Source organism: Eulemur rufifrons, chromosome 16 (assembly GCF_041146395.1).
Source record: "Eulemur rufifrons isolate Redbay chromosome 16, OSU_ERuf_1, whole genome shotgun sequence".
Lineage (NCBI taxonomy): Eukaryota > Metazoa > Chordata > Mammalia > Primates > Lemuridae > Eulemur > Eulemur rufifrons.
This window is the reverse complement of record NC_090998.1, coordinates 52,895,159-52,967,247: the sequence shown is the minus strand read 5'-3', so window position 1 is coordinate 52,967,247 and position 72,089 is coordinate 52,895,159. Positions and strand designations below refer to the sequence as shown.

Sequence of the window (72,089 nt, the reverse complement as noted above, 5' to 3'; positions counted from 1 at the left end):
GAAGTGGAATTACTAGTAGGTATGGAAACATTTAAGGCTTTTGATACATGTTACATGTTGTCAAATTGCCTTTCAGAGAGGTTGTACAGTCCACCAACAGTCAACTGAAACCAAATATTTGGCACCCACTGTTACCATTAAAAATGTGTGTGTGTGTGTGTGTGTGTGTGTGTGTATTTGCCATTTGCATGACTTGGTTAATGGAGGTTGAGCATGTTTCAGCATAAGGCTTCTTTCTTGTGTGCAGTCTGGGTGGTGAGCAAGTTGATCCTTGCACCCAAACCTCCTTAAGTATGAGAAAATGAGTATAAACATCACCCACATCAGCCACTCAGGGCAAGAGGGCTCAGCGCAGGAGGAGGAAAGCTGGTTCTGGGCTAGTTTCTCGGGTGAGGGGCGGGGTAGATCTTTGTCAGCAGTATGGGGAGCTGGTGTGGTTCCCACAGCTCGCAATGCCTCCTCCCTTCCCCGCCTGACTTCCTGTGGGCCCGGCCTGGGAAAGGGCGTGGTCGCTGAGAAGTAGCTGTCCTCGGCCCAGATGTGATAGGTGGTAACATCTCTGTTGCCCTGTGAACAGCAGCCCACACTGCCCAGCTGCACTGACAGCCAGGAGCCAGAGGGACCCAGGCCGGCTGCCCCCCACACAGCGTCTCTTCCTCAGGGGGTGGAGCCATTTGTGTCCCAACAGGCCTGGCCTCTATATAGAGACCTTAAGAGTCCTCCCCACAGCCTCCCTGGGCGTCTGTGCAGCTGAAGCCAAAAAAGCCCCTGTGTGTTGTGAAACTGCAGCAGGGCTCGGCATCTTTCTGTCGGGGTGCAGCGTTGCGAAGGACAATTGCACCATGCTGTTAGGCTGTGGATGTGGAAATCGAAGACACTGAGGCGATAGGAATCTTAAGAATGTGTGGGACATAAAGATAGGCCAAAAATAGGGATTGTGGCAATCTTGTGTATAGTATTTCTCATTTCTTAACTGTGCCAATTGGAACAAGAAACCTTAAAAAAATGTGACTCAAAGGAAAAAAGAAAATACCACAATCCTTTGCTTTCTGGGTAGCACAGACACCTGTAATATTTTCTATAGTAGCCAAGAAAGAATTCCCGAGAGAGTGCAATTAGCACAGGCCCAGAGGCTCCAATCCAAAGGAAACCACTCTGTGAGAAGTTAAAAAATGAAAATGGAAAAGTTTCCACAGAACTGACACTGATATTCAGTTTCTTGAGATGTTTTTCTTTTTGTAATTATAAAACAATACCTTCTCATTGTAAATCATTCAACTCAATGGAGAACTATTAATTATAAAGTAAAAACTAGTTTTCTTTCACTCCCTCAGACCTCACTCCTGCTATTACAGTTTGGTATGTATTTCCCAGCACTTTTATTATACAATTGCAAATATTTATATAAGTATAGTACATGGCCCATGCATAATGTTTATCAAACTGCTAGCATACAGTTAATGTTCAGTGATATACATACACACATATATTTTTTTAAGTGAGATTATGCTATACAAATTCTACAATTTCCTTTAAGTTTTATTTACATGTAATTTCTATTTGTCTCTTGGCAGGCAGTTTAGTTTCATCCGTGCTTTATAAAGACAAAAAGGCAATAACATTTTTGAGCTGAGACTACCAAAGAGATTCATTTATTTAACTGTTAGGTGTGCATCAGGCACTGTTCAAGGTGCTAGGAGTGAATGAAATACCAACCTCACCCTCACTGAATGGACGTTATAGTGCAGAGAGGCAGGCAGTAAACAAGTATAATCCATGGTATGTCAGATGTACGTAGCAGTGCATGTCGGGGCGGGTGGGAGGGGTCTCCCAGGGAAAGTGATACCTAAGCCCAGATCTGGAGGGGGAGGGATAATGCCACATGGAATTCTGAGGAAGGGCATCTCAGGGAGAAGGAACAGAAAGTGCAAGAGCCCCGAGGAAGGAGGTGCCCTGCTTGGAGAGAGTAAAGAGGCAAGTGTGGCTGGGGAATGGTGAGAGCAGCGAGAATGAGGAGGTGGCTGAGAAGGAGGGGTGGGCCTTGCAGGCCATTTGGAGGGCTTGGGCTTTTACTCTGAGTGAGACAGGATGTCACTGGGGGCTTGGAGCAGAGCAGTCTCAGGATCTGATGCACGTTATAACATGAGCGCCCCGCTGCTGTGGAGAGGAGACTCTCGAGGAAAGGGCAGACGTGGGACGCCAGTTGGGAGGCTACGCAACAGCACAAGGGACGCTGAGCGCTGGGCTGAAGTGGAGGCAGTGGAAATGGTGGCGCTGGTGGACTCTGGGTACATTTGCAAGGTAGAGACTACATGATATGTTGATGGATCAGATGTGGGGTATGAGACAAAGAGGAAAGCTGAGGATGATTTACCAGGACCAGGGAACGCATGGAGGCTCTTCCTCATGACAGCTTTACTAATTAGTCAAAACAAGAAACAAAACACGGGAGTTTGGATGACAAGAGACATCAGAACATGGAGACCTGGAGGACCATGATGGACCCCCTTTTCCTCTACTTTTGGCCTCCACAGCATCATGTGCTATGTCACACATGTGTCTCCTCCATACCAGCACTTCTCAGTCCCTACTTGAAAAACCCCCAGTGACAGAGGAGGGCGAGTTATGATTCCCAGACGTCTGTGCCAGAGCTCGTGGTGCCTCCCGTTACAAGCAGGGCATTACATTAATGCCTGGTACCAAAAAAATTAATGTTAATGTTGGATTTTACTCCAAAATATCTATATGTTTTAATATATTCATTACTTATAATCAAGTAAAATTGCTGGTCTTGTATGATGAATCTCAGACATATGCCAGGAATCCCTAAGGGCACATGTAAGACTTTGAGCTGCTCAGCCCATGCTGTTCCCAGTGTGTGCCCAGGGCACTGCCTCCCGAGAAGGGCTCACTTATGGGTGAGCTGGTTGCTGAGAAGGGCAGGTCACAGGGTCGGTCACAACACCGAATGCTCTTCTCACCAACTTGGGCTTTTCCATCTCTACACCATAGTATGGGCCCTTTCTTAAAAATGAAAATGTGCCACTCTGGGAGGCCAAAGTGGAAGGATCGCTTGAGCTCAGGAGTTCGAGACCAGCCTGAGCAAGAGTGAGACCCCATCTCTATTAAAAATAGTAAAAATTAGCCAGGTGTGGTGGTGTGCACCTGTAGTCCCAGCTACGTGGGAGGCTGAGGCAGGAGGATTGCTTGAGCCCAGGAGTTTGAGGTTGCTGTGAGCTAGGCCATGGAACTCTAGCCTGGGTGACAGAGTGAGACTCTGTCTCCAAAACAAGAAAAGAAAATGTGCATATGTGCTTTTCTCCCTTCTTTTATGTTACAACATTTTACCCATCCGTGGCTTTTTTAACCCCTTAAAGGCTTCCTCAAATTTCACATCCTATTCCTGATGTCTTATGTTACCACTCAAAGTGATAACTCACTCCAGTTAATTCCTGGAGCATTCATTTTCTGTGGGGAGCGTGGTGTACACTGGGAAGGCAAAGCTTAAGTCAGAAGCAGAGCCTTGGAATCAGACTTACTGAAGGTTTAGCACAGGCTCTGCCATTACCTAGCTTTGTGGTTTTAGGCAACTTTCTTCATTTCTAAGTCTATAAAGTGGAGTTAAAAGTAGGGCTTGCGGGATGATTAAGTGAGAAGTACATGTGAAGCACCTAGCACAATGCCCAGGCATTTGATCATCTGATAAATATTACTGCCCGTTCTCTCTTAACCTCTTAATTTGTCACTTTTGATATTCTACTGGTACGATTCCACCTTTTGAATTGCTATGTGCTCTAGCTCTCTAACTAGACAATAAACTCTTACAGGTTAGAAACCACATCTTATATTTCTTGACATCCCCAAAGCATCCATCACGGTGCCTTGAGTGTGGGAGATGAGTAATAAATGTTAGCTGGTAGATTGATGGATGGATTCTTGACAAGGTTAAAGCAGAAGGACGTATGTGCTCTCTGGAGTCGAGCACATAGCAATGAGCCTCACAGAGGAAAATGAGCCTCAGCGTTCACGGAGGAAGGTCATCGCTTGGTGCCTCCGGGAGACGTGCTGCTGACTGACAAAGAGAGTGTGGGATGGCTCCGCCTTGCTGTCCTCAGACCCTGCTCACCAGCTTCGGAAGTGGTTACCCAGCCAGATGGCGAGATCCTAATAACCCCTCCACCACCAAATTCGTTTAGCAAAGAAAGCGTTTCAACAGGCCATCGCCGAGGCGCACTGTTAGTGTGTGCTTGCTTACAAAGGAAATTAGGAGTAATTAATGGGCAGGGGATCAATAACGGCACTATATTGAAGTGAACGATTTAATTTTCTAAGTGAAGAGGAAAGCGCAAAGATCTCACATAGTTCAAAGAGATGGATCAACATCACAGACATGAATAAACTACTAATTTTTTTTTTTGCCGTACATAAAAGTTTTATTTTTAACTTCTATTTACTTTTTGAAAAGGTAATGCATTCACATGGTAATGCAAACAGTTCAAAGTAGTATAAAATGTTTCCTCCCCAGAGGCAACCACTATTGCCGGTGTCTTGAGTGTTCTTCCAGTGATGCTGTGCGTGTGTGTGTCCCTTAGCTGGAAGTAGTTTTAACAGTCCGAGAACTTCCTGTTGGTCTGCTATGTCTATTTGGTTCATCCCTGCATCTCTGGTGGCTAGCCCAGAGGCCAGCCCATACAGTCTAAAATTTATGGTCAATAATTATTTATTGATTGACTGAATAGGTTCTATTTTAGTCAGTGACTGATTAGATCTATTTTAGCATTAGCTTGACACATCTTAATTGTGAATTAAAAAAAGACCCAATTTGACATGTCTAGAGAATAGAACATCTTAATTAATTCTAATGTATTGGTACAATGATTTAAAACCACTGATGCAGAAGCTGCCTGTTTGAATATTCTTCACTGACTGGAGGGAGCTCTTTGGAAAATGTGTGCCACCTGAGTTTAAATAAGATGGGTTAATAAGCAAAAAAGAAGATTAAAAAAATATGTCAGAACACACGTGCACGCACAGTGTGGTTATTGAAGTTGCTGCTTTGGAGGTTGTATTCCTTTTTAATTGCCTCTTTGAGTTCATAAGCCACATATTTACTGTGGCTGCTGCTACTGCTACTATTATTGCTATTGCCACTATTACTACTGTTACTATTTAATTAGCACATAGTATATAGCAGCATCACGTGAGTATTTTACATGCATTATCTCATTTAATCTCATAGCAGCATTACCAGGTAGGTACTATAACCACCTGCATTTTATAGATGAGGAAACTAGGCACAAAATGATTTCATAGCTTGCTTATGTTCACAAAGCTAATAAAACAGTGGAATGGGGATTGTGGCCCAGCCTGATACCAGAGCACATACTCCTAATCCATACTTCTAAGCCACACCTCATATTTGACCAGAAATGGAATGTTCTTATTCATTACCTTTCCTATCTGTTTGCCAAATTTAGCTCCAGATGACTTTTGGTTCTATCGACAAATGATATCTACTTTCAAAAAGGAGGATGTTTTGTTAGCACTGTAGCTTTTCAAAAGATGTGTGTCAGTTGCTAAAATCACTAAAATAGGAGGAGTTTCCAGAATGGTTTACATCATTAAAATGAGTGATTAGCTTCCTAAGGTAAGTACTTTGAAAGGGATAATAACCCATTTGTGTGAATATACATATGTGTTTGCTTTTTAAAAAACCTGTCCTTGTATATATGTCACATCTCATATATTTAATTTATTTAAATAAAGGAGGATTTGGAGAATTTCCTGTTAGAGTTTGGAAAATACCAAATTGCCTGTATTTCTTTATGTGTCATCATTAGAGCTTTATGATCCAGACAGTCCTAAGCAAATCTGTGAATTATGCAAAATGTGTCTTGCTATATCCCTTTATTTCAGCACTTCCCTTTAATTATTTTTCCATCTGCTCTCTCCTCACTGAAAAATGCCAAGAGTGTGGTGACCCTTGGCAGCTGTATGCAGAGCCTTCAAGCTCAAGGTCCTACCCTATCCTATCCTTTCTGGATCCTTCTTTCATTTGCTCTTAAATCATCCCTCTCTTTACCCATCCAACCAAAATCCTGTTCTTGCAGAATAGCCAATAGCATGTAACTTTCAGGAAAAAAGACAGCAGAGGAAACTAATCCACATTAAGGTGTAAATGACTGATAGCTCTAGCTTAATATAGAGGTCCTGACAGTTGCACTGATATTTAGAAAGAGAAGCTTAGTAGGTCAGAAGGAGTATATTATTTTTGGCCTGGGTACTATTCTTGTCCTTCCTCAACTATAATATCCTACATGGGAGCCCTTCTTGCCCTACCTCAACTAATACTAAGCTTACATCTATGGTTGGACATTATTCTTTGGTGACATCACAGACTTTTGCTTTAGGAGTATTATAGGGGGTATGTATTTATTTATTTTGGTTGGCAAAGGAGGAGGCTGTTGGTTATAGGCACTGATTGAGGTGGGGCAAGTCTTCCAAGGGGATCCTAGGATGAAACACCTTGAGAGACAGCCTTGTCCATGAGAAACCTTGAATTTATCATTCAGGAGAGGAGTGTTTGTTGTCATGGTGGTGGTTTTACTTGGTTGTTTTTGTTTGTTTTTAACAGGAAGAAACTGAAAACCTTTAAGGGTCTTCTTCTTGTTGCCTCTAACAATGCTTTCGACTTATAGGGTGTCTGTGGTTCCCTGAGATACCAACTTTTCTGCCAGTTTCAAAGTTAAATAGTATTTGGGGCATGCCACCTAGTGGTGATAGCTTTTGCTTTATTGCTCATGGGAAGAAAGTGAATCAAACCCTAGTAAATCAAAGTCCCTTAGGCCTGAAAGCCACACGGGAGGCTATCGAGGTCATCGGTTAGCTTTTACGTAAGCAGGCAAGTAAATCATCCTTTCTGTGGAGCTGAGATAGGAAAGTCAGGGTGGTCCAAAGCCTCTTGGGCTCAGAAATCCACCAGCTCCCGGTTCCCCAGTGAACTTTGAATGTCTGTGGCCTGCCTGGCTGGGACATGGTCCTGTGTCCCCACAGGCTTTTTGGCAACCCCAGCTACACATGCTTGGAAGAAGACCAGGCTCCTCTGACTCTTAGCCCTGACCTACTGCATGCCCTCGCTCTGGCCTCTCCTCTCCCCTCTCCCTGCCCCCCTCCTGGCCACTCTGCTCCTTTCTCCACATTCCCTGCTGCTTTTAGTGCTTTACTGCCATTGTCATGCTTTTTGTACCCAAGAATCACCATACGTACTTTTTTTATTACCATAAAAATTTTATTTTTATTGTCTTTCTCTAATGAGAGAAGGATTTATGATTAGTCAGTGCAGAACGCAGAGAACAGAGAACACCTACCCCATAAGACCATCGTCTAGAGATAATCATCATTAATATTTTGGCAAAGATCCTTACAACCCTTTTTCCTATCTGTGTGTATGTGTATGTGTGTGTGTGTTTGTAGTGTTCTTTAAAAACAAAAATGATATAAAATACTTTTTACTTAATAATAATAGATCATGAGCATTTTCCCATGTCAAAAATTGTTCTTCGGCTGGGCGCGGTGGCTCACGCCTGTAATCCTAGCACTTTGGGAGGCCGAGGTGGGCAGATCGTTGGAGCTCAGGAGTTCGAGACCAGCCTGAGCAAGAGCGAGACCCCATCTCTACTAAAAATAGAAAGAAATTATATGGACAGCTAAAAAAAAAAAAATATATATAGAAAAAATTAGCCGGGCATGGTGGCACATGCCTGTAGTCCCAGCTACTCGGGAGGCTGAGACAGGAGGATCCCTTGAGCTCAGGAGTTTGAGGTTGCTGTGAGCTAGGCTGACGCCACGGCACTCACTCTAGCCTGGGCAACAGAGTGAGACTCTGTCTCAAAAAAAAAAAAAAAAAAAAAAAAAAAAAATTGTTCTTCTAGTCCATGATTTTAGTAACTGCATCCTAGCATATACCAGAATTTACTTAATTATTGTTAAATTCTTGGAAAGTGAGAATGGTAGTGAAAATTTTTAATTCATAGTCACATTCAGTTCACACTCTATTGAGCACCAATCTATTGTGTGCTATGCTTCTGTACAAAGCAATTTTGACATTCGTAATCACTTTTAACCTTCATAAGATCTCTGAGAAGTAGGTGTTGTGATACCATTTTACAGAAGAGGAAATTGAGGGTCTGAGAAGTTAAGTAGTTTGCCCAAGATCACACAGTTCGTAAGGGGGAAACACAGAATGGAAACGTTGGTTGCTGGGGACGTGGTGGGGTGCATCTGTAGTCCCAGCTACTCAAGAGGCTGAGGTGGGAGGATTGCTTGAGCTGAGGAGTTTGAGGCTGTAGCGAGCTATGATTGCACCATTGCTCTCCAGCCTGGGCAACAGAGTGAGACCCCATCTCTATTATAGAAAGAAAAAAAAACTTTGGTCTTTGGATCTATAATTCTTCAGTCACTTCCCAAGATCCTAATAGATACTAAACATGAGCATAGCTTTTCTGAGCATTCTTTCTTTTTGTCCTTAAGATAGGAGCAGAGAGAAAACCCCAAACGAGATTGGTTTCAAAAGGTTTTTTAGATGGGGACTGTGAAAGAAGGTATGAGAAAGTAGGAGAGCTACCTAGAGAGGAACTCCTGGGTTTTCATAGCCCCAGGAATAATTCTTGCTGAATGATCCATATGCTTTATCTGATTTTATCCTCACAACAACCCTGGAAAGAGTACATACTAAAATAATCTTATTTTAGAGTTGGAGAAAATTAAAGTTACAGAAGTAATTGGTCCTAAGTCACCTTGCTGGTGGCAGAAGCAGAATTAGAACAGTTTGTCTGATTCCAAAGCCACCTCAAGTGCCATACAAACTTCCTCTCCATGTTAATCAGTGTCTTACTAAGAATCTTATAGTGATATAATCACAGGTTCCACCCCTGATTTTGACGGTGTGTTTGAAGGGGATTATGGAGCAGATGAATGAAGTGGGGAAGAGTGAAGAAGTCTAAAGTGAAACAAAGCCCAGAAAAAAAAATAAAAAAGCCTGAAAGAATGCCAGTTGCAATAAAAGTAACTCAGGGGAAGATGGACAGGCAATCTTTGATGTAAAACATTTGAAAAACAATGCTGAGCTGTTGAAAAGGTTGAAATTTCTGCTTTTTCTTGTTTTGTAAGCAAAGGAAAAACCTATGAACACTTGTTAGAATCGGTTTTTTCTCCCTTGCTCCAATGTACATTTTCCAAGAATGATTAACTCAAAATACTCATCATGTTGCTTATCACACACACCAATGGAACAGTCTTTATGTCAATCATCCCACAAGTTTATTGCAGGGTGAAAGATTAGCAGCAATATACCTTTTCAGGCATTGTGGCCATGTAGACAGCTCCTATTTTGGTTTCTTAATCTCTAAAATAAAATGGACGATGCTCCCGACTTCAGAGATGCTGCAAAAATTAATGAATACCAAGAGCCTGGGGAGGGATTTAAAAGGGACATGTTAGTATAGGTTATTATTATATCCTCATTCCTATTCTGAAGTCATAATGCTCTGATAGTGACACTGTCATCATCACCATGGAAACCAATGATATATGCCACCTTTTTCTCCGGGGCCTTTCTCCATCTTCCAGGCAGTTCCAGAGGCTGCCACAAAAATGATTAGCTCCCTTTTCTTACCATCTCTACGTTCCTCCACTGGTTTGCAAATGCCTTAGCCACTGAGCTTTTCCTTGAATGTGTCCCTCCACCTCCACCTCCACCTTCCTTCTCTCGTCTCAACCTCCACTCATTCCCACGGCTGTGATTCCGGACTGCATAGCTTTCTATTCCTTTGTTCTCTTCTGCCTTGCTCGTCCTTTCCTCCTTGCCTGTGGGAACACTCTTTGTTGATTCAGCAAGTCGTTCTTTATCCCTAGTAATGTCTGTATGGAGAAACCAAGCCAACTGAATGTTATCAACTTCATTGCTGCTAATTACTGAAGCTTCGATGTCCGTGCAGTGTTTTGCTTCAGTTATTAAGAAGTCACCCTAAGTAGATTGCTCTGTGATTTTGAGGACAAGTGAAATCAAATCAATAACCCTAGTTACCCATCTACACGGTATCAGGTGGATATCATACCAGGTTGTCTGTATTAGTTAACACTTTGTAAATGAATTCAATTAGACTTAAACTCTGATATTCTTCATTCTCTTGAGAGATATTTGGCACATGGAGACAAGATATCTTTATTACAACATTTATCTGGGGCAGTGAAGCATATTAATTCTCTAATGAACATATTTAATAAGTTTTTCCATGTTACCAAGTAGTGTTATCAAAAAACCACAGTGAGACTTACCCTGTGTAACAGGAAACAGTACTACTTTGCTTTGAAGAGAACATTCAGACTGATTTGCTTGCAGCTGTCAGTGATCATTTTTCAGTGTTGAATTGTGTCCCTCTTCCTCCCCACCCCCCATCCTTTTGAGTCATTTAAAATGAAAGACGGGGTGGGGGGGGGGGAAGCATGCTGATTTAATGGTTTCCCCATCCTCCAAATAATCCCCTTTAAAACATTTTCTCTGACTTTAATTTCTCTTTCCTAGCAGGAGGCTAAGCGTTTAAGCGCCTGACATCTCCTCACCAGAGTGGCTGTGAGTGTGAGAAGTACTACCGTCCTGTAGGAGCGTCTGGCTAAGCCTCTTTGACAGAGGGGAAGAACTGGGAGCATGGCTGTGAAGTGGGTGCCCTGGGGACAAGTATCTCTGTCTTTAGAATCTCTGTACCTGGTGTGGCTCTAACTCCAGTTCAGGGACCAGTGACAGTGGGCCTGGATGTCTCACGAAGTCCTGGATGGCTCAGCACTCGAGGTGCCACCTTCACTTAGCTAGCTGATCTGGGCTGGACCTGAAAGCCCTTGGGTTGCTTTCCGTCTCTGGCTCACCTCCCTATGCTCGCATGTCCCCTCTCCCCTTGCCAAATGGGCTCCTTCGCACTGGTGGTTCTCACCCCAAATGCCAAGTTGAAGGAGAGACAAGTCACTGCTCTGCTCTGCTAACCCCAGCATTTGCAGGGGGCAGACAACTGCTGCCAGGCTGGCTGAAGCCCCTTTTAGTTCTTGTGGTTTTACAGGCACAAAAGAGTGAGAATGAGGTGAAGCTAAAGTTAAAACTAAACCAGAGGACAGTAAGTCATTTGCTTGGTGGCCTCTATGGTAATCTGCCCTTTTAGAATAAGGGACAGGGGAGTGACAGTTGTCCCCAGGGCTCACAGTGGCTCGTGCTCCTTAAACATTTCCTACATTTCCCTTCTGCCTCTCTCGTTGGAATGAACCTTGCAACCCTCCAAGCCAAGAAGGATTATTAAGTGCTGTGCATATATTACTTCATTGCAAGCATATAACACTGTTATTATATTATTGTGTTACTATAATTGAATTTTTGCAGATGATGAAACAGAGGTCCCATAATCATTTTGTAGCTCTGGTGCTGAGCTTAAGGTTCAATAGTATTTATTAAGCTGGAATTTGATTCTTAGCGCAACGTATAATGAGGCTTAATTGCTCTCTAAAATGTCTTCATAGTGGTCACGCCATGATTTGGCATTGAAATGAAAAGTTACCATATATGCCAAAAAGTATGGAAACTGAGCAGCGCAGTGTATATATAATATGATGTTAGAGTTGCAAAAACTCATCATTGCAGGGTTAACTGCATGTCTTAATCCATTCCGGCTGCCATAACAAAATGCCATAGCCTGAGTAGCTTATAAACAACAGAAATTTATTTCTCAAAGTTCTGGAGGCTGGAAAGTCCAAGATGAAGGTACTAGCAGGTTCAGGGCCTGGTTAAGGGCTTATGCCTTCTGGTTCAAGGATGGTGCTTTCTCACTGTGCCCTCCCAAGGTGGAAAGGGTAAAGGGTATCTCTCAGGTCTTTTTTAAACGGCACTAATTCCATTCTTGGGAGCTCTGTCTTCATGACCTAATCACCCTCCAAAGGCCCTACCTCCTATTACCATCACCTTGGGGGTTAAGATTTCAACATAGGAATTTCAGGAGGACACAAATATTCAGACCATAGCAGTACAATTCCACATTTTCTTGAAAAGCAATAACCAAGTACTTGATAGAACTTAAGAAAGGAAAATACACAGTAGTTGAGGCTATATTTTGTTACTGAGGTAGGTGCAAAAGGATTGCCTGCCACTCACCAAGGGAGCAATACAACCGAAGTCAGGAAAATTGCTAAGTTCCTGGGAAAGCATTGTGTCCTAGTTTAGTTGGCATTGTTTTTTCTTTCTCAGTGGTTTGTAATTAATAGCTTTCTAGATTTGATGAAATACGTTAGTGTGAAGCATTTTTAATCTTACTTGACCAGATTCTTGTTTCCCCAGGAACATCTCTTGAAATTAGTGTTCTGTAGAATACCATAATGGTAATATTTAGCACTTACAATTATCCAGTCACTATTTAACATATTAACTTCCATGTGAATTGTATTTAACTCATGCTAGTTTTGAGCACAGGGCCTCATGAAGCATCTGTAACTCACATGTCTCTTCACCTTGGGAGCTGCAAGAACTATTTTTCAAGTTGCATATAACTCACACACAGAAAACAATAAAAAGTAACACATTTTTCACTAAATTAGAAAGGATCATTTTGTTTTCAAAGTTTTTATTCTATTTTCATAACAAAACACTATGGCCCCAAGGGAAAAATTTTTTCTCTAGTAAGGCAGTAATTGTGTTAAATATTTCACCTATATTAACTAAATCAATTTTCACTATCATCTCTTGAGGTAGGCACTATTATTATCTCATGTTGCAAATGAGGAAACTAAGGCACATGGAGATTGATTAACTTGCCTAAACTCACATGGCTAGAGTAGCAGAGCCAGGATTCAAACTCAGGCAGAATGTGTGTTCTTTTGTACTAGGGCACATAGCTTGGAAAACGCTGTTCTAGCTACAGACCAGGGAATGCTGCAAATCTGACTCATAGTTAAAAAATGAATAAGTGCTACAGCCACCACTGCTTCTTAAAATATTCAGCAGGAATCTACAGGGAAAAATAAAGATTTCCCTGCTCTTTTGTTCATGTTGTGAATATGTTATTACCTTTCGTATATGCCTAAATGATTTGTACTCCCTCCAGGTTATGAAGATTAAGAAAGAAAGTCACTCTCAGTGGAAGATTGAAGTATTACAAGTTTAACCTAAATAAAATACCTGAATAAGCCAGATAAATAGCAGCCCCAATTTAGGTCATATCTGGATGCTTTGAAAGGATTCATTACCTTACAGGTTGCTGCTGCAGTAAAAGGGAAGCTGTTGCTTTTTTTTTTTTTTTCCACAAAGTTGGAGCGACTTATAGAAATTAGACCGCTTTGTGCCATTCTTCCCATCTTTTGATTTGCTAGCGTTTGTGAGATAAATTTCAGTGAACCAGATGGACTTGCTGAGAGAGGTAACAATCTTCTATTAGCTCAGCCCCTAGGGAAGAGGCAGGTGACAGAAGGCGTTAGGCAGGAAAGTGAACCAGAGAACAAAAGATGGTGTCATTGCTTGGAGCTGTGGTGCCTTCAGGTCCCATGGGCTCAAGTTTCCCAGGCAGGTGACCTGTGAGGACAATTCTGCCTGCATCCAGCTCCTTAAAAGGTTTTGAACTCTGCAACACAGTTTCTGCACGTGTCATTTGCTTCCTGAGATTTGCTTGGTCTTCCTGAGATATGTCTGGTCCTATAAAAGCTGCAAGTGAATACAACAGCTAGTACCTTATGGTAATTTAAGAAAATTATACTCTTCAGGAGACAAAATGCTGTACAGTTGCTATTTATCTGTACCGGTTGGGTAAGAAAGGAAGATGATTCACTGGTCCAGGGGGACCAGTGGAAGGCTTGATTACACCTCGGTTCCAGGCTGCCTTGTGGAGCAAATGTCTTGGCATTCATGGATTTCAGAAGGACTGTAATGATTACACATAGTCCAAGATTTAACCTGGCAACTGGCTTTTATGAAAGAGAACCCAGGTGTTAGACATGTTGTGCATGGGATCTTTTCTGTTCCTCACCCAAGGTGGATAAAAGATACGGATTCCATTTTAATATGTGAGTTGTAGTCCCAGATTAATCAGAAGGCGATGGCTATCTTTATGGCATCTGGCCAAACGGCAGCTATTGAAATAAAAACAAAGGCAAAATTATAATTCCAAGGCTAATAGAAAGTTAACAAATGGAAATTTCCAGTGTGTTAAAATAAGTCATCCTTGTATACAATAGCCACTCTATACATATATTGTGGTATAAACCGATTGGTAATAAAATTGTGACAGAGTTCATTACACTAAGTTTATAAATCATGCTTCTGGGCTTAAGCATCAGAGACACTCTTTGTTCTGGGAAGCTGAAAACTATAAGGTACTTGATAAGAAACTGCTAGAAAGAACCCAGCTGTTAGCTATTATCATGTTTCTTTTGAACATACTGTACACGGCATGTACAGGTACAGAGAGAGTGTCTGAGGAGATTAAAAACCATGGTTACATCAACGCACACCTATCTCAGGGGAACTGCACTGGCTTTTCTTTCACAATATGTGTGTGCTTCCCGCAGTTTCTCTGCTTAATCTGACAGGCTGCCTTTGCAATCTGTGGTGCCTGAAGTCACTTTCAGGAGCGTTGGAGGATAGAAGCCACTAAGGCAGAATAGATGCTAGGGGCGAGACAGCTACTAATCCACTTGAATGTCAGTCAGGAACGTGCGCGATGGCTGAAACATCCTCTCACACTAGTATCTTGCTGGAGGTAGAATGGCACACAGATAACTACTGTTTCAAAGTTCTATTAATTGTCTTTAATAAAATTAAAGCTGAAGTCTTTCACCCATCTGGAAATCATCTGAGCTTAGAAAAAAACATATTTGAATACCAATGAGGTGGTGTAAAACATTAATTATATAACAGTTTCCTAATTCCCATTTCATTTTTTAAAATCACTGTTGTAAGCAAAGGTAACCATTTCAAGAACTTCCAGACCAGATTTGCAAAACCTCCGTGTGGCAACCGGGCCAGACACTCTGAAGGGCTGGCTTCTCCCTGCACAGAGTTTTCTGAGGTAATAGGCCACGGTTTTTCCCTTCTCTTTAAACACAAAGCCAAGAAGTACAAATTCCCACTTAGGTCACAGGAAATTGACTGATTTGTTCAACTCTGCGACTTGCTACCTCTGTGTTTTGCTGAAGAGCAGCTCCGGTCATTCCTTCACGCATGCGAGGTGATGAGTGTTGGGGCAAGAGCCCAGATTTGGGGGCTGTTGCTGTGAGCGTTAACAGTGCTGTCCCCTCAGCCAGAGGTGGAGTGATCACTCAGCCCCTTCACACTCCCTTCTGAAAAGTGAGGACCTAGAGTTCAGGTAGATGCGGACAAGCTGCTATTTATGGGGAATATTTGACTGATCTTCGAACAGACACAAGTTAACATAGCACTTCATTATTTGTGCATATCCCAAACTGTTCCTTGTGACATGGCAAAGAAGGGAAGTGTGTGGCTTTCAGAGCACACCACGTCACACCTGTCTCCTTATTTCATAACAGGCTGATTGATGGTTGTGCCCTAGTGAGCTCTCACAGCAATCCTGACGACCTCACCTAAAGATGGGGGGCAAGGGGACCAGATGTTTTCTTCAGGTTTCTTCTGTGATTCATTTAGAATCCAAGAAATAAAGAAACAACAAATTGCATCTTAAAAAATGTGATTCCTACTTATTCCTTTCCCTTCACAACCCAGCTATTTCATATCACTGAAGCGAGGGTGAGTCCTTGGACTTCTTTTCCTTGGGTATTCAATGTTTTTTTTTTTTTTTTTTAACAATATAATCTTCCTACATTGTATTTTGCATTTCTTCACATTTCTCTGTATATGAAGGTTACTCTGGGTAAGTGATCAATCACAGGCAAGTTACTTAACCTCTCTTTGCCTCAGTTTTCTCAGTTGTAAAATGGGGATAAAAATATTTCTATTTGATAGAATCATTGTGAGGATTAAACAAATTAACATATGTAAAGCTCCTTAGACAAGTACTTGGCATATCATATAGTGTGTAATATTATTATTATTCTTTTTATATTTTCACCAGCATTTTACGAGTCTTTTCTATATATTCATGGCTTTCCCAGGTGTGTGGGGTAAGAAGGGTGGAGCAGGGACACTGAAGTTTAGGAAACATCACAACCTTGTAGGATCTTATAATCTAATGCATACAAAAATGACTTACATGTTTGAAACTACACGGAATAATATGCCACAATATGTGATCAGGGTCAAATGCTGGTTTCAGGTGCTGTGGTGATATAGAAAGAATGAGGTCAAGTGGGTTTGTGCACCTCAGGGAGGAAGCTGAGATTGAGCTGGGCTGAAGAACAGGTAGATGGAGATTGGTGGAGAAACGTGAAGAGGGAAATTCAGACAAGAGCAACATGGGAGAAAAGAGAGAGGCCAGAAAGAGTGTGACAGGGTCTTGGGGCAGTGGGGGGAAAGAGCTGACAAAGTGGAAGGAAATAAGGTTGTAGAGTGGAACTGTATTATGGAAGTTTTAGAAAGTTCTCTCTTCCTGGAGGATTCTTTACTTGGTGGGAATGGAAACAGGGAATACTGAAAGTTTCTGAGTGAAGAAATGAACACCAGTTGGGACCTGAAGAAGATTTCCATTGCTGGGGTGGGAGGCTGAGTCCACGGAGGCAAAGAAAGAAGTTGTCACTCTGGCTCTCTCCGTGGGAGGAGAGGGGGCTGGGCTGCGGCATGGCAGAGGGAGCAGAGGAAAGAAAGAGATCTAAGTGGCACATCAAAGGAAAATTCAATAGGAAAATCAGCAAGACCTAGTGGCTGACTGACTGAATAAAGGAATTAAAATAGAAGGCAAGTCAAAGATTATTAAAAATGTTCGGTTTGTGGGTCTGAGAATTAAAGACACCATGGAAAAATGAGAGGACAACTGATTAAAAGGGGAGATAAGCAAATGAGGAGGTTGGTGTTGTATAAATTGAGTTGGCAGTGACAGCGTGATATCCAATAATGATAGCTGACCTTTGTCATTTACTATGTGCCATGCACTACATGTATCACACGTATAAACTCATTTCGTCCTCATGGAAACTGTTTGAGATAGATACTATTATTATCCCCAGGGACAAGAGGTTAAACCCAACCCCAAGTTTATACAGCTAAATTGTGGTTTAAACCCAAGCCTTCTGAATCCAGTGCTTACGCTACACCACTATGTTGCTTAGCTGCCTCTCAGGAAGCCCAAACCCTGACAGGAAATTACGGTTGGGAGTGACCAGGGCAGAGGTGTTCATTGCAGTTGTGGGGGTGGATGGGCTTTCTGAGGGAGGAGTGTGCGGATAGGCGAGCAGCTGGTCAAGAATGAATCCTGGGGGGACTCTCAGTGAGAAGTCACCCCCAGGGAGTGGTGCATAGGTCCCGTGAGGGTGAAGGAGATCATAGAACAGCCCAAAGGTTTGCCCTTGAAAGGACTGGTTTGGTGAGGGGTCCAGAGATGGAAGTCAGGGACAAGGAGTGACAGACACTTCCATCCAGGACTGGAGGGGGAAGCGACGGAGTTTTGTCAAGGAAATGAAGAAGAAGGGACAGGATAGCCAAATGAAGAGTTTCCTTGTCTTTCCCCACCCAGCCCAAATAAGAGAGACCTATGCCTCAGGAAGATGGAGGAAAGAGGGAGCATGTAACATGGAAAAGGAAGGACATTCCTATGGGGGAAAAGCCTGTAGGTGTCGTAAATAGAGAGAATCAATAGATTTGCTCCAGCTGTGAGGAGAAAAACTACTGGTTTGTCAAGGTTGGAAACAAGCCTGAAAATCTGGTCACTCATGTGGCCCTGACATAGATGCTTTGTACTGAGGAGGATAAACTTGAATTATGTAATTTCCCCCCCCCGCCCAAATTTATTTATTTAGCAGAGAAATACATGTGGCATCTCTACTCACATGTCTTATAGGCATCTCAAAATTAAATCCAAAATAACCCCTAACTTCTCACCTTGAAACTGGTTCCTCTGTTTCTCCCTCCATCCTAGATGTTTAAGTTAGAAACCTTGGCTTCAGCCTTAACTTTTTCTCTTTCCCTCACACATGGCGTCTAATTCATCAGCAAGCCTTGTCTGCTCTGTCTTTAGGATTTACCAATAGTCTGGTCACTTCTCGACTGATACGACCCTACTCTTAGCCACTGATAATGCTGGCCTGGACTGAGTGGTGTCCCTGCTCCCACCCTTGTCCTCTTGTGGTCTCTTTTCCTCACAGAAGCAAGGTTAGTTCTTTAACAAAGTAAACTGTGTTATGACACTCTGATGTTCAGAACCCTACAGTGGATTTTCATGTCTCAGAGTAAAATCCGAAGTCCTTGCCACGGTCTACAAGGTTATCACCCACTATTTCCTCCAAAGCTTCCTCTGCACCAGCCACCCTGGCCTTCTTGGACAAGCCAAGGATGTTCTTGTCTCAGGGCTTTTGCCTGTGCTGTTCCCTATGTCTTGGTTCATTCATTCAACAAATGTTACTGGAGTGTCTATCATGTGCCTGGCACTGTTCCAGGTCATTGGGACACATCGGTAAACAAGGCAAAGAACCTTGCCTTTGCTGCGCTTGCCTTTCCAGCACATCCTGTATCTCTCTGCTGCTGCTCAGTGGTCCCCTGGCCAGAGAGGACTTCCCTGGCCACATGATCTAAAACAGTGATCCTTCCCCATCACCTTCTCATCACATGTTCCTTTACCCTGGTGTATTTTACTGACACATCATGTCATTATTTCTTTGTTTATTACCTGTCTCCTCCTGAGCAGAATGCAAGCTCTATAGCAGGGACTTTGCTTATTTCTATCTCTACTGTAGTTCCAGAATAGGGGCTGAGCACATAGAAGGTGCCTTCAAATATTTGTAGAATGAATTAATGCATGTGCTGGGTGAGCACTTTTAATTTGGAAACTCACGTCCTCAATTCTGGGAAGCCTTCTTGCATTGTTTCTTTGGTAATTTTCTTGTCTACATTTTCCCCTGTTTTCTCTTTTCCAAACATGGGTATTATGATATCACATAAGGACCTTCCCAATGACTATTGACTTTTCTTTTCTCTTAGTTGACTTTTTTCTTCTTGGTCTAATGTTCAGAAGATGTCCTCACCTTTATATTCTAACTCTTATATGGCATTTTAAAATATAGCTATAATGGTTTTAGTTTCTAAGAGTCCAATGTTCTCCCATTGTTCCTATTATATCAGTATAATCATTTTCTTAATACTTACAAGCTGGACTGAATAGGATAAAGCAGAAATCAACTGTATTCTTTCCCATTTCTCCCTGATAAATCCCATTCCTGTTTGCAATCAAAGCTAGGTTCTAAACTTTTTCAGTTACTCTTAGACAGGAAAAAAAAATATCCCTTGGTCACTTTTAGTAAAAAGAACAGCCTCCTTTTAGCATAAAACTCTTCTCTGGTTCCTTTTTACCTCCCTTCTGTCTCCCTTCCTCCCCAGACTTGTGCATGGTTAGGGCTTGGATGCCTGTGTCGGGAGAGATGCATAATTGACTTTTCTACTTCCCTGCTTGACCTTGCCCTTCGACTCCTCCTGCTTCCTAGGTGCTGTTTCTGACATTTTCAGAGCCAGGCTCGAAAGGAAAGGGAATTAATGAAAAAAGGCCTTTAGTGGCTTGTGCGGTTTGGAATCCAGTGATTTCCTCTGAGGTAGCAGGTGCACAATTGCTGGCTCCTTCCCTCAAGGGAGTTTTGGAGGTCTACCCACTGAGGACCTTCGGGGGCAGCTCCCTTGGTGTGGGTGGGGCTGCACCCTGGGATCCACCCTGATCCCACTATCAGCACCAGCACTTCTGTGTCCCATTTCCCCTCCAGGCAGTGCGCTTAGGTAGGACCAAACACAGCTCCAAGTTGGCTCCCTCTACCTATCCAACTTGGCCCACGAGAGAACTCATACATTCTTGCCCTGCTGTGGGCAGAAGTGTAGTTTGTTCCTAAGGCGCCACCTCTCTTCATTCTGCTTTTAAACCAGCAACTTGAGCAGCACTCTTTCCCCATTGCATTCCCCTAGGCAGGAGTTCCATAACAGTCATTCTGTTTCATAAAGTCTGGGGAGCATGTGTCAAGCTCTCCCAAGTGGTTCTCCTGAAGCTCTTCACACTCCATTTGAGGTGACAGAAAGCATATCCTTCCCTCTCTCCAAAAGGAGAGTCAAGGAAGCATCCTGTAGGGCACAGTGTTTGGAAAAGACTGGAGAATTGAGGACTATGGATATTAATTTGTCTCCAACCAGAGGAAGAAAAGAGACTTTCTGATAATTCAACTCTGTGAGCTGCCTAACAGTTCACCTGCAGCAGAAATGTCAGCAGAAATGTCACAACTCGGCCCCAAAGCAATCGTGCATGCCTGACACATCACTTTAGTCCTGAGGTCTGTGTCTCTTACCCTCAATGTTCTAGAATAGTCAAAATATATGCCTTTGGCACTCACAGACATGGGGACATAATATTAAAAGAAATATTATGACAGGTAATCAGTATTCATGTCGATTTTTGAAGGGCTGCTAGAGAAGAGTTGTTAAAGATGGATCATGAACATCCGAGTTGGTTTGACTTTTAGCTCTGTCAGCTATTAGCGTGTGACCTCAGGCAAGTTATTAAATATCTCAAATTTTATCTGCCAAAAAATGTTAACAGTGACACCTACATCCTAGATACTAGAGTTGTCTGTGTGCTGAATAGCCTGTTGGTCACTGAGTACCACCAGCCTCACTCCTGTCTAAGCCTGGGAAATATCTTTCCCAGAATCCCTTCTCCTATGTGGGTCCAGGTTGGAATTCGAGAATGAGACTTTGAGTTTGAGACTTGTGCAAGACTTGTCACAAGGCAGAAGTGAAGGGAGACCATTGTTCTTGGAGTCATGGTTGCCAAGGTTCATCAGACAGGGCTTTTCCAGATATGGGAATCCACAGCCCTTTCTGTGAGCCGTCACTCTAGTTACGGCCGGATTCTCAGACTTCACCCCTGAGCTCGAGTTTCTCCACCCACACTCCAGGCTGAAGGCTGAAGTCATCAGCATCTTTTTCTCCAGCCCTCCAGATGTCACCTTCTAGACTTTCACTCCCCCAGCTTCTCTCACACCCATGTAAGCTTGCATTTCTACGTGAAGTCCCTATTCCTGTGCAACTTATAGTGGCTCTGATTTCCCGACTGAACCATTGTGCTGCAGTGTACAAAGTCTTAAGACATGTAGCAAGCACTCAATGTTAGCCAGTAATAATAATGATAACAATCAGAAAAAGTATTGTACAGAATAAATTTGAGACTAACAGACTATTGAAGTTAAACTACGTGAGTTCCATTGTTCAGGAACAGCAAAGATGAGGAGTGGTACAAAGGAGGTTGTGAGTTCTTAACCTCATAACAAGAACTGCTCACATTTCTATAATACTTTCCAATTCATGAGATGTTTGCACATCAGCTAGCCATATAGTTGCAGGGTTTAGCTTTCCAATCAATGAACTGATCACATGCTTTATGACACGTACAATTGTTATCGTGTTGCATGTAGTAATTAGGCATAAGTGGTAGTAACTGGGTAGCTGGTTTACAAATGACGGCAATTAAAATTAATTTTAGGAAGCCAATATTTTTTTTCCCTCTTGGCTCACTCATATTGACAATTTTCCTTCATATTGTGTTTTATATCCCTACAGGTAAAAAGACAAGTCTTGGGCACAGCTCCTCACATCCAGTTCCTTTTTTCCTTGCTCCTTTCTGGAGTGGGAGTTACTCTGCTCATCTCTACCCCCAATTCCCATCCTTCCTTTGCTGTAGAAGTCATAAGCAGAATGTCTTGCTGGCCCTGGGACCTGGCTTTCCTAGTGGTTTGCCTGGCACCAACACCACCGGAGTCTCAGGAAGCACAAGGCTGTGGAGGATCTTCCCCAGGTGCAAAACGTAGCCACCTAGCCACAAGGTAAGGTAGGGGAGAAACAGCCTAGGGAAGGGAAAGGACGAGATTCAGACCTAGTGTTTTGTTTCTGGGAGTTTGAGCCAGAACTGAGGGCTGGAAAAGTTTAACAAAAGATAAGGGTTCTGTCTAGGATCCTGGTGGTGCTAGGAGTCGGTTCTTAGCCAAGGCAGAACCAGAGAGGACAAGGCAATGTTCGATCCTGGTGGCAAAGGAACCAATGCAGACAGGTACCCTCCTTGACTCCCGAAGGTTTGGGGACTCAGACTCTAACAGCTGCATTGAGACTAGCTCCCAACAGGAACAGAGGTTTGTTTTGTCTATGGCTTCAAATATGTGCTGCTTGTTGGGAACATGGCTTAATAGGGACATGCTTTCAGTGATGCACTGTCCACATCCCGCTTCAAGGAAGGATGTGTGGCTGCTGCTACTGAAAGTGCTCTCTGCTGTCAGCCCCTTTAGGGATTACCTCCACTGCAGAGGGCCACCTTGCCCAAGGCCATGGCCTTCCCAAGGAGGCCAATTTTGGCCCAAGGCAGGACAACTCTGGCAAATCATTTTAGTTCATGGTTCCCCATGAGGTCTACTGAGGCTGTCGTCAGGCTGCCTTGCAGGTTGACATCTTCCACACGGTTCTGCTCCTTCACCCCTTACCCTCCTTTCCATTGGTGTTGATCCCAAGGGCCCTCACTAATCAACATTCAGCACAGTTAGCCTCATCTCAGAGTCCTTTCCAGAGAACCTGGCCTGCAACAGACCCTGCTCTCCATAACTCCATTATTTATTTATTTATTTATTTTGAGGCAGAGTCCCACTCTGTCACCCTGGCTAGAGTGCTGTGGCATCAGCCTCGCTCATAGCAACCTCAAACTCCTGGGCTCAAGCAATGCTGCTGCCTCAGCCTCTCAAGTAGCTGGGACTACAGGCATGTGCCACCAAGTCCGGCTAATTTTTTCTATATATTTTTACTTGTCCAGCTAATTTCTTTCTATTTTTTTTTTTTTTTAGTAGAGATGGGGTCTCACTCTTGCTCAGGCTGGTCTCGAACTCCTGAGCTCAAATGATCCTCCCGTCTCGGCTTGTTAGGATTACAAGCGTGAGCCACCATGCCCGGCCCATTAATTATTAATATCTCTATTTTGCAGTGGTCTGTCTTTTCTGTCATTCTCTTTGATCTCACTGGTTGACACCTGTTTTACTCATTTACTGTCATTTTATGGAATTTTAAGAGGGAATAGAGATAAATGCATGTGTCTGACTGGGCATCGTATTGGTCAGGGTTCAATGGCAGAGAATATAATTTATTCTAGCTATTCAAAACAGAAAGGGCATTTTCAGGGTATATAGTGGTGAGGTAGATTTATTGCAATAATATTCTATCAATTTTTCATTCCTCATTTACAATGTGACTTTGCAACTCTTTTCATCAGGGAGTTGAATCTACTTCCCTAGCCCTTGAATCTGGGCTGGACTTTTGTCTTGCTAGGCCAACAGAATGTGGCACAAGTGATGATTTGTCATTTCTAAGCCAAATCTTCAAGAGGCCTTGCATATTTTGCTCTCCCTCTTGGAATGCTTCCTTTGCCATGAGAACAATCCAGGCTAGCCTTTTAGGAGATGAGAGCCCACATGAACTGGTGATGAGTTGTCTTTGCTGAGGCCATCCTAGGCCAGCCGGCCTCTAACTAACCCATCAGCTGATCACAAATACATCAGCCAAGCTCCACCTAGATCAGCAGAACTGGCCAGCTGACCCATAGATTCATGAGCAATAATAAGTGGTTATTTTAAGCCTCTATATTTGGGGATGTTTGTTGTACAGCATTATTATGGCAATAGATGATTGATACAAGAGGCTTGAAGTATCATCAGGAGGGCTGACGAAGTAGACTGTAGGGTCACATCATGGAACACACTCACTAAAGAAGCCTATAGTTAGGAAGCTGTAGAACCAGGAAGCTGCCTGCTAAGTTGAGAAGTTTTTGCTACCAGACCTGGCTCCACCTTTGCCAACTCCAGAGCCATGCTGCTGCTTCTACTGCCAAGATCTACATCATCACAATAGATGACTGTGCTCTGCTTTTCTCTCATCTTAGCTTATGCACATGCTCCTGATCAGCAGAATATGTTATACCTGTACTTCAGCTGCAACGGGGTCTAAGGTCAAAGGGATTTTTAGCTTTCCAGCTTCTGCAGTTTGAGAAAGAGGTAGGAATGGATTTGCAGTGAATCAGTCTCAGTATTGCCATAGCAATGGTTAACTAAAATGAGCATGATACCTAAAACTTTTCCATAGGTAGTGCTCCATGACACTAAAACAACTTCTATAAATTTATGTGTGCAGTATTTTACAATTGGGCATATCACTCTCTATACTGTCAACCATCATTAATTCAATTAATACAAGTTGCGAGACCGAAGAATGAACATAGTACTAAGATTTTATGAACTCATTGCTCTAGCAAAATACATATAAACATCTTTTAAGGGAACCAATACTATAAACCACGAAGGATAGAAAACTCACTTAATGTTCTGAAAAATTGTTGGTCCCTTATTGATGCTTGATATATAGCATTACTAGTAGAAAGACCAGTGATTTCCAAGGGAATAAAAACAGCGATCTGGTCTTGATGTGAAGTTATTAAGGTGCATATGCATTAACTATATGACAAAAGAAATATTTCCAAATTTATTTTGGCATAAGGGTAGCGATTTACAAGGTTCTTAGAAAGGCTGTTTGGGTAGTGTCCTCTGATCTGCCTTGAGATATAGCATCTGGTTTTATGTGGTCAGAGAATTACATCTTCCAAATCTGCAATTAGCAATTCTAATCTGTGTCCCTGTGGAGGCTTTGTAAAGGGATGGCGATTTAGGACAATGAATAATCAGTGAAGGAAAGGGAAGGCGATGCTTCAGTAACAGAACCATCATAGATATGTGTGCAGGCATTAAAATGAAAGGAATTTTGTGCACCCAAATTTGTTCCCTGTGTCTTGTTCAGCTGAGACGCAACATTATTATTATGGTATGTAAGGCTTGCCAGTGGTTTGTGCCTTACTGAGAATTACTTTACTCAGCCATGGCCTTGTATGGCGAGGAGTCCCTCAGGCTCACTGGGAAAAAAAAAAAGAAAAAGTCCTTGTTGTCAAGAAAACCTGGAGTCCCTCCAAAAGGTGCCCCACTGATTCAAAAGCCAGACACTCCCTTGTCAACAAAAGCATCTCACTGCTAAAAGTCTAGAGGGCAAATTGCACTTGGCTCATGGGTAAGTCTTAATCATAGACTCTATTTAGTCCATTCTTACTGACATTAATGTGAAATATCAGCATTTTTCTTCTGAGACAGAATCCATTGATTTAAGTTTGCCATTTTTTTCAGTTGTGTAATCACAGATTCATTCGAGGAAAAATCAGTTAATACCTATGGAAAAAAATGCAAAAGAAAGCAGTTGTCAGACTGATTGCTTTTTGGCAAAGGCTGAGCTCAAGATTTATGAATCAAAGCCCAATTAAGTGTGACCCAAGAGAAAGTTACAGAGCTAAAGAGCATTACTCAGCCTGGAGGCTGGAATTTCAGTTACCTTGTCAGGAATTTCAGAGAAAATTATTATACATATATGCAAACACAAGGCTGTTGTATCACTGTGTTGATAAAACGGTAGTTTCTAAAATAGCTTTACTCTGATTTCTGATGCAACAAGAAAAAAAAAAAAACAGAGACAACAGACAGCAGGTAATTTACCTTTTTGGGAACTGATCCTGAGCAAATGTTAGTTAAATCTTCTTGAGGAACATCTGGTCTGAATTCAGCCACCTAGAGTAGAACAAAAAAAGTGAAAGGCCTCTAGATCAGGTGTTTCCCAGAATGGAATTTAAAAGTGGCTCTTTTATCCTACCTGCTCTTTAATCCCCTGTCTTGGATCAAACTTTCTGGCACCAGATTTAAAAGCATCTTTAGAATAGCAAGGTGCTCAGTTATCCCCTTCCTCCTTTCTTCCTTTCTTTTCACTTCCTATGTTCTTTGTGTACACGTCTGTGCCTCCATCAGATTGTAATCGTATTTGAAGGCAGTGACCACATCTTACTCATCTTTGTGCTTCCCTTTTCAGCCTTCGTCTGATGGTGTTTTGCCCGTATATACTTATTTGTTGTTGTTAAATAAAAATAAATATAGTTAGAGGTCAATACAAATTTTCCAATGTTTCAACTGCTACTGAGAAAATGATGAGAGACTGTTAAATTTGTGAAGCGATTGACTGCCTATTTTTAATAGAATGAGCAGTATATGAGTATATTTATATTTCAACTGCAAAAGAAAGTTGCTTTAAAAGATTTTGATATTTTTTTGTCTCTAAAAGAAGCAGCAGCCTTCCTGTGATGTACATAAATCAAGATAAATCTAGAAAGGGCCAATGGAAGGAATTCTTTTATGTAGAAAGAATAGCCCTAATGGAACTAACTATCAATACCTTAAAGTTTCCATATCTTCTCAGTAAGCTGAATAAAATGCTCTTCAGCTTTACAGCTGCTGCTAACAGAGCCAGATTCATGAGTGAGGGAGAAAGTGCCTGGGAATGATGCCATTATATGACATCATATGGCATTTTTTTTCTTTCTTTTCTTCCTTTTTCTCTCAACTGATGGTATACTATAAACACTCTTCTATGCCTTGCGTTTTTCTTTGAAAGTCTTCTGTGTTAGCTCATAAAGAGGCGCCTCTTTCTTTTTCAGGGTTGTATGGGTGTGTGCAAGTTGATAAGCCTCACCCTTCAGACTACTCTGCAAACCACATGGCAGGTTTGCCAAGAGAGGACACTCGAGAGAGACTGGAATGCTCTCTTTGGCTTGCTGTTTCTCTCCACAGTGACTTTTTACTCCACAGTGGCAGTTGGTTGCAGTCTCCAGCTTTTCTCTTTTTTGGGTGTTCCCAGAGGCAGCCTCATTTTGTCCCCTGAGAGGGACCCACACCAGCTGGGCAGTGACCCTTTCTCAGGGGTCTGACCAGCTCCACGAGGCCTCTCTTGCAAACCTCTGCATTCTAGTCATCTCAGTGTTTCCCCTTTGTTCTCTCAGCATTAGAGTGTGAGCTGCTTCCTGGAGTTACTATTCTCTCTTTCTCCTTGTGGCTTTTTGAAGTTCTTCTATAACTAACTAATAGCTTATATTGAGTTCTCTTTGTTGAAATGCCTAGTGTAGTTTCTGTTTTCCTGGCTGGCCTAACCTATCTGTGCAGGGTCAGAGGGCCCAAAAGGGTAGAGCAGCCTGCACCGCCATCTGGACCTGCTGCAGAGCCTGTTCTTGCTCTGGGCCTCGGATGAACCACTATGTTTTTAACTAGTCCCCTGTAGATGGATGGTTAGGTTGTTTCCAACCTTTTGTTATTAGAAACAATGCAAAATTAAATGAATATTTTTCTCACATATGTGCAAGTCTATCTGGAAGATAAATTTATAGAAGAGGAATTGCTGGGTCAAAAGGATTGCCAAATTGCCCTTCACAGAGGTTGGGCAAATTCAGTCTCTCACAGGCAATAGACAGAAATCTATTTGTATGGGAAACAGAGAAATCAGCAAAGGGAAGAAGAAGCTGGTGTGAGAACCTTGTTCCCATAAGAGGGCCTTAGCTAGCAGAAGAGAGAAGCACAGCATGAGATCTATCACTTGAGGAATTACTCTCTGGCCTAGAGACGCCATTAACTTCATTTTGAGCCCGTTGGAGATAAGGAAGCTAAAATACAAATGAAAAGAAAGCTCTTTAAGACACTTTGAAACTCACAAGAGGGTAACACAAAAAGGGGAGACAGGTGCTTTGCCATGGATTACCACCAGAGCTGGGTAGTGTGAGGGGTAGCTGTGCCCAGTACCTGTGCCCAGCGGAGACTCAGTACCAAGCTAAAGTGGCTGTGCTGGCCAGTAGCAAGAGTGACACCTACAAATGTGTGACTACTGGAACAAGCAGCAGTGCTGCTGGGCACACAGTATGTAACAGCTGTAAATGGATGTCAGTGACCTCCTAGGGATTCCCCAAAACACCTGGATGGAACTTTGTAGGGTACTGGGTCTGTTTCCTGCAGTAGCAGAAAAGGTAAAAGCTGATAAAACACAGGCTACACAACTCATTTACTGAGGTGGTCACTTTTTTTCATTTCCACATCTTTGCTTCATAAACTGGGGTAGGCTTTTGTTTAACAATCACAAAGTACAATCTTATTCTTCCTTGAGTCCATATGATAGATATCTAGCAAACCTAGGATGTACCTAAGTTACTTTTACCATCTGCTGTTTGGTTTTCCTGTCATTTACTCCCCGTTCAGCAGAGTTCTACTGCAGTTATCATTGCCCTTGTTTAGCAGACAGGCTACATTCTATATGTTGCTTTTGCTGATTTCACCTTGCCAGCTTTGTTATGTGGTAACAAAGCTATGTGTACAACAATTGTGTCTTTCCTACCATGTAGGGCTGCCTTCCTGCACACGACTTTTGTTTTAGGTTCCACTGTGTCTTGTTTGTGCCATCTTAATTTACACGACAGAGATGCAGTCATCACCAATTAACATTAATCAAGGCCCCCCTGGATGCATGGCTGCACAGGGACTAATTTAATATTCTCTTTGTTTCAGATATCAGGTGGCTTCTTCAAATGAATTTTTAACTTTCTCAGTGATGATGAAGAAGAACAGAGACATCAATCAGGATTCAGGAAGACAAGCCTTTGCAGAAGATGCTTAAAGGAGGCGCATCAAGGACTGTGTTACTATTTGAAAGTTTAAAAGAGGTATACTTTTATTGAGTCAACAAAAGACAAAAGTAAAAAGCACTATGTTCATTGGTCCTGGAAGAAGCCTGGCAGCATTCCATTCAGACATCTGCCCTTTGAGCATCCGGTTTTCCTCTTTACTTATTGTGGTCCTTCTGTCTTCAAGGCTGAATCTGAATATTTCCTCCTGAGGCTTTTTCTAATCATCCCTACCCTCGGGATGACTCCCTGCTCCCAATTATTATACACCGTGCTCCCTTACTTACACCTCTCATTTGGAAATTTAGCACATGTTATACCATTATTGAATAAATATTTAACATATGCACATCCTTTCTATCAGAGAACTCTCTGGGCAATTTCTTTCTTTCCCAATTCTCAGAATCAGCGCAGTGTTCTGCAAGAAATATTTGTCGATGATGATGGCAATAGTACATTAAAATCGGATGGAATTTTATTTTTAAAAAAGGTTGAGAGTAGAGGCAAGGCCGAAGGTTTGGAAGTTGAGAATCCCGAGCATCTCGAATAAATGTTTTCTAATCTAAGCGCTGTATGTACATCTTTTTGGGGGAGGGTGGAGATTAAGGGAGGAAGAACATCACTGGAGGAAGATAGCAGTTTGTCTTTCGAGAATCAGTAACATTTTTTTGAAACCTGCCAAAGCTATGTTTATGTTTTGGCCTACCCCTTTTGATATGACAGTAACTAATGCAATGCGGCTGTCGGTTGTAGGAGCTGATAATCAGCAGAGTAGACCTGAATACAGAAAACATTCGGTTCTGTCATACATTTTGGAATGAAGGGCACACGTTCGCGTTTCATGTCAGGAGCCTGGGCCCAGCGCCGCCGGCTGCGGGCGAATCGGCCACCAGGCAGACCCATTGTTGCGCAGGAGCCGGCGACGCGGGGACCCATCGATCGCTCACAGGACGAAGCTCCCGCGGGCCCCCGCCCACCCCCGCTTCGGGAGCCTCATTGGCCGGCCTTCTGCCCGCCATCTCTCTCAGCCCTCTGGATTTGGCCCGGGAGGTGGGCGGCCTCCCTTGGGGCACTGATTGGACGAATTGTAATGACGGTAAGGGACTTTGAGAGCCTCGATTGGTCCTTGGGTTCAAAATGGGCGGGGAAAGGCCGAGCGACAGGGCTCAAGGAGGGAATCGCGGAGTGCGCCGGCGCGTAGTCGGGGACGCCAGGCCGAGGCTTTTGCCGGGGAACCGACTGTTGTCGCCCCGCCCCTTCGGGGCTTTCTGTCCCGTTAACTGTCGGAGTGGCGGGGGCTTCAGCGCCGGGCGACATGCCGGTGCGCTTCAAGGTGAGGCCGGGGTCCCCGAGCCCAAAGGCGGCGGGAGGTGGTGGGGGAGTCGCGGCCCGGGGTGCGCGGGCCTCACTGGTTTTCTGCGCGGTACCCCTCGGGCCGCAGGAGCTGCCGGCCCCCGACCCTGCCTGCCGCGCGGCCCCGGAGGATGTTCGCCTCTCCAGGCCTAGCTTCCTCTCCGTTCACACACATTTCCGAGTTCCTGTGTGTCAGAGAGTTAGATAGGATGGAGACAGGTTTATTTTGGGGGGACTCCGAGGAGTAGAGATGGGAGAAGGGCGCTTATAATGGGAACTAAAAGCGACTTCAGATTGGGACACCTGTGGCCCATTTAGTTAGCATTGAACCCGCCCTTCCCTTTATAACTTTAAAGCATATGTGTCTTTTAAAGGCTTGAGAAATGGGGTTCTTAGCAAAGACAGGGTACAGGAAAAACGTATTTTTCATAGTTGTGCATTTGTTTTAGGGTTTGTTAAAAGTTCCAGGTAACTGAACTGGTAGCTGTCAGGTGGCAGCCTGCAGCATAAAGGGTGACCACAGCTGACGCTTATTCTTTTAACTTAAAGGCTTGTATCCAGAATGGGAGGGGAGTTTTTCTTTGGTTAACTTTACCAAAATATCAAAAGGTACTAGGCATAATACATAATATTGTGTACTTGGTGAGAACTTCGGATAAATCTGTGGTGATGAGAATTTGGATCGTCACTGGTTATCAGACAAGAGCTTATGCTTTGGACTCAGACACCCAGCGAAAGTATAACCTCTCTGAGCCTGGGATTCCTGCTAGCATCTGCCTCCAGGCGTAGTGAGGATTAAAGGCTATAACACGTGTGAACTGCTTAGCACAGGGCTGGGTAAACATGAGCTTTTATTAAGGAGCTTGTGTGTGTTTAATTATCAATCTTAAGATTTTCAACTCTCTTTAAAAATGTCTGCTTTAAAACAACATTCATTAATTGCATTATACTCAAAGTGTGCTTTTCATTACAGGGGCTGAGTGAATACCAGAGGAACTTTCTGTGGAAAAAGTCTTATTTGTCAGAGTCCTGTAATTCCTCTGTGGGGCGAAAGTACCCATGGGCTGGACTTAGATCAGATCAAATAGGTAAGTTGAGCAAACTCAATAGCCATTGTAATTTGAGTAAACCTTGGACTAAGTCTGCAAAATGATTTATTAAGAATTCAGTTGGCCTGGTTAACTTGTTCATTTATTTAAGAAATATTTATTGAGGGTTTACTTGTGGGCCAGGACCATTCCCAGCTGCTAGGGATATACCCCTGAGCCAGACAAAGTCCCTAACTGTGGAGAGAAACCGTAAAGAAGTAACAATAAATGAGCAAGGGGATTTCAGGTTGTTATATAAAATTGTAGGGAAGTATGATAGATAACATAGGGGAGGGATTGATTGGAGGGGAAAAAAAACTTTGGATGGTTAGGAAAGGCTCTTTTGAGGAAGCGTTATTTGAGCTGAGACCTGAAAGCTGATAGGGGGCAGGCCTGGGGAAGAGAACTCCCAAGGTCTTGAGGAAGGGAAGCTCAGATTAAGTAGCTTGTCCCAGGTTTGCAGTTAGTAAGTGGCAGAACCATGATTTGAAATCAAGTCTGTTTTATTCACAGCCCACGATTTCAGAGGTCATGTCATGTTCTTGTCATCACACGTGCTTCCTCCTTATATCCCGAGGAAGTTAGAGGCCTGGGTCAAGGTTTCCCAGAGCATGGTAGAAGAGAAAACAGACAGAATGACTTCCTTGTACCCGCTCGTTTAATTCTCCCTCCCTAGAACGTTAGATCTCGGAGAGCAGGGGTCTGTCTTAGCCTCTGTCTATCCCACCTTGTTCCTACCTAGTATCTAACACAGGGCCTTGGAACACTTTACTGCTTATCAAAACTAATTTTTGAATGAATGTGTAAACCTGAGTTTGAATCCACAATAGCTGTGTGACCTTGGGCAAATTGAGCCTGTTTTGCCAAGTGGGATTTTAGGAGGCTTATTGCACAGGATTGCTGGGAGGGATTAAATGAGATGTTGCCTGTTAAGGGCTTGTTGCATATACACAGATAAGTGCTTGGTGCCCCACGTGTGACGTGTGTGAGAGTGCTTGATGTGTGGTATGTAAGTCCTTCCACTGTTAGATGTTTGAAGCCAGGAAAAGAAAAGACTTATGGGTAGGGTGCCAAGCCTGGGGAGTTAGTAAGATGAGGAGAGTGCTTCCAGGATTAGGTTTGGAGAACAAAGGAAACTGTGGGCTAGAGTGGGTGCTTCCTCTGAAGCATCAGGATCCTTCACTTAGGGCTTGACTTTAGAGACTATGTGTCCCTGCTTCTCAGGGAGGGTGCTGGGAGCACCCCTCTGCTCATAATCTTTTTCCAAATGACCAGATATTCCACACATTTGAGGCACCATTAGATTAAGGATCCAAAATAAATTCCTTATGTGTAGATACCCTGCTGAGGCCTAGAGGGTATTATAACACTGGGGAATTAGTTAAGCCAGGTAGTTGGCCCCATAACATTTCAGCTTAGATCAGCTACATTTGAGGGGAGGGTAATGGAGTGAGACGGTGGGAGCAAAACCACTTTGGAGCATGGGACATTATGAAGGTAGGGATGGTCTAGTGGAGGAATGTTAATGGGGAATTTTAGGTAAGGGGAAGGGCAGAGCAAGAACTCCAGGATGTTCAGAAAGGAGGTGGGATGTTGGCAACGAACAAGAGCAGTTTTACCCAGGATTGGCTGGACAGTCTTTTAACATAGGGTCTTTTTCCCCTGGGGATTTGTTGGTACTGGGAGACAAGGGCAGACCACTTGAGAATCATCCCTTCATTTTGCTCTTCTACCAGAAACCCAGCTCTGTGTTAAAGCAGAGAGAAGGCTAAGCAGTGATCTTCAAGCTTTTTTACTAAAAGCATTTAGAAAAATATTGTACCCTCCTCTCACATTTTTAAATTGATGTTTAATATTTTTATCATAAGTTTTTATGAATAGTTTTGAAGGGTGTAATTTCTGGCATATTGAATATTATATGTTTTACATATGTTTTGTTAAAACTTTGGAGCTGCCAACTTAGCTCATTCAATTTTTGGAAAATGTTCATCATATGATTGGCAAAGTCAGCCTTCATTGGCAAACTAACCAGCCAAATCAGAATTATTTTCTGTGAGAAAAAAGTCCAACTTTATCTTCCAATTCAAATGTGTTAATATGCACATATACATTTCATATGACATCCCTCTCACACCTGAATTTTAATGCTAAGATAGGTGAAGGGAAATGTGTGGAGATATATGAGATAAGGCCCTGTTCTTTTGTTATTTCTAATCTCTGCCTCCTTTGCTTTGCTCTCAAATATTCTCCCTCAGGAGTTATGGTTTCTTGAATTGTCCCTTTTTTTCCCCCACCTGTGAGATTTTGTTGTACCTTAGGTTGATGACTGGAGTAAGTTTCAGGCTGCTTGAGAGAGGTGTCTTTCTTTTGTAAAAGAAAAGGGAAGAGGGAGATTATGAAGGGGCCAGTGGGAAATGGAACTGCAGATGGCAGATGCAGCTCTCAGGCGGAAAGATCCATGTCAGGCAAGAGCACACATGGTGTTGAGGATCTGGGAAAGCTGTCCATTTCTGTTTAGCCCCGGAATGCCTTTGTGTGCCCCCTGGACATAAACACCCAGTTTGAAGACCACTGGTCTAGGGAAGCCTTGTAAAAGGGTGGGAACCCTGGGTTCTATGGCCACAACATCTGAGATAGAGGATGCCTGATTTTCTGTCTACCTTCCTTTTCCTTCTGTTCTGGTCTTAATCTTCCTTCCCCACCGTACATCAGTCTTTCTACTTAAAGAATAGCCCCAAACTAGGGCAGTATCTTAGTGGCTGTCATTCTGCAGAGCTCTTCTTACTTTGGTAGAAGGTTAAGTTTTTGGACATTTGCTTTCCAGACAGAAATGTAGAGAAATTGTATCTTAGCTATTGTTAAAAGGGCTCATTCTTTTTAATTCTCAGGAAATCAAGGCAGATGTAGAACCAAGATCCAGCGTAAAGACATCTCATCCTTTCTCTTCTTGGTCTGCCCTGCATAAGAGAAGCTTTGTGAAAAGTTCCAAAATTTGACAGTACGAGGGCCCGTTGTTCTGTTAAGTAGCACAGGAAAAGTAATCAGAAACGGAGGCAGCGTGTGCTGCCTAGCTTGCCAGGTGCATCACGTTGCAATTCTGGTGACTTTTGTTAGGTTAACTCGAACATTGTGACCCCAATTTTTAATTTTTTGTTATGGTCAAATTTTTAATATTTAAGCAAAATAACATTTTATGTTGAAAAACTGTACTTATTTTCTATCCTGTAATCTGAAGGATATTTTGTGTATGTATATATAGATATATGTATCTCAACTGAACTTTAAATTCCATTTCTCCTCTCATGGGTGTTATTAAAAGTTGTCTTTGTAACTTTTTGCTTTGGTAGCTGCTATTTTCGTATGCTGTATTTTGTAGGGATCACGAAAGAGCCAAGTTTTATTTCAAAAAGAAGAGTCCCTTACCATGACCCACAGATTTCGAAATCTCTTAAGTGGAATGGAGCTATCTCAGAAAAAGATGTGGTTGTAGCACCGCAGCCTGCAGCCCTGGAAACACCAAAATCACAAGAGGAAGAACAAAAAGATGTTACCCAAGGAAGAGTTCTCTCACTAGAAGCCTCCAGGGTTCCCAAAAGAACCAGATCCCATTCTACAGACTCCAGAGCTGAAGGGACTTCATATGTTGTAGAAAATAATGAGAATGTAATACCAAACCATACACCAGTTAATGCAAATGTGGAACTGGAACATTCTACCAAGATTCCTCCAGAAAATGTAGATAATGGGGTAGGCATATTTATTATATTTCTTTTCAAAAGTATAGAATTCTGTGTGGGTTTCATCATCATTTCAGTAATACTACATTTTGTGTTTAAAATGTTTCCATTGTTGTCTAATAACTATAGAATAGTTGATAAGCTATTGACTTTAGTTATTGCAAATTAGTTCTATTCTTAATGTTCTCTGTTTTGTACTGGTTATACTAAGATATCCCTTCATTGGGTGGACCCCCTGCATCTGGATTTTATTCGTCATATATCAACATCTGAGTCCTAAGGGAGAGATCAAGTTGAGACAGAGAAGGGGAGTAGGCCATTACTTCTGGCAGGGGTGCTGAGCTGACTTCTGCCTAGCCCTTTTTCAATTTCTTATTGTGTACCAGCAAGAAACAAACAGAATCTCAGTTGACAGAATGCAAAAGGAAGGAGAGTTCTGGCTGGCTCTCAAAGATCTTGCAGTTCTGTTCTCTTGTGTCGCAGCTGGCCTGCAGCAGGTCCCTGCGAGCACATAAGCAGAGACTGCAGGGACCTGTGCACAGATTTCACTGCCTCCCATGTTTCTTTCTCCACTCCACTGTTTTGTCCCCGTTTCATGTCCACCACTGACTGGAACCCCGGAAAGGCATTTCGGAGTGTTGGAGAAGAATCCGCGGCTTGTTGAGAAAGGCAGGGGGTGCAGGGGAATCAAGGAAGGTGATGTGTGAGTCTGGTGGGCAGGGGAAGGGGTGTCCACAGAAGCAATATGCAGTTAAGACAAGGTGGTGTAATTTTTTGGTAATATATTTAATTATGAATGATTGATAGGAAGGGACTGAGAGATGTTATCTTTTCCTGGGATGTGTGATAGTCTCTTGATAGAAAGGAATTTTAAATAGGCACCTTAAAAAGATTATAAGTTGAAAAAATTTTGCTGTACGACAATGTGCATATAGTTAACAATACTGTAATGTACGCTTAAAATTTTGTTAAGAGAGTAGATTTCATGTTATGTGTTTTTTACCACAATTAAAGTTTGAATAGAAATTTGTAATGGCTTTGAGTGGATTTTTCTTTTCCCCTAACAGTTGGATAGAATTCTACGTAAAAAAGCTGGATTGACTGTTGTTCCTTCACAAAATGCCTTGAGAAATTCTGAATATCAAAGGCAGTTTGTTTGGAAGACCCCTAAAGAAACTGCTCCAGTTTTTGCAGCTGATCAGGTAGTTTAATGGATGTAATATGTTTCTGAGTATCATCGTCTGATCTAGTGATGTAGATTTACATAGAATTAAGAGCTGAAAGAAATTGGTACTTAAGTAGGCCTGGAGAGGTAAGTTCTAGAAAACTGAAAATGAGTTTTGCTAAAATCATCCTATTACTTACGATTTATAGTAGTAATATTATGCTGTCCTAGGCTACTGATGATCATTGTTGCCAGATCCATCACATATACTAAATATGAGACAGGGTAATGAAAACTTGGGGAACTGGTAAGTTTTTGCATGCTATAAGATTTTTTCATATATTAAAAAGATCATTTAAATTGGTTTTATTCTAAAACGTGTTTAGTTGACTAATGCATGTTTTCTGTCTTTTAAGAAAGGTATAACTGCTTTGGATATTTATTTTAATAAATACAAAATATGTTGAAAGTAACACATGATTTTGTCCTTGTACCAGATGAACAGTAATAGGAATTATCAGCTTAACTATATTTACAAAATTCAAAAGCTGTAATGATGTGATATTAGATTTCATTGTGCTCTTGCACAATTTCAGAATTGAACTACCATTGCTAATAAATACTCTGTTGTTTTACTACCATCCTCTGGACAGTGCTTAGGATTTTAACTCTTCATTTATTTTCTTAACAATACTTCCAGGCCTAGGTAGAAAATACCTCCACTTAGAATATCTCCAGAGGCCTGTGACAGCTTAGTCTTTTATTTTTCTCAGCCTTTGTGTTTTTATTTAAAAACACACACACACACACACACACCCCACATTCATTGTCTTCTGTACTTTAACATTCACTTGTATGCTTTAAATACCCCTAAGAACTGAGAGGATAATTAGATTCAGCAAGACAATAACATCTGTCATCTTACATTACAATAAAAATACCAGTGATCCTACAAATTATGCCAGCTTTAGGATTAATTACTATTCAGTTTTTAAGATAACTTGGAAATTTATATAACATTTTAAGAACTTGGGAAGTAGCATAAAGTGATATGTACCCTTTATTGACCTAGTAAATAGGATCAGTACTTCTGCTTGCTCACAGGTGTTCTTGGATAGTAAGTGTACCTGAAAAATTACAACCTCAAAATTGTGGTTGTTCAGTTTTTGGAGAGTAATTGACTTTTAAGGTAGAGCTGATTCAAATCAAAGCCTCATCGTCAACTTTTACAAGTCAGTAAAAGCATTGTATAGAAATGTTATTTTTATAGGATTGAAAGTACAATGTAAAATAAATCACTAGCAATATTTTCACAAGTAGTTTTATTGCTATCGTTAGTGAGGATTTCAAAGAAATTTTTTGGAAGCAAATGCTCTTTGTTAGTTCAAAGCATATCAATTTCAGGGTCTGTGGATTGAAGAGCTCTGAGACAGCTTTTTATGCTGGAACCTCTAAAGGAGCCGTTGAGTTCTATTTTGTCAGACACCTGTTTTCTGAAAGGATATCTTTTACTAATACGTAAAAAGTCTGAACAGTTTTTGTCAGGAAAGTCCTTGAGGTTCTATTTGTTTGGATTTGATCTGTATGAGGATATACTGTTTGGCGTTATAAAGCAATAGTATACCTCATTTGAGCTCCTTACCTTTCCATTTGCTTTCCTTGTAATCATTGGTAATGTCCCATAAAATAGAAACCATATTGTGAAATATTAAGGATAAAAGGAAACATTTAAATGGAAATGTAGTAATTGCCAGAAATTTTCCTTGCATTAAAAATGCTAAAAATAAGCAAAGAAAAGAAAACTAAACAAATTGAATATATAGGATATTCAAAATGTTAAGAATTTCCTATTGTTTCAGGAAGAAAGAAAATTCATGTCAAAGAGAGAAAAGAACCTGTAGAACTGACAACAAAGTTGTCCTAATTGAGCTAATGTCTATGTTCATGCTATGAAACTATACCTATTTTATACTCATCCCATTAACACACTGAAGGGAGGAAATATGAGGACCACTAGGGAGAAAAGCTCCAGCACAATAATGGTTCATTATTTATTTTGGTGTGTTATTTTGTTTACAGTAACTATTATTCAAAACATAATGAGTATAGAAAGTTGCCCTTTGGATGTTAGACATATGAAGTGGAATTACAAATAATCATATATAATTTTGCTATTTTTGTGTCCTATAAATCAACTTTATGAGTTTTTTTAAGCAAATTGAAGACCCAAGTTCTCCATATTTAACCAACAAAACTAAACTGAAATAATTTTTGTTTTAAGGTTTTCCACAATAAAAGCAAATTTGTTCCACAATTCAAAGGTAACTCAATCATTCCTGAAACTGAATACAAAAGAAATTTCAAGGGGTTATCTCCAGTGAAAGAACCAAAAGTGAGAAATGATTTGAGAGAAAACGGAAATCTTGAAACAGTATCTCCTGAAAAAAAGGTATTCATTAACTCTTCACCTTAAGCAAAACCAAATCCCCATGATTTTAGACTCTATACATTTTCTTTTACTTACTACATCTGAGATTTTTTTTTTTTTAGCTGGTTCATTAATTTGTTTGTTCATCAAATGTCCATTGAGCCACCTATGAGGAGCAGCAGGCCTGGGGAAGGTACTGAGGATACAAGACAAACACACACACACTAAGCCCCAAGCAGCTCTTGGGCTAGTGGGGAGACAGATATATAAATGAATAAATAAAAATAATACAGTATGATGACCTTAACGATAGAACAGGTAAATCTACTACGTCTAATATCAAATGATTGGACTTATAGTAATGTGAGCTCCAGGGGTAACAGTAGTGATAGAAACACTTTAGGTAATAGAAAGTAAACACACACATACACACCTGTATTTTAAACCAAAGTTTTAGCATGACATTATAGCAAGTATAATTCACATGACTTACCTCAGGATATATAAATAACTGCTTCTCTGTGAAATTTTAGCCATTTCAGTTGCAGCATGAGGCTCAAATCATTATAAATTGTAGGTAAATGGGGTATAAATACTAGTTTTGAATCTCCTGGAATGTTGATACCTGATACTTTGTGGGTCCTAAAAATAGAAAGTATATGACTAAAAGTAAATTGACATTTATATATAAATGCATATATTGGAACTATGACATTCTTGGGGAGAAAAAAAGTTGCTGAGTTACTCAGTAAAGCAATGTGGTAACTTATTCATCAGGATTTTATGTATGTTTAATTATGTAACACAATTAAATGCAAATTTAGACTATCAAGAGCAAATGTAAGATCGCTGTTCAGTTTGTAATAACATTGTTTATTTAGAGGTGTATTTGTTAATTTAAAAATTTTCTTCCCTAGCCAAGGTTCTAAAATCTTTATTGTCAGAAAATGAAAGTCTATCCTGAGCTATACTTCAAAAAAACTAACCAGATATACGAGTTTCAAAACTTGCTTGTTGATTTCTTGTGATTTTTGTTATCTTTAGTAGTTAAAGCTTCTACAAACATAAATGTAATACAATATCCAAGTCTAACTTTATAACATCTCTGTTTTCACTTTAATGTATATTTTAAGCATAAAAAGCTTAAATTATTTCCATTTTAGTGTAATAAAACAGACGATCCTTTAAAATTAGAAGCAGAGATGGAATTAAAAGACTCAAACCAGCCTAAAAAGAAGCCTACTCCTTGGAAACATCAAAGGCTTGGGTATGTATTTTAGTAGGAAAATATCATGGTATTTAGATGATCAACATGATGAAATATTTACTTTCATTCATTTCTATTAGGAAGGTGAATTCTGAATATAGAGCAAAATTTCTGAGCCCAGCTCAATATTTGTATAAAGCTGGAGTTTGGACATGTGTGAAGGAAAACATGCCAAATCAGGTGAGTGTACATAAGCTCAATAAGCCCACATTTTCTTTCAGCCTGAATAACAACTTAATTTCACAATGAGTTTCATGTAGTAATAGAGACTACAATTTAAAGAAGTATGATACAATAATGGCACTAAAAGTATCAAGAACTTAAAGTTGTATATATTAGGAATAAGTTATAAGTGTATTTGTTTTTTATGCTGCTGGTTCCTTAGAGATTAATATTATTATTAAAGTCTTTAAAGTTAAAAATTTCTTCTAATCAAACATCTGATAGTGTTAATAAAGTTGATTTATAGAATTGTAGCTTTATAGATTTGATTGTTTTATAACATCCAGACCTCTCCTTTCTCATGACTCTTTTCAAGATCAGATAATTTGTCTGATAGTGGCATCTGCTGTCAGTGCATACTCTCGCAGTCTGTAAGCAGAAAAAAGGTACAGCTTGTCTGTTAGAGGTTTGAGTTACAGTGTTGGGGTACCCTGACATGGGAGAAACTCTGGGGATCTAAAGATAGGTTTGAAGAAAAGGGTAATTAATCCTAGAGTTGAGAAGTGCTACTTTAGTCTTAGCTTCTTATAGTTGAAGGACAAACAATGGAACATTTTTGTTTTATTGTATAATTAGCAACTTTTAAACCATATTTTGATAGTCTTTTGTCTTTTCTATGAGAATGAGCTAAATTTAAACATTTCTGTTTAAATTAGACATTGGTAAACATCCCACTTCCCCATCATTGTAAACAGAGGGATAATCTGGACGGGGAATGAATCTTTCATTTAGCTCAGTACCTAAAACCGTATCTGACGATTACATGTAATCAGCCTCTGGGGGAAAGTGCTGATGCTTTGAGGCTCTGGTTCTTGGAGCTGGCAGCTCCCAGACACATGTCCTGGCGATGCTGTGCTCTGCCTGTTGTGTCAGATTACTTAATTCCTTCTATCATGGCTGCTCTTGGTACTTTCTATTTCTGTGGGAGCATGGCTCAAACAGGCAGCATCAAAGGCAAAGCTCGAAGCTATCCCAGGTATTATCTGGGGCCACGTTTGTATAGTCACCCTGGTGAAATCAAGTTAAAACTGTGAGCATCAAAAGCAGCCATGATGGAAGAAAGGACTCAAATCCGGTAAACTCTTGAGCAGTTTATGGCTGTCCCAGATCTTGGCGAGGAGGTCCCTGTCTGTGGAGTTGGATAGGAAGCGAAGAAATGGCAGGGCAGAGGCAGGACACAGACTTGGCCAGTAAATGGGCACCAGCCGCTGGCCTGTTGGGTTTAGGCACTTCATTAGGTCGAGGTCAGGAGAAACTTATTGTTTTGGAAAGACTCTCTCTTTTTCTCTGAGACTTCTTTAAGATGCATTTAGGCCTCAGAGCTAAACATTTAATGGATTGAGAGGATTGCTAAATCTGAAGTCACGATAAGGTGGAATTCATTATCTGGCCTTGATGGAAGAAAATGTTGCTAATGTGAGATCTGTTTTTTCTTTTTTTTTTTTTTTTGAGACAGAGTCTCGCTCTGTTGCCTGGGCTAGAGTGAGTGCCGTGGCGTCAGCCTAGCTCACAGCAACCTCAAACTCCTGGTCTTAAGCGATCCTACTGCCTCAGCCTCCCAAGTAGCTGGGACTACAGGCATGCGCCACCATGCCCGGCTCATTTTTTCTATATATATTTTTAGTTGTCCATATAATTTCTTTCTATTTTTAGTAGAGACGGGGTCTCGCTCTTGCTCAGGCTGGTCTCGAACTCCTGACCTCCAGCGATCCACCCGCCTCGGCCTCCCAGAGTGCTAGGATTACAGGCGTGAGCCACCGCGCCAGGCCTTGAGATCTGTTTTTTCAAGGTTTCCCATTATGATATCTTGGTAACATGACTTTTTTTTGTTTCTTAATTGCTATATTGTTGGTAGCAAATATTTAAATTAGTGGTATATTGATAGTTTGCCTTAACTACTTTGGGCAAAATCATTCAAAAAGTAAATTGGAGTTAGAAAGAATAAGAATGTTTAGCTAAGAAGTCAGTGATCACTGATGTTAACAGTTTTAGTTAACCAGATTATAGACATTTAATATGGGCCATATTTTACTTAAATCTCCTTGAAGGCATTTACTCTTTGTGGCTGATTATGAGGTGCCTAAATGTAAGGTACAGTACTCCTTCATTTTCCTACTCCTAACGTTTCTTGAAGGAGTGTATTCACACTCTTCAAATGTACTTTGACATCAGTGACTTTATTAGAAAGTTAACTCACTTTTTGAGTCACATTACAGTTTTCTGGTCCATGTATCATGTTCCTTTCTTTCTATGTTGTTTGAGATGCTGTACTTTTTGAATCTGTTGGGTATTTTATCCTAAGTCCCAAATACCTATCATAACATGAGGGTGGTTTTATTTGTCCAGTGGTTGTATATTTGTCATCTTCATTATATAAACACTTGTACTGTTGCTTTATTGCTTTTAAAGTGCTTGCTTAAAGGACTTTTTAAATAATAGTTAGCAATTGCAATTTTTAGATCCCATCCTCAGAATAACTATTGAATCTGTGTTAAAATTTTTTTTTCCTTGTTTGTTAGGTAATCTTTTAATCATCCAGACTACATTGGTTGAGGTAATTTTATTCCAGTGTGTCTTCCAAAAATAGGACTGTGTTTCAAGATAAAGTCCCACATTTGAGAGACATCCTATAATTTGACAGATGTTGTAAAGACTGGGTATAAAGTGACTCCTCATTTTGGGGGGACGATTTTTAGGTAAAAATGAGATTTTACTTTTATCTCTAGTTTTTTGAGTTTGATTTTTTTTTTGTATAAGTTTTAGACAATTTAGTTGAATTCTTAATTTGGGAAAAGAAATTTGAAAATGAAAACATTCTGCTTATAGTGTTTATATCATATAATCTGATGGCATTACTTGGCCCAGGAAGGTGTGTGTGTGTTGTTTGAGTTGGGAATGGTTTTTTCCTGTTCTTTTCAGTGGCTCTGGTTATTGGCTGCAGGGATTGTTGTTAATACTGAGTTCACACCACTGATTTTTTTCTCTTTCTAGTAGAACATATTACTTTGGGAAATGTCAGCCTCCTAATTTTTCATCTTAGTTTAGGATTATAGAAATTTAAAATTATATATTTGTAAAATACAACATTAACACTAAGATTATTAACAAAGATTGCTGATAAAGTAAATTTAAAGCATTCAGTTTTAAATGTCAGTAACAAATAAAACTGATTAAAGTTTACAGAATATCTGTGAAGTATCTCCTCACCTTCCTTTCTAAATAAAACTAGATAACTGTGTACATGGAAGAGATATTGGTCCATTCTCTCATTCATCAAACGTGGGTAGAATGCAGCCTCCTGTGCTACTCCTTCCCACTCTAACACATAGTGCAGGCTTGATAGGACCCCCTTTTGAACTACTTCAACTTACTTTTCATTTGTTTATTATGGCATAGACCACACCAATATTATAATAATTTGTATGCAGGTCAGCCTCCTCTATCAGACTGAGCTCACTGAGTGCGGGGAGTTTCTTGCTTATCTTTGCTGCCATATCTAGCTCAGGCCTACCACTTAGTCCGTACTCAGGACAGGTGGTATACGCAGTGCTTAAGTGCTGCATTTTCCCTCACCTCAGGAGTTCATAGCTTAATGGAGGAGGAGGAGGATGTGATCAATTAATTCCAGTAGAACAGAGTAAGTATTAATGGGGATGTGCACAAAGGACTTTGAGAACACAGAGGAGGAAGTGATGGTAAGGCATGCAGATTTTATCATCGAGGTGATGGAGTGGCCATGAAACATTTGAAACATGGGGGCACTCATTAGAAATAAAATCTAGAGTACATCAAGACACTTTATAACAAGGTTTTTGTGCCTTCACAATACCCTGGTTAGAAGTTCAACAAACCTAACTCGTGTGTCTCAGTTCTGCCTGTTAAATGCAAAAACCACTGCTAGCAATTTTATATAAAGTTATAGGGTTGATAGAAATGATAAATGAATAGCTTAATATTTTTTTGGCAGTGAAGAAAACAGTATTTTGAATTATCCTTTCGGAATTTTTTTCAGGTTTGGTTCATTGAAGCCATAGGACTCTGCTGGGATTATATGGTTTCTTATGCCATATTAGGTGCTATCTTTTGCTTTGGCTAATTCCCTAGAGATGTATTAATAACAGTTTCATCTCTTTGCATTCAAAATAGTGTCTTGTTAAGGAGCTGAGGAATATATTTCTCTAGTTGCTTTTGCATTGCCAAGTTTCATTATTTGCTTTTTTTGCCTTTAAGTGAAAGGAAAACACTTCCAGCAGACAGTGGAAGTGTCCGATATCCTTTTAATGTTGCTATTCTATCTTTGTGATAAAAAATTATGGTTTTTCTAGAATAAAGATTTTAAACAGAATTTTAAGGGAGAAGCTTCAACTTAATTTTTTTTTTTTTTTTTTTACATTTGTGGAATTGTATTTAGAGAAACCAGCAGGTGGCAGTATGATGTATAAAATGAAAGAGTTTCAAATGGGTATAAAGACTCCTTTTCATATGAAAATGTTATTTGCATACTAGGGAATTCAAATCACTTCATAGTTGATTAGAACTTTTTTTGTATCCTGTCACTTTGTTGAAGATATTTCAATTATTTTGTGGGAGTACTTTCTTTAATTATATTCTTAGTACATTTTTAAAAAGTTGAGGTTATGCTGATTCCAGGGGAATGTTGAGGAATGTGCAGAGGGAAGCCTCATAACTCTCTTGGTGGGGGTCTATAGTAGTAGCAGCTGTATACAGAGCTGGGAAATAATGTAAATACCCTTCCAGAGGTGGGGAAATAGGAATAGTAATTAGGTGTTATGTCATGGGCAGTATCCCAGTCATGCAAGAATGTGGCTGCTTTTCAAGGTAATGTTAAGATATCTTGGTTACTGAATTAAATACTACTAAAAAATACTAAGAAATATTGATTGACAAGTTTGGTATATATTTAGAAGGGGGAATAATGAAGTATTTCACTGATTTCCATTAATATTCATTTATGGCATTAACCTATCATTAAGCGTGTTTCTGTATTCCTCCCCTAGGGTTCTCTAAATGCCATGTGGTATGCGGAGGTTGGTTGCTTTTGAGTTTTTAAAAACTGTAATAATGCATAGAGTACTTTTGTAATTTTAGTTGGAGTAAAAAGTAGGTGTCATTATTTTTCTTAGCTGCTATGAATTTCTCCCTGCCTTGCTGGTCTAAAATAAAATAACTGCATCCTGCTTTAGCTTGATTGTTTTAATTTCTGCTTAAGTGCACTTAGTCTGATGACCATATGTGATTATTTTTGCCTGCCTTTTTCCTTGGTCTCTGTCTGTATTTGTGCAATGCTTTTGATATGCTGCTTCGTGCTATTTATTGTAAAGGAGCATTTACAATAATACATATTTGAATTCTCCTGCGTAGGTTAAAGAACTGAGAGAGAAGGCCGAGTTTTATAGGAAACGAGTTCAGGGAACACATTTTTCTCGGGACCATCTGAATCAGATTCTGTCTGATAACAACCGCTGTTGGGATGTCTCCTCGACAACAAGCTCAGAAAGAACCATTAGTAGCAACATCAGAGCATTAGATCTTGCTGGGTGAGCTATTGTTTGTGGATGTTTGTAAAAAAGTATGTTGTAGCTATAGAATGACATAGGAAAATGACCTGACTACTCAAAATTTGCCTCCTAGTCAAATGGAGCTGTGCCAGCCATTTATGTCATTATTTGTAGTTTATTCTCTGTGAAAAATAAAGTAATATATACTTTGTGTATTTGTGCATAAATAACACATAATGTAAATTTGGAAAGCTGGATTTTATAACATTCTTTGTTACCTATAGCAGAGTAGGGATGATTATGTGGTAAATATGAAAGGATTTTAAAAGTTAAAATCAACAACAATAATAAAAACTCAGAGAATATAAGCTATTGGTACATATCCATTATCATTTATTAATGGATTTTATGACTGATACAGAGCTTGGCCCCTCTTGGGTTTTAAAGTGATTTAACTATTTGTAAGAGAAATAGTACATTGATTTGTAGCAAATAAAATTGTGTTTAGTTGTGACAGTAGCCATGCATACCAAGTTAATCTATAAATTCTAATTATGTGATGTCTGATTTAAAAAGTTCATTGCAAATCTATTCTTTAATAATGGGTTGAAAAGATGAATCTAAAGTATCAAATTTGAATTAATTTCTTTGATCACAAATACACTTGAGTTTTTGCACAAACCTTAATTGAGTAACTGAGCAAGTTGGGTCCTAGTTTATGTGGGTAAGTGCCAGTTTAGAGGCTAAGTATGACTTTTGTCAGCAAAGGTACAGGCACATATGTGTGAAGGTAGGAGTAAGAGAAGATAAATAAATTATATTTTGGGATATTTTAATAGAAACTTCAGATTATAACTTTCATTTGTTATATTATAAAATGAACTCTCAATTGATTTCTTTCTTCATTACCTGGGCAAGGCAGTATCTGTGGAAAATGCATGTAGTTGTAACCGTGGAAGGAAATGATGGACTCACTACAATTAGTATAAACTAGAAAATGCAAACTACTCAAATTTACGGTAAAACTTATTTTGTTATGCAGAGATACTACAAGCCATAAGACTTTGCAGAAATTTCCTTCTACAAAACTAGAAGAAAAACAACATACCTTGGAAGAAGAGCACCAGAAAACTACTACGGAGAAATTAGGTGTGTCAGGTGCTCCCACTGTACCAGTTAGAAGGCGGCTGGCCTGGGATGCAGAGAATGCCAGTGAAGACGTACAGAAACAGCCCAGAGAGGAGGAGGAGGAGGAGGATGGGAAAAGGGACAAGCAGACATATATAGGAGAGCTCGAGAAGTTGGATGTACATGAGCAATCTAAAGCAGACAAGATAGAAGGGTGAGAGTTTCAAATTACTCAGTATAGAGAAGCACTATTGTACATGGTTAATATGTATTTTGTTTTGTCTCTAAGTATAGTGGTTTATATTTTTGCTTTTATGACTAATAAAGAGCAGATTTTATTTCAGTGCCACAAGGTAGGTACTGCTATATGGTTTATAATTTGATTCACTCAGGTATTTGAGTCATCACTAATTGGTAATTAAACACTAGAACACTGACTGGGTTACTTTGGAAGTAGTTAGGGTTATTTTTATTTATGTCCTGTAATTATGATTTGCCAGATTTGCAAATGTGTCTGGAAGAATGACTTTCTTTATGTTTAATGAAAAAAACTGTTGTTCTTTAATACCAGATGGTTCTACCACAAAAGAAAGGAAAGAATGTTTAGTAATATTTTTTAAAAAGGTGATTTCTGAAAATAGCTAATTCCTTTCCTGTGTGCAAACTGCTTTGGGGAATGGGTCTTCCCCACCATTGATAGTGGTGCTTTTTGTCTAAAGACCAAATCTCTTACTCATTCATGGGTGTTACAACTAGTATTGAACTTGGGCCATGAGGTACTGGCAGAATTCTCTGCTGTGGTGGTGCTGACTCGCAGTGATCCTCCTCCTCATGTATTCAGTCCCACTTAACTACGTGTGGATTTGGTGGTTGTTTTTTCAGAAACAAAATCCTTATAAGTCTTATACTTTATTATTATGTAGTGATGGCAAAGTATTTTTGATCACATTTTTTTGAGAAAATGCTTCATAATAGATTGTTTCAATTTGTAGGTCGGAGTCTTCTTCTGTTTCCTCAGGAAAAGGAGGCAGGCTTCCTACTCCAAAGCTGAGAGAACTTGGTGGAATCCAGAGGACTCATCATGATCTTACTACTCCAGCTGTTGGTAATAGGCAAACACTATTCAGTTCTTATTTAACCTGCTTTTTCTACATGATAATTTAGTTTAATTGAAACTGGTATGGTCTGACATAGTGGTTCATGCCTGTAATCCCAGTGCTTTGGGAGGCTGAGGCAGGAGGATCACTTGAAGCCAGGAGTTTGAGACCAACCTGGGCAACATAGCAAAACCCCATCTCCACAGAAAATAAAAAAAATTAGCCAGGTATGGTGGCTTGTACCTATAGTCCCAGCTACTTAGAAGACTAAAAGCAGGAGGATTGCTTGAGTCCAGGAATTCAAGGCTGCAGTAAGCTGTGATTTGAGTCACTGTACTTCAGCCTGGGTGACAGAGTGAGACCCTGTCTCTAAAAAGAACGACTGTCATCTTCTGCATTTTTCCAGGGGGTGCTGTTTTAGTGTCTCCATCTAAGGTGAAGCCTCCAGCCCCAGAACAGAGGAAAAGAATGTCCTCTCAGGATTGTTTAGAAACTTCAAAGAATGATTTTACTAAGGTAAATATTTATATTTTGGGAAAAAAGCATCTCTTCTGGAATTATTTTAGTCACATGTATTGAATGAATGATATGTTCAGGTTTTAGAAAATTCTGGCTATCATATGTAGAGATGATACAATTAACTTGCTTTTAGTAAGGCAGAAGGCTTGAATTTTTTTTTCTGGTAGTGGCATTGCATTTCCATGATATACTTTCAGATCTTGTCAGTAGTGACTTAACAGGAAGAGAGAGAAGAAAAACAGTACTATTTATTGAGCATTTACTGTGCAGCGGTTGTATTCCAACTTACGTCCCAGGCACTGCTTAGCACTGGAGATATAGTAGAGAATAAAACAGACAAAAGTCATGGCCATCACTGAACTTATATTCAAGTGGAGGAGAGAGAGACAGTATACAAGATAACTAGGTAAAATATGTCTTATTTTAGGTAGTGATGAGTACCAAGGAGGAAAATAAAGCAGGGGAAGGGAATAGGAAATGGCCAGAGAAGTCCTCACTAACAGGGTAGCATTTGAGCAGAATCTGAAGGAGGTGAGAGGTTGATCCATGTGCATATCTGGGAAGGCATTCTAGGTAAAGAGAAGAGCAAGTACAAAGTCCTGAGCTTAGGGGGTACCTGATTCCTTGAGGAACATCCAGGAGGTCAGTGTAGCTGGAACTGAGAGAAAGAGAGAGAGAGAGAGAGAGAGAGAAGTATGAATGATGAGTTCAGAGACATAATCGGGTGCTAAATTGTATAGGGCTTTGTAAATCATAGCAATGACTTTGAATTTTATTCTGAATGAGGTGGGAAGCCATTGGAAGGGCATAGGAGTAACATGACTTAGTTTTTTCCAAGGTTATTCTGGCCACTGTGTTGAGGGTGGACAGCAGGAAAGCAAGAGCAGGGGCCTGAAACCCATTAGGAGTCAGTGACACTATCCAGGCAAGAGGTGAGGGTCTAGCAGTGAAGGTCATGTAATAATGCGATTCTGGATCTACATTGACAGTGTAGTTGACAAGATTTGTTGATGGATAAGATAGAGAATCAAGGATGACTCAATATTTTTGGCCTGAGTAATAAGGATGGAGTTGCCATTTAACTGAGATGGGAAAGACAGTGTGTAAAGAAAAGGGTTATGAGGGAAGACCAAGAGTTCTGTTTTGGAAATGTTAAATTTGAGACGCTTATTAGACATGTGAGTAGACCTGTTGAGAAGGGATTTGACTATATGGTTTTGGAGTGTAGAGGAAAAGTTGGGCTGCAGAGATAGATTTGAGGTTCTTTAGAATGTAGGTGGACAAGTGTTTAAAGTATCAAGACTGGAAGAGAGATCATCAAGGAAGGAGGGTATAGACAGAGAAGAGAAGGTGTGGACATGGCTAAGCCCTAGTATTTTATTTTTGGGAAATGGAGGAATAACCAGCAAAGGAGACTGAAGGGGAGCAGCCAGTGAGATGGTGACACACAGGAGACTATGCTGTCCTGGAGGTGTCAAGGAGGAGGGAGTGACAAGGCTACTGATGGGGGTCAGTAGGTATGAAAACTATTGGATTTAGCAACATGAAGGCCATTTGTGACCTTGATGAAGGGCAGTTTTGGTGGAAGGGAGGGACAAAAGCCTAAGTGAAGGTGGGTTCAAGAGAAGAGAGAGAGGAATTGGAAACCACCATCACAGACAATTCTTTCAAGCACTTTTGCTTTTTTTTTTTTCCCTTGAGAAGGGAAGCAGAGTAACGGTAGTTGGGAGGAGTGAGATCAAGATAGAAGACATAATAGCATGTTTATATGTCAACAAGAATAATTTTGGAGAGAGAGAAAAGTTGATGAGCAGGAGCAAAGGAAAAGTTGTTGGAAAGATGCTCTTGAGTAGGAGAAAGAGCTTCGGATCTGGTGGGGACATGGAAGGGTCCTTAGACACTGACAGTTTCTTCATCGTCACAAGCGGGCACTGCTGATGAATATAGGAAGATGTGGGGGCTTTTGGAAAGCCTCTTCTGTTTGCTTCTCTCCAAAGTATGAAAAAGATCCTTGCTGAGAATGAGGCTGGGAAGAAAACGTTGGAGGTTTGAGGAAAGAGAAGGGGGCATGAAATAGTCTTCTCAGAGAGTGGGAGTTGAGTGGGTCAGGGAAACGTGGAAGATTGCAGGACGATGTTAAGGGGCCACTAGGCCACTTAGGTTACAAAGTTGATATAAGACTAGTCAGAATGGGTTGTATGTTTAGTTGCAGAGGTGCAGGATAGATAGAGAGGTGGATTTAACTGAGGTTTTAGTTTGTCAGAGTAAGACAAAGTGAGAAAAGGAGTAAGGGAGTTAGGGTATGTGTGAGGAAGTGATTATAATGATTGGCCATGGAAGTTGAGATGGTTGGGAAGGGACACTAGGTCTTCAGAAGGTAAGATGCAAAGGTGATAAGATCAATGGATGGCAGGTCTTGAGAACTAAAGACTTGTTGGAATTGGAGTACTTGTGGAAATTAGTTTTAAAGTTAGGAGGTGGTGGTCAGAAATTGAAATTATGGAGAGGTTGCCAGTAATGACAAGGCTTAGCAGCATATAGTCACGGGTGTAAGTGATCGAAGTAGAACAGATAACATTCAAAGAAGAGGTTGAAAATCTATAAGAGATTTTCCTCGTGGCTGTTCATGAATTCCAGGGTACACAGTGGGAGTATTCAAGGATTGAGAACAGGTAGGAGATGGGATCAGAACGTCCCCCACCTCTTAGTTCCCAGTGCTTAGAACAGAGTCCAGCTCATAGCAGGTAATGTGTTGAATGAATGTTATTGGAATGACAGAATATCTAAAGCACTTCCTGTTGGTTTGTTAAAGGAATAATTAGGAATGCAGTCAGAGGACTTATTAGAATCAAATCTTAGGAATCTCTATTGCCCACATGGAGTGTTCTGCCCTGTGCAAGATTCCAGCCAGTCACCTGGAAGGTGTGAACTTCTAGGTAACTGTACACACAGGGCTAACTCAGCCAAACTGGGTGATGCTAATTCATATTTGCAGCTGGATTTATATGTATTATTTTCATTTACTGTGGAATTAATTTATTGAATAATCTAAATAGAGTAATACTGTCCTTTCCTTTAACATTTTAATGCCAATCTCTTCCTCATTTTGCACACAATACAACTGTAACATTTTAACTACAAACTCCTCTAAAATAAGCAGGTTTCATGTTGACTTGATTGGAAATCCCTCTGTGTGAATTTTCTGCCACCAGCACCAGTAGGGACTATACTAGGAGCTAGATTTGGTTATTTCTGATTGTCTACCCCTTGGTTATTGGGAGGCATAGGAGTCATTAAACTCAATATACATAAGCAGTTTTTTCCCCTTTATTTTCTTATAAGAGCATTCATAAGAAATTACATTATTATTACATGTAAAATTAGACCCATAAATCATTCAGTTTTGAATAAATTGTCAGTATCTCATGAAACTTTAGACTTCTCATGATATTGGTTTGATCATGAAGGAGCATTTTCAGATCTTACAGTTATGTTAAAAACCCGAGCATGCATTAGCACACTTCATTCATTCAGCAAATTTACCCACATGCTAGATGCTGTGGCTGTGATAGTTAATAAAAATAGACATGGGACATGACCTTATGGAACCTGTAGTCTGGTGAGGGAGATATACATTAATCAATCACACCAAAAAAAGTAAACTTAAAACTAATAAGGGTTTCAAAGTAGAAGTACATAGTGCTATTCTGGAAGGAATTGGCCTAATCACAGAGACAGGAAGCTTCTTGAAAGTCTATGATGCTTCTTAGAAGATGCCATAATTGAACTGAGATGAAGAGGAAGAGGAAGCATTAACCAGGTAAAAAGAATGGGGAGAAAGAGCATAGCATGTGCCAAGATCCTGTGGAGAGAAAGAACATAGGGTTTTAGGAAGCAAAGACCAGTATAGTGTGTTAAGGAGCGTGGGGCAACACGAGGCTGGAAAAGAGAGCAACATTGAGAATTTCTATCATTATTTCAAGAACAATGGGAAGCCATTGAAATAGTTTAAATATGGGAGTGTTGTGATTTGTGTTTTGCAAGATCTCTCTGGTTGCCATAGAAGGCAGGAGTAGAATGTGGATATCCTTAAAAGTCCATCGTGGCAGTCCAGATAGGAGATGTTGATAGCTTGGATGAAGGAGGGTAGGCACAGATAGAAGTGATTGAAACTAAAGAATTGTGTAAGGGGAATGATGTCAAGGCTTGGTGCTGGGTTGGATAATAGGGGATGAGACCTTATGGATGACTTTTAAGTTTCTGGCTTGTCCAACAAGATTGTGGAGGTGCCATGCATTGAGGGGACTCTGGATGAGGACCCTCTTTGGAAGAGAGTATCAGGAGTTTTATTTCATTCATTCAGCAGTATTAATGGGTTCTTAAAATGAGCCAGGCACTGGTCTAGGATCTAGGAATTCATTGATAATCAAGCCAAAACCTTTGCTTTCATGGAGCTTATATTTTCATTGGGAGAAATAGACATTTTTAAAAAGATAATTCTAGGTAGTAGTAAGTGCTATGAATTAATAAAACAGCAGATGACCTCCCAGGGGTAGGTAAGGCAGGTTTAGTTTGGGCCATCAGGACAGACACCTCTGAGGAGGTGACATTTTAGCTAAGACCTAACTAACAAGAGAGGTACCCATGCAGAGATCTGGGGCAGAGGTGTTTTCCCAGGCAGAAAGAGTAGCAAGTGTAAGTTCAACAGCAAGTTTTAGAAGCGTGTAAAGGCCCATGTGGCTGGAGCCAAGAGAGGGAAAAGGAGAGGGCAGGAAATGAAGTTGGAAAGGGAGGCTGGGTAAGGAGTTTGGATTTTATTCTTAATGTCACTGGGAAGCCCTTGGAAGATCTGAAGCAACAAAGCAAATAGGATCTGACTAACAAGGTAAATAAAATCACTGTGGCTGCTCAGTTCTCCACTGAGAACTGCTGTGTACAGGGCATAATGGAAACAGCGAGACTTACTGGCCGTTTGAAACTTTAGACTCATAAACAGATCACAAAAGTCTGGGAAACCCCGTGTGTTAAAAGTATTTTATAGGTTTCATTTGGGTCTTTTTAGCAATAGTAAGACAAATTTGACAGAGATCCCAAATTTTGTTAATATATGTAAGAAAAGAAAAAAATAATCAAAAGAACAATTTCTCTTTGGAATTATTTGTGTTGTACTGATACTCATTTAAAAAGGGAAGCAAGTGGGAGATTTGTGGTTTTATGTTAGATCTTGATTTAAAATATATTAATTGGTTGAGACCAACCACCTCAGGCCATCTTCACTTTGAAGCAATATGCTCTATATTAACAGAAAATGATACCTAAGTTTAGAAAGCAGTGTTTTTAATGTTGCATTGATAGACTCAAAGACAATAAGGAAGGCAAAAATTACCAGGAATAATCAGGGGAAGTTTGGAACTGTATTTGATTTTGCTGGTTTGCATTCTTTTAAAAAGTAAAATTGCCAGGGACTTTTAGGATAGTGATACACTGTCATTGTGGAAAACAGAAAATACTGATCAAACTGAGAAAGAAAATAAATGATCTCACAGCTCCTGTTCAGAGACATCTACTGTTAAATTTTTGAGATATGTAGGGTATGTGTGTATGTTAGTGTATTTAGTTATTTTATACTATAGATAAGATTTCATGATCTATTTTTTCTTACACAGCACTGGCTTGTGAATATATTTCCATATCATTAATATCATTTATAATCTTTAATGGAAACACATGCAATCTATAGTTATACCATAGTTTTTTAAGCCAGATGCTTATTGTTAAACCCAATTTTTTATCCAGATTCCTATTATTTCTTAATTATTTTATTTTGAAAAAATACTGTAAAGAAATCTATCCTTTAGCTACATTTTAATTTATGTTATTATTATTATTTTGGTGTAAATACTCCCCAAGTATTATTGTATGGTTAAAGAACACAAAATTTTAAGGCTTTTGCTGTGTTTTGCCAGCCCCCCCAGAAAGGTTGTGCTCCCAGCAACAGTCTGTATGAGATTGCCAATTTTTCCACATTCTTGCCAGCTCCGGGTATTATTGTGTTTTTTTTTTTAAATTAATTTTTGCAATTTGGTAAGTGAAAAAGTAGTACTATAGTGCTTTTATTTTATAATTATTTGATTATTAGGTAGAACAATTTATATAGTATATAAATTGCTGATTCATATCCTTTTTCTACTTTTTAATTAGTTTTTTCCTATTACTTTAAAAGAAATATTTAAGTAGCAATGATAATTCATTGTCAGTCATATAAGTTGTACATTTTCCCCAACTTTGTCATTTTTCTTTTAATTTTTAAATGTATACATATTTTGTTTTAGATAGCCAAATCTGTTTATATTATATCTTCCCCACATGAAGGTTACATAAATTTTCCCCATTTCTCCTTCTGCTTTTCACATGTAAATGTTTGGTTTATTTGTGTATGTATGTACATTTGTATGCTTTTTTTTATCATTTAGAAAGAAAGTCGTGCTATATCCCTACTGACTTCTCCAGCTGCTGGTATAAAAACAATTGATCCCTTGCCTTTGCGGGAAGATTCTGAAGCCAATATCCCCAAATTAGCTGAGGCAACTCTTCCAGTTTCAAAAATTCCAGAATATCCAACAAACACCCCTGGACAGTCACCTTCTCCACCCCATGCGCCGTCCTACTGGCATCCCTCTCGTCGAATTCAGGGCACTCTGAGAGATCCAGAATTTCAGCACAATGGTAATTATTTTGTTTTTAATTTTTCATCTTTTAAAATGAAAGTGTTATACTGATAGACATAAAGACTATAGCTATGTACTAAATATTAATAAATTATTTAGTATTTTTAGTTAATGTAATAGATTTCTTTACATAGGAAAAGTCTCTCTTTGGGACACTCAATTGTGCTGCCTAAGTTCACTTTCTGCTTTTGTGTACGTGTGAGGAGTCTCTCGGGCACTTTCCCCTGCACATACAGGCAACCCACTAGATGCTAGCAGTACCTCTTCTCCAGGAGACCAAAAATGTCCTCAAATGTTGCCACGTGTTGCTTGGGTATAGAATTCAAGGTCAGGAATGATTTTCCTTTAGTTTTATTAGGCATTGTTCAACTCTTTTATAGCTTCCACGATTAATGTTGAGAAGTCTGATGCTGTTTTTATTCTTGATCTTTTATATGTGGTGCTTTCTTTTTGGCAGCATTTGGATCTTCTCTTCACACCTAATGTTCTGAAATTTCAGAATGATATCCCTGGGCGGGAGGTCACTTTTCATTCATTTTGCTGGTACTTCCGTCAACTTTTTGAATCTGGAAAGCTCTCACTTCTGGGAAATTTTATTGAATTATTCAGTCAGTAATTTCCCCTTCATTTTCTGTTTCCTCTTTCTGGTACTCCTGTTATTCAGATGTTGAACATGATTTTATTATTTTTCATCTCTGTCTTTTTAATTTGAAAGGTTTATTACCAATTTTCATCTCCTACCTCTTCTGTTGGTTTTGTTAAAAAGATTTTTGCTGTAATATTTTTAACTTCTAGGATTTTTTTTTAACATTTCATACTCTTTTCATATAGCACCCCATTCTTATTTCATGGATGGAATGTTTGATCTCTTTGAGGAGATAAATGATATCTATAACAGCCCTGTTATGAAAATGGCATTCTTACCCTCAGTTGAAGCTGGTGTCCTTCACTCAGAATAGCTCTGGTAAATCTTAAGAGACAAAAACTTCATTCCTCTTTTACAAAAGAGGCAGTTATCCAAATGTGCAAATTTAAGAAAGGATCTGGTGGTCTGACTATTTTGTAAAAAGATTTCAGCCAGTTTCCTAGTTCAGTCTTACCTTCCCTCCAACTTTCAGTGGTACTCGGTACTCCAAACTCCGAGTCATGATGGAAACAAATTGGTTGCTTCTTGGTTTCACTCCTCTGCTGGCTTTGAGTTCAGCTTGCTTGGGTATAATTATATACTCACTGCCCTTCCATTGCTTTCCTCTTTCCTGGTGTTTTTCTTGGCTTCTATTTGTCCTGTGAGTTTATGTCCTATGAGTTTAATGTCATTTTGTATGTCATTTGTGGTTGAAGCTACCATCTCTAATCAGAAGCCTACTACATTTCTGTAAAGTTAGAATAGATCAATATTATCATTAGAAAAGGATTTTAGGAAGTTATCCATAGTTTGTGTACTTGCTAAGTATATTATAAATTACTGAATGACCCTTAGTCATTTCTGTCGATATAAAATTAATGAAGTTTCTGACAGCTTTTATTAATGGGTTAGCATAATTAAGATAGGCTGTTTGGTAGCTTTGAAGGATAATTTCTTCTACCTTTTTTTTTTAAGTGGGAAAAATGAGGATGAACAATTTCCACTTACCTCAGCATGAAGCCTTTAATGATGAAGGTATTTCAATAGTCACATAACATAAAAGTTTGAATTCTATTATATGGTAGTTTAGAATAGTATAATGACCTTATATTTGATTAGCACTTTGTAGTTTATGAAGTACTTCCACAGATACTTTTTCGTTAGATCCTTGAAACCTTGTGAGGGGGGTGAAATTATCCTCATTTTACAAATGAGCAAGCTGGGACCTGAAGTGGCGAGGAATCTTTTTTAAGGCAGACAGATGATAAGCGATTGTACCTAGATCAGTACTACTTCTGTTTTTAACCACCCTGTCTAGCTCGGGGTTTAGGAATTTGGCCTAGCATTACATCTGTCATTTTTTTTCACATGTCTATGTATTTTTTTCAATTCTCAAAAAAATATATGATTAGGGAAAATGGACTTTTTTCTCCTATGTAGTTTTTATTCTGACAAATTAATTTTCTTCTAATAGTGGCAGGAGGAATTTTGAATTCTTGATGTGAATAATTGAAATCACTATTTTAATTCATTCTTAGAACTATGGAACTACTGAATTTATAAATTTTAAATTAGAAAGTAAATTTAAATTTTATATTTTATATATTAGAAGTTCACAAACATTAAAAATTTTCTTTCCTGTTAGCAGCAAGTGAAGGACTTTTCATCAGAATTCAGTGAGCTGGAAATGAAGTTATGTTTTTTTTTTTTGTTAGGGTAATGGGTCCCAAGAGAGGGGCCTGGGCAAGGTTCTTGGGTCCCAGGGGGAAGAGAGAGACCCGAGAAATCGCCAAGTTGTTATGTTTTTCAATTGAAATATCTGGCAACTTTGAATCCACTTCTGTTTTCTTTTTAATGGAAGAACAAAGTTTATAAATAACCTTGTAATAGATTATTAGGTTAGATAGATTCCTCATTTTGCTTATTCAGAATAAGGAATTTCAGTAGTAATGCAGGGGTAGTACATTAAAGTCAAACATTATTTCTACATTTAGTGAGATTATTTCAGAAATGTGATGGCAATACCATGTTAAGGTATGGCATTTGGTTTTTAAAAAGTTTAGAAAAGCTTTATACTCAGAGCAGCTGTGCTTTCTAAAGTAGGAAAAAACAGTATTATGATGAATTGTTTCAAATAATACTGAAATCATAGGCTGTGTGCTTAATGACGATGCGATTTTAGAAGGAAAAAAATGCTCATTTAACATTAAAATATTTGATTTCTATGTATGATAAACTTGGAAAACTGTGAGCTATTAAGAAAATATTAATATCTTACATTTTAATAGATTACTTTTTTCTGACAGACCCAACATGGATATTACAAAGCTTGATACTTTTAAATTTTTGTTATATAAAACATAATTTTGTTTAACAGATATTCGTGCCCTGAATATAATCATGGGATTCTTTCGTTGCAGATGAGGACAGATTGTCTGAGATATCTGCTCGCTCAGCAGCATCTAGTCTTCAGGCTTTTCAAACCCTGGCACGAGCTAAGAAAAGGAAGGAGAATTTCTGGGGTAAAACATAAACCCAGTTGAGTTGCTTGTGTATAGGGAACAATTGACATAATTTTTCTTTATTGCTTACTATGTTTGTTGGAATTTTTTTCCTGACATTCCCTACTTAAAAAGAAATATTTGATTTTCGGTAGTGAATTCAATTTACTTGGAAATTTTTAACACAGGCTTATACAAATTTAACTTTTAAAGAATTCTTTTTATGTCTATCTCAAAGTACAAAGACCTAGATTATAGAGTTCTTCCTATGTTATAACTTTTGTATTAGGTGCCATGGATAGAATTTTGCCCATCCAGAGAATATTCTAAGAAGATAAAGTGAAGTAAAAATTAAAATCCCAGTGTGAAGTATGTAGTTTCCTAAGATTGGTTATATGTATCTTTATAATTATAGATGTCACAAAATGAATTTGTTTTTCCTTTAACTTTTGCAGTAGTGTTTTTTATTTGGTTCCTTCCATATGTGGTTGCAGTGTTATTTAATATAATTATACTTTGAAAATACCAGCTGTATATATTTTTCTTATTTATGTAACAAAGTTTGCTGAGAGATATGTATATTTTTGATCTTTGTGTGCACTCTATTTGTATAAGGACTTTGGCTTACATTTGAATAATGTCTGGATTTTGAAAAATTATTTGTATAATGGATAATTAAAACTTTGTAGACATTTTGAAATAAAAATTGATCAAGTGTGTTTGGCCTCTCCAGAAAGTTATTACATGGAACAAATAATTACCTTTTAGAAGAATTCCACTCATAACAGGTTAATAAAATGTTATATACTTCTTTTTTTTTTTTTTTTTTTTTGAGACAGAGTCTCACTCTGTTGCCCAGGCTAGAGTGAGTGCCGTGGCGTCAGCCTAGCTCACAGCAACCTCAAACTCCTGAGCTCAAGCGATCCTCCTGTCTCAGCCTCCCGAGTAGCTGGGACTACAGGCATGCACCACCATGCCCAGCTAATTTTTTCTATATATATTTTTAGCTGTCCATATAATTTCTTTCTATTTTTAGTAGAGATGGGGTCTCGCTCTTGCTCAGGCTGGTCTCGAACTCCTGAGCTCAAACGATCCGCCCACCTCGGCCTCCCAGAGTGCTAGGATTATAGGCGCGAGCCACCGCGCCCGGCCAAAATGTTATATACTTCTTATTGCAGCTGTCAGAATGCAATGAAGCTGAGTCCCTGACATGTTTGCACAAATGTAGGACAAAAAAAGAATTTCCGAGGCAGACCCATTTTAAAAAATTTTTTTTTTTTTTTGAGACAGAGTCTCATTCTGTTGCCCAGGCTAGAGTGAGTGCTGTGGCGTTAGCCTAGCTCACAGCAACCTCAAACTCCTGAGCTCAAGGGATCCTCCTGTCTCAGCCTCCCGAGTAGCTGGGACTACAGGCATGCACCACCATGCCCGGCTAATTTTTTCTATATATATTTTTAGCTGTCCATATAATTTCTTTCTATTTTTAGTAGAGATGGGGTCTCGCTCTTGCTCAGGCTGGTCTCGAACTCCTGAGCTCAAATGATCCGCCCACCTCGGCCTCCCAGAGTGCTAGGATTACAGGCGTGAGCCACCACGCCCGGCCCCATTTTAAAAAATTTTACACAAACTTTTTGATTGTACTTCATAGGACAGTCTTACTCTTTATCTTGCAAATCATGGTAAATGTAAGTTTCTAAAAAATATGAATTCTGTAAAATATATCAACTCTTTGTAATAATAACAAGTATTGAAGATAAAATATACAGAATATTCACACTTGTTGATTAGAAAACAAGTGAACAATCTGTTAGTAATTTTTGGTCAAAAGTGCAAATCATTGGTTCATGTAAGTTAAAGATCTTATGTTATTGCAGGGTTGTAAAAAACTATAGGCATACAAACATTTGCCTACATTCCACTGACATTTTAAAATAGTTCATTTAAAAAGTTACTGTGGCACTAAACACGAGAAGTTTAAAATTAGTGTATAACTGGATTTTAGAACATAAATTGGCTTCTGTACAAGTGTGTACTGAGGCATATTAGTTGTAAAGTAAGTTTGAAACTTGTCTCTCTAGAAGCTTAAAGGTATCGTTGTCTTCCTCAAAAGTTGGTTAGTCCAGTTGGTTAGGACAGAGTTTTCAGTGGCTGACCACTGATCTATGGTAAAGAAAGGAATTACAGCTAACTTGCAGGGAATTTTGCATAAGTCAGTCTATTTTACCTAAGCTACAGAGTGTAAAATCTGAGTGCACACATTGGAATCAATCACACCACATGAACTGGATCAATCAGGTGTTAGATGGATGGATTAAGGTATGGTTCTCATGGGGCCAAGGTCATAACCCCAGTCTCTGTGTGACAATTTAGCTCCACAGTGTATTACCATCTCTCCTTTTCTTTCCTTTTCATTGTGTAATGGAGAAAACAATCTACTTCAGAAAAGAGGCGAGGTAGCTCAAGATAAGCTGCTATAAGATTTATTATACCATTCACATCTTCCTTGGCTTACATTGATAAAAAATAGTTTGATTTAGTTTCCTTTCTTGGCTAAATTTCACTTAGAAAATAAAAACAAGCCACAAACATAATAGACTTATAGAGGGAGACTACCCATGACACACCCATGGAACTACCCAGAGATGGGGCCTAGGAAATCTGTGTAATCTTCCAGGTGATTCTGATACTCGGATAGTTTGAGAAACATTGGCTTTGGATTTATAGTAACCTATAGTCCAATCCCAACTCTACCTTGATCAAGCTGGTTAAACTTCTTTGAGCTTATATTCCTCATCTTGCTGATGAATATAATAGTTAACTCACCAATTTAGTTTTAATATTAAATGGCATAAGGTCTGTAAAGGTGTTTCATATATGCTATTCAAATGTTATTCAATTCAAAATGTTTTATTATGTTGGCAAATTTTCCTCAAAACAATAGGAACAAAAGGTTTGTTTTAGAGAAGCTAAGGTTAAATCTAGCAAGCAGAAGGCAGGGTATCCTGAAATTGTGGCCTCTCTCATCACATACCTGACCTACATTCAGCTCACACAGTTTTGGGTCGGGTTGCCGAAATGATTTGTCTGTTTCCGTTATGTGGTGAAGCAAAAAAGACTGTGACTACAGTGTTGTGACTCAGCGACTCTAGAAGGTGGAACCAATTACCTGATGTATGCAAACTATATTAGCGTAACCATGAATTGGAGATGTTATCACGTATGAGCCAGGAAATGCGGAAATGAAGGACTCATGATAATTACCGATGAAAGGAAAGATAGCCAAGGTTAGTCCCTAAATGATTGTACGTCCAACATCAAAGATTTCCTATGTTTGCTGCAAGATATTTGTTAAAAAGATGAATTAAATAAAACTCAGTTTTGTAGTTTCAAGAAAAAAATATAAACTAACCTAAATGCCACACATTATGGGAAAATGTAGGTGCTTTACACTCAATAACTTCCATTATAGTCAGAGTTTGGGCATCTCACTCAGGAAAATTTTGCCGACAATGAGTACCTTTGCATTCAGTGTTCCCATTAAAAAATTATTCAGGTCCAAACAGTTAAGGTTCTGGGGAAACCAAAAGAAAATGGAAAATTGGTTGTATGACAACACTACACTTTAGTTCCATAAAGAACCAATAATGTTATAAAGTTTAACTTGTAATTTTGCAAAGATGAAACATCCAAAAGCTTTTCAAATTAGAGAATATATACCTGGCATTAATAAACACCCTAGCACAAGGGCAGGGAACCTGCGGCCGGCCTTCAGGGCACACGTGGCCTTCTAGGTCCTTAAGTGTAGCCTTTTGACTGAATCCAACTTTTACAGAAAAAATCTTTTTATTTTTATTAATACATTTTTGTTTGTATTTTTTTTTTATTTTTAAAATGAACTTATTTAAAATACCAAAAAATAAAATAAGTTTCAGTGAAATAATCCTCCTAGATTGACCCGCACAATTAGAACATTAGTAAGCTGTAAGGGCTAAATTGATGGCTGCTACGTTCATGATTTAGTTCTAACTTTCCCTACCTGACTGGTGCCACTACCACATGAGGCTGGTTGGTGGGAGTTTATGGGGGTCGAGTACGCCAGTCTGCTCTCAGCTTTGACAACCATGCACTGTGTTTCTGTTTGAAGTGGAATTTGTGAATAGTTGCACAGCTCAACAGTATTTTTTAATTCTGTCTGCTTAACAGCCCATCATGTCAAAGAAGACCAAGAGAACAGAAAGAAGAAAGCAGATTTCTTTTAATGAGGATTGGGAATTGCAATATGATCTTGTTTCTGCTAAAGATAAGGTGATTTGGTTGCTTTATGATGCTGTAATATCAACGTTAAAGAAATTCAATGCTCATTAGCATTATAACGTTCATACGGACCACAAATATTTTAAATTAGAGGGAGAGGTGTGAAAGGTTGTAGTGCAGAAATTAAAAGATGAAAAGCAAAGACAATTCTTTCAAGCAGCAATAAGACCTGTAAATAACGCCACTGATGCAACTTATAAAGTAGCTTATATACTTAGGAAAAATGGGAAACCATTCAGTGATGTAGAAATTGTGAAAGAATGCATTGTCGACGTTGCAGGCTGCTTAGACCTTGATAACATTACAAAGTACAAACAACTGCGTCTTTCAAGGAGAACTATAACTGATCGGCCACATGAATTAGCCTTCAACCTCACAGAACAACTTCATGAAATACCGTTCAAAAAGAAAATATATATTATTTAATGGATTTGGATGAATCAACTGAAACTACTTACTTGGTGCAGGTTTTATACTTCATTTGGGTCATAACAGAAGATTTTCTTTGCTATGAAGAGTTACTTGTTTTGGGCACTCTTGTGAACAGAACACGGGAAATAGATACCTTCAAAAACTTTGAAGATAAATGTCATAAAGTTGGACTGAATTTGATAAATTTAGTGAGTGTATGTACAAATGGTGCATCTTCCATGACAGGAAAACATGAAGGGTTTATTGCACAGATAAAAAAAAGTATTAACAGATCCAGATGCTCTCATTTCTTTCATTGTATCTTGCATCAGCAAAATCTCTGTGCTAAAGCTACTATTTTAAGTGACACTTTGCAACAAGCTATAAGTATTGTTAATTATATTCTTGAAAAATGCAACAGGGCAACAGCATCCTCAGTTGCGTAACATGCTAAAGTTGAATGATAAGGTATTCAGTGTGGATTTGCCATATCATTCTTTTTTTTTTTTTTTTTTTTTTTTTTTTTGAGACAGAGTCTCACTCTGTTGCCCAGGCTAGAGTGAGTGCCGTGGCATCAGCCTAGCTCACAGCAACCTCAAACTCCTGAGCTCAAGCGATCCTCCTGTCTCAGCCTCCCGAGTAGCTGGGACTACAGGCATGCACCACCATGCCCGGCTAATTTTTTTTATATATATTTTTAGCTGTCCATATCATTTCTTTCTATTTTTAGTAGAGATGGGGTCTCGCTCTTGCTCAGGCTGATCTCGAACTCCTGAGCTCAAATGATCCGCCCACCTCGGCCTCCCAGAGTGCTAGGATTACAGGCGTGAGCCACCGCGCCCGGCCTGCCATATCATTCTAAAGTGCATTGGCTATCGCACGGACAGGTGTTAGCCAAAATTTTATCTCTGTGAGAACAGATAGTTAAATTTTATGAAGAACAGAATCAGCAACATGAATCATTGAAACAAGATTTCTGCAGGAATGCAGCATTTCTGTGTGATATCATGCCAAATTGAAAGGACTTGAATATTTCTTTGCAAGGTAAAACTAAGTCTATATATGATATGTGACAAAAAATCCAAGCATTTTGAAAAAGGCTACCTTTTTTCAAAACATTTCTTCAGTAGGAAATGTCAGATGGATATTTTCCCCAGTTAGAAAAGGTCATTGATGAGCAGGATGATATATGCAAATCATCTGAAGAATACACAGCTGTTATAGACCTATTAATTGGAGAATACAATGAAAGTTTCACTGACTTTGAGAATCATGACATCAAACTCATATTAGCATTTTAGCCTCGCCTAGTTGATACCACCAAGGCATCTAAAGAACTACAGATAGAATTGATTGAGTTCTCAGTAGAGGACATTTTAAAGTCATTGTTTGATGCTAAGAAAGATCCAGTTGAAATATGGAAAATTGAAGTAGAATACCCAGGCCTTTGGCAACATGCCCCAAAATGCTGTCTTGCTTTTCAACTGCTTATTGCTGCCAATCTACATTGTCATACCTAACTCAAATCAAGATGCCCTTAAGGTCACAAATAACTGATACCCATCTAGAGGATCCACTGAAACTCGGACCTCCATGTTGCAACCAAATGTTCAAATGCTTTCCAGCAAACAGCAGATACAACAAAGTCATTAAAAGATTAGTTCACTTTAAAATTAACAAATAGTTTTCACTTTTTGAAATTATTAAGTACATAGCAGTTAGATTTTTACAAAATAATATGCATTTTTTAAGTATATCTAATGGAAGTTTCTTGAATGTGGGCTTCTTTGATTACAGCTAAATTAATGTGGCCTTTAACATGAAAAGCTTCCCCACCCCTGCCCTAGCGTGATCACTTAATTCCCATGAACTGCAGATGCCAAGAATTTAAAAACATTATGAATCAACGCTCTAAGAACATGTCAGCTTCTTTTATCAGTCAGAATCAAAATCTGAGGACCAAGAAAATAAATTTTGTTCAAATTTATTTCTATAATTTGAGGAAGGAATATAAAAATACAGAATAGCAGAGACTAATATAGCTTCAGTCACTACCTAATTCAATAACAATAAAAATAAAATTTAGAAACAGTGAATATTTTTGATTGGAGAAACTCCTAGAAAAACATCTGAAGACCCCTCTTATACAGATATAGTGGTTATTTTCATTCCCTTAGTCAAACTGCATGCACAAATTCACAGACATTTCCTACTATGTACAACACTTTAATCTTAGTATCTCTTTGAGTAGTAATCCACTTAATCTTAAAAAGTCACAGGTGCAAGTTACAAAATAATTTACTAGACATCTAACTATTTTTTTGTTGTTGTTAATTCAAAAAGAAGAATCATTTTCCATTTATGCTTCATGGATTTTCAGATATTCTGTGACAAGCAGTTTCCATTTCCTTCTCTCTGAAGGACAGCATAGCCGTCAAGTCTCACTTTTTCCCATGTCAGGTTGCTGTCGTTAAACGTCTTTCTTAGTTGCTAGCAACGAAATCTGCCTAAGCCACAGTAAATATACGAGATATGTGGCTTGTGTGTGTGCGTGAGTACATGTTTGCATGTGTGTTAATGACGAATGGCACCAACACACTGCCGTGTGTCCTTTACTGCAATTCCTTTGTGTGTACTACTAGTAAGATAAAAATATAACAAATCTTGTACATGTATCCCTCTTCCAAACCAACATGCTTTAAAGAACATTTGCCCTGTCTTTGTCCTTCTGGTTTTCCACGGGAAACACGGAGAACATTATCTTCTGGGACCAAGGCACTTGTTACTCAGGGACTCCAGAACTCACCTATTCCTTGGCCTCTGTAGAGCAGCTCAAATCCAGATACGGTAGTGACACAAAGTCAAATGTGTTTAGAATGTATTCACTTATCATATTTTTCTCTGGGTGAATAATTCAAGCTCCACAAATCTTCCTACAATAGATTTTCTTTAATAGTCTTAACAAGACCACAAAGGGGCTGGAAAAAAGAAACAGCCACAAATGTTCCTTTTAAACGGAGCTTACACTCTTGGGGCAGACAAGAGGACATTGTTCTGCCACTTGTTAGCTGTGTGATCCTGGGCAAGTTACCTAACTTCTCTGAGCTCCAGGTGCTGAGTATGTTAAATAGGAATAATAATCATAAATTGTCTCAAATGGTTGTTGTGAGAATTAAACCATTTCATGCCTGTGAAGTATATAATCTTGGCACGTAGAGCTCAATAATTGTTACTGTTATTGTTATTTTGTATTTTATTTCCTACAAATAGCTCTATTTTACAGGAAGTCAGGAGGAATCAATATTTTTTAACTTAGTATTTATAAAAACTGTAACTAGCAAGTGAGATTAGGGCTGTGGCCTAAGGGCCAGGCGGGAAGCCTAGAGGCGATCGGCAGTGCATTGGCATCTTTTCGTCCGGACCCCGTGCCCACTCTCGAGGTGGCCGCGGCAGCACACGCTGTGCCTTCTCCTCCTGGCTGGTGGGGAAGCGCTGGGGACAAGTGGTCTAATCTCTGCAGACGGTGTTGGCAGGGCTTTGGGAGAAGAGAGAGGGAGTAAATCCTCGGTAATGTAGTGAGATATTATTCTGATACAATAAATATAGATTCTTCCCACCCCTATCTCCAATACAATATTTTCTGTTATGCTATTTTTCTCTCCCCCCATTCAGCACTAGGCCAGGAGCCATTATTACCTACTACGTAAGTCATTACAATCGGAGAGTTGTCATTGCTTAACTAGAGAAGTAGAAAGTCAAGCTATAGGATTTTGTTTTCAAAAGATAAAAATTGGATGTAGTCAGGCAAAGCCAATGTTTCTAGCCCCAGCAGACTAAACGTGGCCAGACTGGGGATGAAAATGGGAAAGGGAAAGGGTAGACGTGGGTGGGTTTCTAGGTGGGGCTATGCCTGGAGACTCTCCTAAATGGAGCTGTGGGTTAATTGAGTGAGGATTATGGACATTTCACTTAGTCTGGGGCAATGGTGTGCTGGAGCCAGCTTGAACCTCGGGGGAGCCAATTGTGCTATCGCTTTCCAATTTCACATTCAGTGTTCTCATGCCGGTCGCTTGAAATTGGCCATGGTGGGTGTATTTACCACCGCACAAATGGGCAACTGCTATGAATCAGAGCTTTTCCCTCTGGAGGGCTGGTTGTTAAGCATTTACCAGCACAACACTGGTCTGGGAGCTATTGAGAAGAAAGAGGACCTCTGTCCCACTTCCTGGGTACAGTCCAGAAAGATGGAAAAGCTTTGGAAATCTGCCTCCCCCTTGTCCTACATCTGGCAAAAAGTAGAAATGGCTGTGTGGTCTGTGGTCTATCTCTGCAGAAAGGTTGTAAGACAGCATTCCGGAATTTTCCATGGCCACAGAGGGTCATGGAAGAGCATTCAAATTCGTCCTGCACTTTTGAGAGGGGCTCAGAAGTGATTGAAATGGAGCCATGCCTGTGGGCATTGACAAAGAGAGCTCAGTAAAATGCTCCTCTCAGCAGATAAGAGGGTGGACAGGGCCAGGTTCCTCCTTTCCCCCACTGGTGGGCAGAAAAGCAGAGGAAAACAGAGAAGACAGGGAAGTGAGAGAGATTCTTAATTGATACAATTACCGGGACTTGTCTCCAAACTGCCACCCACCTGAACGGGACTTTAAAGAGAGGTTAAGTACCATTATAGAGAAAAAGAAATTGTGTTTCTTGTACACATGAGCTTGTATTGTAGCCTACACTCTGTAGACGCCACCTTGACTCTTCAGAAAGTTATGACACCATTTGGGGTGTCTCTGTAAGAACTAGTTGAGAACCACTTCTCCAAGCACTTTAGCTGTACATGTTCTAAACATCTGACAAGTGAAAGCAACAAAATATTAATCCACTTGTGATTTCTTCCCAAAAAAACACCTCCGAGGGTGGAGCGGTGTTTAAGTGCATGGGCTCTGGACCTTCACTGGGTTCAGATCTCTCCTTTACATGTGTACTGTGTGGTCTTAGGCAAGTTACTGGGCATTGCCAAGGCTGTGTTTAGTTCCTCCTATAAGGAGTAAATTAGATCCAGGTGGGATTCTTACATAGTCGCCTATGCACAGCAAACACTCAGTAAACATTAGCTATTATCAGAAGGGAAGTAACCGTAATCAACACATATTAGGTGACTTGCCCATTGCCTACATTATTTAATTCAATTTTCTGAATGATATTGTGAGTACTGTCTATTGGAATCCAAACCCAGGTCTTTGGCCGTCAAAGCCATGTATGTTCCTTTCCACTGCTGTGAAGAGAAGGATGAGGAATCAGGGGCAAACTGAGAATTAGATGCTGGAGTTCAACTGATGGCAAGAGATCTGACTCTAAGATCATGAGCAAAAAATGAAAAGGTTTTCATTAGAGAAGAAGAAAGAAAACCAAGTTTATTCTAAATAGGCAAAGAGGCATTCAACCATTTTTGTATAAGAATTGTGCTACAATGGACCCAGGTATTTATTTTTATTTAAAACAAATACCTTACTCTAAATTATACATTATTTTGTTTTCACTAAGCAATTAGAGCTTGGTACTGGGAATTTAATAAAGTCGTATTTTAGGCATGCCTGGGAAAGCTCAGCTGGGTGTCCCATGGACCCTGAGGCTGAGGCACCGCTGCTCACCTGGTGGTAGCTATGTAAATGTCCGAAGTGGTGTCCTCAATGGAAACGCCCAGTCTAAGTGGCTTGTGCTTAAGAGCACGACCTATGACATCACCTATGAGATTGGGCTGTCCTTGGGCAATGTTCCACTTGCTTCTCTGGGACAGCAAGGTTTACATTAAATGAGGCTTAAATTAAACTGGATTAAACCATGAGAAATCGACATTTTTGCAGTTACTATTAATAAAATGGTTAAATATTAGCAATTGATGTGGCTCAAATTATTGATTAAATTAAAACTTTAATTCCAGGTTAATTTTTCTTCTTTCCCAAAGTAGGACTCGATAATAGTTACATTGGTAGAAATAAGAGCAGTGTTTGTTATCGTAGCCCTTGTACTTACTGAGCTGCGATGCTCCCGGCTCTAGTCTACGTGTTTATGCACATTTAGCACCACAATAGCCATATGAAGTAAAAACTATTATTATTTCTATTTGACAGATTTATCATGTTACATATGGTAGCTTTATTAAGTAATAAGAATATCTGTAGTTTTGGGTTCTTGCTATTTATTGAGCGTTGTACTAAATGCTCTACACAAATGATCGCATTACCTATGAGATACACACTACTGCTTTCTTCCTTCTTTGGAGAAGGACCCTGAAGCTTTAGAAAATTTCTGAGGTTCTCAAAACTAACAGGGGGCAGAAGAGGAATTTAAAACGAGATTGGTCCACTTCTGGGCCTCAGTGCGTAACTATGAAGTTACTCTCTTTCGTACTATGCCTTTTCCATCCTGTATTTCCAAATCAAAGCAGCCTCCCTCCATCTTCTCTGCTAATTTAACCAGTCTCACTGAGTCCTTGATAAACATCCTGCATGCACATCAATTGCAGTTGTCGCTGAGTTTTGAGACTGTAGCATTGCCAAAGTGCTTGTGAAACTAGGCCAATCAAGTGTATTGATTCCAATACAGGTCTTACTAAATTTGATTCCCCCTTTGTAAAATTGTGAAATGGCCATAGAAATGCCACTAGAGCATTAGCCTCTTAGAGCGTGCGATGTCTCAGAAGATAACAGATAAACGCCCCTGCACTGACGTGGCAGTGAAATGATTTCCCTGGGTAGTGGCTCAATTCTTAGTCACCATGCACAGTATTTTCTGAGTCTTCCCCAGGGCACAGATGTTACTGTTATCATGAACAATGGGATGAGAAAACTGAGGAACCAAGGTGATTATAAAACAAGCTAAAGCCAAACTGGCTATTTGGTGCTTGTATTGAAAAGATTTTCTGAAGCCAGATGATTTAACTGCTTGTAAAGGATTTGCTGAGTTCGAGCAAAGATGTCCAACCTCAGTTTAGCTTTTCTCCCACACATGGTTAAATTGCTCCAAGTGGCCCGTTTGCTGCCGTGAGGGGTCCCCCTCCAGGCACGCACGTGAAAAGGAGGCTCCCTCGGAAGACGGGCCACACTCACGTGCACACCTTCACACACGGGCTCCAACAGGAGCTGTGAAAATGAGGGCTGTGCTCTCTTTAATGTAAAATATCAGCTGAAATGAAAAATAAGATGAGGGAGATAGTGAAGATATTTGATCTCCCACCTTCAAAACTGCAATGGCTGTGCAGCCTGATGAGATACAGAGCAACAGGCCTCCTTTAGTACAGGCCGAATAATAACATTAATGGCTACTATTTACTAAGCACTTACTATGTGTCTTATGCAATTTTTCCTATTAGTGCCTGTATTTTACAGATGAGGAAACTGAGGTTTAGAGAAACTGAGTAACTTTGTCAAGCTCACATCCAGTGTAAATGGCATACTTGGGGCTGGAACCTGTGCCTAGCTGACTTTGGAGGCCCCCGTCTTGAGCACCACGGTCTATTGCCTCTTGTAGAAAATGTAACCAGGATGCAGCCAGACTGAATCTGCAAGCTGCAGTCCCTTGACTGTGAGTCCTGCCCTCTCTCGGGTCAGGGGTTACCATGGGTGTTTGCCCCCAGCCACACACGCAACGTCCTGCCTCAAACATGAAGTCTGCCTTTGATCCCATTCCTGTGCTCAATGTTCCTTAAACAAACCTATTCTGTAAGTAGAGACTCCTGTCCATCTGTCATGTTATAAACCTTTCGTCTGTGGGAGAAAGAGGGACTCCGTTATCTGTCCCCAGGAAAGCATGGCTCTGCAAGGTGAATCTTTACCTGAGCATGTGATTTACACGTTACAGTAAAAGAAGGAGGCAGAAGCATGGAGTTTTTTTTTTTCAGTCTTTACATCTTATTCTAGGCCATTATATTTCTTTAAAATTTTAACTTATTTTTTGAATAGGTAATATATTCCTATGGTTCAAAATCAAAACAATATAAAGTGATTATATATGTAAATATATAGTTGTTTTATTTCCACCCTTGTCCCCGTCCACTCTGATTTTCTCTCCCTCTAAATTTGTAAGGATTTTTATTAGTCTCTTGCATACTCATCGCATGCTTTTTAAATGCAAATATAGGCAAATGCAACTATATATGTATTCTCCTCCTTTCTTACACCAAAGCTGCAAACCCTTCCCCCCCTTTTTACTTAACAATATATCCTGGTGATCTTTCCATATCAATGCATAAAGAGCATCCACGGTTTACTCTTTGCATCTGCATAGTGTTGCACTATATGGCTGCACCATAGTTTACCCAACCAGTCTCCATTAAGGGGCATTTAGGTTGTTTGTAGTCCTGTAATTACAAAAAGCAACACAATGAATAAATCTGTACAAATGACATTTTTTCTTACGCAGCTGTATCTGTAGTATAAATTCCCAGAGGTGACATTGCTAGGTTGAAGAGTAAATGCATTTTTGATGGTCACCGCCAAATTGTCCCTCACAGGACTCTCCCGCCAGTGTTAGATAAGACAGCCTTCCTCTCCGCTGCCCTGCCAAGCGTGTGTGTCACACTTGGATTTCTGCCAATCTGATAGGCGAGAAATGGTTTCCTAGTATAGTTCTGACTTACAGTAGTTTTTTTATGACTGAGATTGAGAATCTTTTCAGATGTTTAAGGGTATTTGTATTTTCATTCTGTGAAAAATATTTGCTGGGAGTTTATGTTGCCTGAGATGAGTGACAAATATTTTTGCCCATTTGCCATTTATCTTTTTTTTTATTTTTATTTATTTATTTTTTTTGAGACAGAGTCTCCCTGTGTTGCCTGGGCTAGAGTGCCGTGGCATCAGCCTAGCTCACAGCAACCTCAAACTCCTGGGCTCAAGCAATCCTTCTGCCTCAGCCTCCCAAGTAGCTGGGACTATAGGCATGCACCACCATGCCCGGCTAATTTTTTCTATATATATTTTTAGTTGTCCATATAATTTCTTTCTGTTTTTAGTAAAGACAGGGTCTCACTCTTGCTCAGGCTGGTCTCGAACTCCTGAGCTCAAACAATCCACCCGCCTCGGCCTCCCAGAGTGCTAGGATTATAGGTGTGAGCCACCGCGCCTAGCCCGCCATTTCTCTTTTGACTTTGCTCTTGGTGTATTATTGTTATTACTATTATTTTGCCTTCAGAGGGCTTTTGTTTGTTTATGTAGTTTTATGTATTCTGATATTACAAAGGGATTCGCCTTTATCATATTTTGAGTTTCTTT

The 72,089-nt window shown here is 39.8% G+C and overlaps 1 protein-coding gene across 3 annotated transcripts; it reads left to right on the top strand.

Moving 5' to 3' along the window:
- The first annotated feature begins 30,042 nt into the window (after nucleotides 1-30,042).
- On the top strand, nucleotides 30,043-58,208 carry MDM1 (Mdm1 nuclear protein). 3 transcript variants are annotated; one of them, XM_069490390.1, is made up of 15 exons: nucleotides 30,043-30,060; nucleotides 31,054-31,168; nucleotides 34,545-34,915; nucleotides 35,973-36,107; nucleotides 38,352-38,519; nucleotides 39,662-39,765; nucleotides 39,846-39,945; nucleotides 45,006-45,035; nucleotides 45,370-45,545; nucleotides 46,549-46,848; nucleotides 47,627-47,739; nucleotides 48,138-48,247; nucleotides 54,724-54,976; nucleotides 56,579-56,638; nucleotides 58,024-58,208. In XM_069490390.1, exons 1-15 carry the CDS (start codon nucleotides 30,043-30,045, stop codon nucleotides 58,134-58,136), a joined length of 2,166 nt encoding a protein of 721 aa, XP_069346491.1. In that variant the 3' UTR covers nucleotides 58,137-58,208. The 3 variants fall into 3 exon arrangements, with proteins under 3 accessions (XP_069346491.1, XP_069346493.1, XP_069346492.1); XM_069490392.1 differs by lacking the exon at nucleotides 35,973-36,107; XM_069490391.1 differs by lacking the exon at nucleotides 45,006-45,035.
- The last annotated feature ends 13,881 nt before the right edge of the window (nucleotides 58,209-72,089 follow it).

Coding starts and splice junctions, on each gene's coding strand:
- MDM1 (XM_069490390.1), top strand. Junction 39,766..39,845: donor TGGAAACATCAAAGGCTTGG/GTATGTATTTTA, acceptor CATTTCTATTAG/GAAGGTGAATTCTGAATATA. Junction 39,946..45,005: donor AGGAAAACATGCCAAATCAG/GTGAGTGTACAT, acceptor TTCCTCCCCTAG/GGTTCTCTAAATGCCATGTG.